Source organism: Globicephala melas, chromosome 5, assembly GCF_963455315.2.
Source record: "Globicephala melas chromosome 5, mGloMel1.2, whole genome shotgun sequence".
In the NCBI taxonomy this organism is placed as follows: domain Eukaryota; kingdom Metazoa; phylum Chordata; class Mammalia; order Artiodactyla; family Delphinidae; genus Globicephala; species Globicephala melas.
The window spans coordinates 78,829,967-78,902,055 of record NC_083318.1 but is presented as its reverse complement, the minus strand read 5'-3'; positions in this window follow the sequence as shown (position 1 = coordinate 78,902,055).

The window sequence follows — 72,089 nt, the reverse complement described above, 5'->3', positions numbered from 1 at the left end:
ATTTCCCCCAAACCCCAGTCCCTGGTAACCACTACTTTACCCTTTCTTTCTCTGAGCTTGGCTTTTTAAGACTACATATTTGTAGTCTTAGTGATATCATACAGTATTTGTCTTTCTCTGTCTGACTTATTTCACTTAACATAATGCCCTCAAGATCCATCCATGTTGCAAATTGCAGGATTTCCTTCTTTCTTCATGGCTGAATAATAATAAATGGTGTGTGTGTGTGTGTGTGTGTATCTTCTTTATCCATTCATTCATTGATGAACACTTAGGTTATTTTCATGTCTTGGCTATTGTGAGTAATGATGAAATGAACATGAAGATGCAGTTCTCTCTGCAAATGAATTGATGTATAAAACTGCTCACAATTATGTATTAAGTGTTTAATGTGGTACAAGTAAACAGTACCTTCAGTGAAATGAAAGTTTCATTCTAAAACATGTTTGTCTTAAAATATTTATAATCCATCTCTAGCATTTCAGAGTTTTAAAACATTTCTTTTTCATTAATTATTTAGTTCAGCATAAATTTAAAAATCAATCTATTGAACTGCATCTGTAATTGTAAATATGATAATATTACTAAAATTTTATTGTATCAAAAATAATGATAATATAGATAAGGTATAACAATGTTATCATATTTGGAACATCATTAGGGAATTTATATTATCAATTAAAATGGCTATTCTGTTTCATTTCAAGTATTATGTTTGTCTGTAATTTTAAGACAACCAGTAATTTTAAATGTGATATAGTAAATTCTGCCTCGTACTGCCCATATAACAACAAATAAAACTCAATATTTACAAATTCAAGATAATGTCTGAAAGATTTTCAAATTCAATTGAATTATTAAATGTTCTTTTGAAAGTTGCTAGCATCTTCTTAAAAAGCATTACTAGTATTTGAAATGTGTTCTAATTGTTTAACCATATTTTGGCCACAACTTTTATATCACTCAGTTTTGTTTTATTTTCTTCTGCCTTTACGTAGGCACTGTCACTTCAGACAGAATGTATTTTAAACAACATATCTCAAAGCTTGTTAAAATCTGATCTAAACAGTAGACTATTCTATTGTTTATGTCTCACTTCTTTATAATGCAGTGTCTCCACTTTATTTACATCCATGAATATAAAACATACAATCAAGCAGTCTGAAGAGATTCATACTATTGTCCTGTTCTACCCATAGGTCATATAATCTCATTCTATAAATTAATTTGATAAAATAATAAGATTTTATATCTGGATTTATCTCCTGGTTGTATTTTGAGACTATGCTAATGATACGTCCTGAGCAGCCAAGAATCTCAATGTTAGTCTTAAAATTCCAGCAAATCTGGATTTGATAAGGTTTTCTCCCAATTGTGCAGTTTTCTCTTACATATTATTTACTTCAGGTAGTTCTGAATCGTTGAAGTAATTGCTAGATTAAAATTGTATGCACCGTTTTTTAATATATTATTAAAAATATATCTCACTTGAAAAAGAGAGATGTTTGATTTTAATGTGTGTGGAGATATATATCAACACACAATACTTTGTTAAATATCTAAACATGTTTCGTTTCAAAGGACTTATGACATATCAAAAAATTATTGAAGCATAAATGCATCAATGAGATTTATTTTTCCACAAAAATGTTGTAAAGTTAGGAAGCAAGGAATTTTTTAATGTAAAAGTTATAATGGAATTTTTCCAAAAAAATTTTTAACATCTTTATTGGAGTATAATTGCTTTACATTGTTGTGTTAGTTTCTGCTATATAACAAAGTGAATCAGCTATATGTATACATATATCCCCATACCCCCTCTCTTTTGCGTCTCCCTCCCACCCTCCCTATCCCACCCCTGTAGGTGGTCACAAGGCACGGAGCTGATCTCCCTGTGCTATGCAGCTGCTTCCCACTAGCTATCTATTTTACATTCGGTAGTGTATATATGTCCATGCCACTTCGTCCCAGCTTATCCTTCTCTCTCCCCGTGTCCTCAAGTCCATTCTCCATGTATGCGTCTTTATTCCTGTCCTGCCCCTAGGTTGTTCAGAACCATTTTTTTTCTTAGAGTCCATATATATGTGTTAGCATACAGTATTTGTTTTTCTCCTTCTTACTTACTTCACTCTGTATGACAGACTCTAGGTCCATCCACCTCACTACAAATAACTCAGTTTCGTTTCTTTTTTTGGCTGAGTAATATTCCATTGTATATATGTGCCACATCTTCTTTACCCATTCATCTGTTGATGAACACTTAGGTTGCTTCCATGTCCTGGCTACTGTAAATAGTGCTGCAATGAACATTGTGGTACCTGACTCTTTTTGAATGATGGTTTTCTCAGGGTATATGGTCAGTAGTGGGATTACTGGGTCATATAGTAGTTCTATTTTTAGTTTTTTAAGGAACCTTGATACTGTTCTCCATAGTGGCTGTATCAATTTATATTCCCACCAACAGTGCAAGAGGGCTCCCTTTCCTCCACAACATTTATTGTTTGTAGATTTTTTTGAGGATGGCCATTCTGACTGGTGTGAGGAGATACCTCATTGTACTTTTGATTTTCATTTCTCTAATGATTAGTAATGTTGAGCATCCTTTCATGTGTTTGTTAGCAATCTGTATATCTTCTTTGGAGAAATGTCTCTTTAAGTCTTCTGCCCAATTTTGGATTGGGTTGTTTGTTTTTTTATATTGAGCTGCATGAGCTGCTTGTATATTTTGGAGATTAATCTTTTGTCAGTTGCTTCATTTGCAAATATTTTCTCCCATTCTGAGGGTTGTCTTTTGTTTATGGTTTCCTTTGCTGTGCAAAAGCTTTTTTTTTTTTTTTTTTTTTTGGTGGTATGTGGGCCTCTCACTGTTGTGGCCTCTCCCGTTGCGGAGCACAGGCTCCGGACGCGCAGGCTCAGCAGCCATGGCTCACGGGCCCAGCCACTCTGCGGCATGTGGTATCTTCCTGGACCGGGGCACGAATCCGTGCCCCCTGCATTGGCAGGTGGACTGTCAACCACTGCGCCACCAGGGAAGTCTGGTCTTTAATCCATTTTGAGTTTATTTTTGTGTATGGTGTTAGGGAGTGTTCTAATTTCATTCTTTAACATGTAGCTGTGGAGTTTTCCCAGCACCACTTATTGAACAGGCTGTCTTTTCTCCATTATATATTCTTGCCTTTTTTCAAACATGAGATGACCATATGTGCATGGGTTTATCTCTGGTCTTTCTATCCTGTTCCATTGATCTATATTTCTGTTTTTGTGCTAGTACCATACTGTCTTGATTACTGTAGCTTTGTAGTATAGTGTGAAGTCAGGGAGCCTGATTCCTCCAGCTCCGTTTTTCTTTCTCAAGATTGCTTTGGATCCAATTTTTAAGAGATGCTACAATGGTAAAGAGTTCCCATAAAGCAACATTTTATTCTTTTACTTATTCTATTACACAAGGATAGAAGCATGCTCAGAATATATGAATCAAGCTTATATACCTAAGCCTGACCATCATATGAATATGATGTGTGCACGCATATATAAACACACATACTTGAGAAATCATTTCTTGTACACTTTTACATAAGTGGGCACATGCAAGTTACACTTATACACCAAAAGTTACAGCATTCCAAGCTAAGTTTACATTCATAATAATTGTTAAATGTATATATGTATGTGTGGAAAGATAAAATATATTTCAAAATCAGAAAGAAGAAAAATAATCTCTCTATAAGCACAGATAAGGAATGGGGTAGTCTCTGAGACTTTAATGTTTATTCTTAAATAAATACTAATTTATATAAAAACACAAGGGGTAATAAAACACCTTTAAGTGATATTTTTACGTCATTCAAATTTTATGTCTGAAGTCAGACTTTCATACTACTTGCATTATTTATTATTTCAAAATGCATAAAGGGAAACTAAGTGCATGTTGGAAGAAACAAAAAAGCCTTAGGAATATATCTGCAGATGTCTTCCCTATTTTCTTATCTATTTCTTTACAATTTTCTTTAAAAATAAACATTCACATGTTTCAAAATCCAAAAGTATAACAAGATCTATATGTATAGTTTCTGTTTTTATATTATCCTCTATCCATTATCCTGTTTCCATTCTTTATTCTCTGTCTTCTATCCATTCACTATCCATTATCTGATCCTCTTGCCTATCTATTTAGTGACTACCCACCCCCTCACCATCATAGTAAAACATTTTTGTATTTTTATTGCATCCTTCCTTAGATTTATAGATACAAATAAGCATACCTGGACATATACTTTCACCTCTTCCTTTTACTCTAAAGATAGTGTATTATACACATTGTTCTGTTCCTCATTTTTCAACAGTATGTCTTGGAGATCTCTTCATATTCATGTATAGCCAACTCATTCTTTTTTTAAATTCTGTGGCATTTCTTTGGTTGGTTGTATTACAATTTATGCAACGTATATATTGGCTGATGGCCATTTTTGATAGTGTCATTTGAATGTCTGACAAACAATGCCACATTGATTGGCCTTGTACATTGAGTATTTCTTGCATAGTTTGGTAAACCACTGTGATGATTAATTTTATACTGCAGCCTGACTAGACTATGGTGCCCAATTGTCAGTTAAACGACAATGTAGATATTGCTGTGAAAGTATTTTTTACATGTGATTATCATTTAAATCAGTAAAATTTGATTAAAGCAGATTACCCTCCATAGAGTGGGTGAAACTCATCCAATTAGTGGAAGGCCTTAAGCATAAAGACTGGAGTCCTTCTAAAAGAAAGGAATTTTATCTTTAGACTGCCTTTGGACTCAAGACTGCAACATCAATTCCTTCTGGAATTTCCAGCCTCTAGACTCTCTGAAAGATTTCACCCTCGCCAGCCTGCCACAATTGCATGTGGCAATTTCTTCATTTCTCTCTCTCCCTCCCTCCCTCCCTCTCTCTCCATCTATTATCTATCTATCTATCTGTCTAGATCGATCTATCTATCTACCTATCTATCTATCTATCTATCTATCCATCCATCCATCCCTCCCTCCCTCCCTCCCTCCCTCCCTCCTATATCATATTGGTTTGGTTTCACTGGAGAATCCTGATGAGATTCTGGCAATCACCCAGCCAAAGTTAGGTTTGGTAAATTCCCTTCTATTATTCAGTTTTTCATTCAAGTTAAAACATCAAGTGTCTTTTGTTGTTTTCAGGACTACTAGATTAGTTGAATTGTTTTAAACATCTGTATGTATAAAAATAAAAAAATAAATGCATTTGTATCAGAACCATGATGGTGCTAGGAGATTAAGTGATGATTTTATTTCCTAGTCTACTGAGGTTTGCCTGACAGCAATACCAGTATACCTTCATGAACTCTGTAGCTTCCTATAAGAAACACATGAGCTACTATCATGTGCATTATAGTATCTGTGCTTGATTATTTGAATGGATTATAAGTCTTAGTAACAATATTCCTAAAGGGAAACATCAATTTTCCTTTCTTATACAGGTGCATAAGAAATTACTTAAATGAAATCACTTCCTCATCTTCATTCAGATGTTATCTCCAATCCTAAATACATTTAATTCAATTTGATTTTTGGAAGATCATTTGAAGATTTTGCAAATCTGGTTACCTGACACAGACTGTAGTAGGGTCTCCTGGTGTCATCTTATGGCAGTGTCAGCTTTGCTCTTAAAGGGGGAAAAGATTAGAAGCAGGCTTATCTTCTAATTACAATCATTTTCTAATTTATTCTTCTATTTAACAGCTGGTATATTTCCCAAGAGTATCTGAAAAGTGGATGGTACAATAGATAGGGTATTTTTTTCAGGGGAAAATAATACTATATCTCAGAGACAGGGACTACAATCTACACTCTAATCATAAAGAATGAAAAAGAGGTATAAAGGAAAAACTTTATTTTGTTCTACTTATCTAATAGTCATTTCAATGAAATTTTAAATGTTTAGAATATTTTTAGGAATATCTGAAACTAAAATACAAAATAAAAATTATTTCACAATGGGCACACTGTTCTATATCATATTGTTCTTGGCATCCATGAAGAAATTAATTTAAAAGGCTTAGAATTGCATGAAAGTATCACTTTAAGACCCACCTGTCATTTCTATTAGAAAATTTCAACTAGGTGTACTGGAACTAAGACAGCAGTTTTATATTGTTGGTGGTATACAAGGCTCAAGTATACATTTAATTGTCAGGACGGAGCTTGATTCTTGATACAGTAAAAGATGTGGATTCTAAAAAGGAAATTTATTGTTTTATTATTTTAATACATTATTGGATAAACTATATAATTTCAATTATAATATGAATTTAAAAAAATAACTAGATGACTTATGTGTTTATAACTGCAAGAGAATGATATCTGGCTAATTTTTATTTGAAAATTTAAATCCTCATAAAAACAATGGAAAAACAAATTGTGTTTTGGGTTCACAGCAAAATTATGGAGAAGGTACAGAAATTTCCCATTTGCCCCCTGTCCCCACACATACATAGCCTTCTCATTATCCCCATTGGAGTGGTACATTTGTTACAATTGATAAACCTGTATTAACATATCATAATTTCCCCAAGTCCATAGTTTACCTTAGGATTTTACTTTTGATGCTGTATATTCAGTGGGTTTGGACAAATGTATAATAGTATGTATCCATCATTTCAAGGTCATACAAAGTATTTCACTGCCCTAAAAATACTCTGGACTCTTCCTATTCATCCCTCCTGGGCTCCCCACCCCCACCCCAATCCTGCCCCACCAATGTCTGACAACCACTGATATTTTTATTGTCTTCACAGTTTTGCCTTTTCCAGAATATCATATATTTGAAATATATGTGTAGCCTTTTCAGTTGCTTCATTCTCTAAGTAATATGCATTTAAGTTTTCACCATGACTTTTCATGGCTTAATAACTCATTTTTTTGCACTAAACAATATTCCATTCTGTAAATGTACCATAGTTTACAGCATGTAAATTGTTTACTATGTCCTAAGAAGGACATCTTAGTTGCTGTCAAGTTTTGGCAATTATGAATGGAAATGCTATACATATCCTTGTTTATGTTTTTGTATAGTTACATAAGTTTTCAGTTCATTAGGGTAAATAATGAGAAGTGCAATTGCTGTATCATATGGTAAAAGTACGTTTAGTATTATAGGAAACAGCCAAATTGTCTTCCAAAGTGGCTGTACTGTTTTGCATTTCCACCAGCAATCAGTGGGAATTCCTGTTGCTCTACATCCTAACCAACATTGGGTGGTATCAGTGTTCCAGATTTTTACCATTTTGCTAGATGTACAGTGAGATCTCATTGTTTTACTTTGCATTCCTGATGACATATTATTTGAAGCATCTTTTCATACACTTATTTGCTCTCTGTATATCTTCTTTGATGAGGTGTTTGTTAAGGCCTTTGACCCATTTTTTGAATTGGGTGGTTTTCTTATTATTGAGTTTTAAGAGTTCTCTGTATATTTTGGATAAAAGTTCTTTATCAGATGTGTCTTTTGCAAATATTTTCTCCCATTCTGTGGCTGTCCTCTAATTCTCTTGATGTCCTTTGCAGAGATGAAGTTTTAAACTTTAATGAAGTCCAACTTTTCAATTATTACTTTCATGGATTGTGCTTTTGGTGTTGTACCTGAGATGTCATTGTCATACTTAAGGTCATCTAGGTTTTCTCCTATGTTATCTAACAGGAGTTTTATAGTTTTGCATTTTACATTTAGGTCTGTGATCCAGTTTGAGTTAATGTTTGTGAAGGATGTAGGTCTGTGTCTAGATTTGTTTTTTGCATGTGCATGTCCACTTGTTCCCTTACCTTTTTTTTTCTTGTAAGTCTATTTTTGCTCCATTCTATTACTTTTATTCCCTTGTTAAAAATCAGTTAACTGTATTTACCTGGGTCTATTACTGGGCTTTCTATTCTATTTATCTGTTCTTTTGCCAATACTACACTGTCCTGATTATTGTAGCTTTATAGTAAGTTTTGAAGTCAGGTAGTATGAATCCTCCAACTTTGTTCTTCTCCTTCATATTGTGTTAGCCAGTCAGGGTCAATACCTCTCCATATAAACATTGGGATACGGTTTTGTTACCCACAAAATAACTTGCTGAGATCTTGATTGGAATTTCATTGAATATGTACATCAGGTTTGAAAGAACTGACAATTTAACAGTATTGAATCTGCCTATCCATGAACATGGAATATTTATTCATATAATTAGATATTCTTTGATTTTGTTCATCAAAATTTTATAGTTTCCTCATATAGATCTTGAGCATATGGTTTTTGATTTATACCTACATACTTCATTTTTAGAAGATGTTAATATAAATGCTATTTGTAGTTAAACAATAGATTTTTATAACAGTTGTTTCTAATAATTCTTCTAATATGGTAGGAGGTATTCACTGAATAAAATCATGAAGTTTAAATATATCTTTTAATCCTCACACCACCCCTTTCTTTAAACTTACGTATTTTTATCCCCATTTTGCATATAAAGAAATGAGAGAAAGAGAGATTTAAGACTACATATATATATGTTTGAATACAATGGTCCATAGGATACTTCAGTAGTAAAACAAAAACAAACAAATACAAAAAAGTACAAACTTAGAATTCATTATAGTTTTGAGTGAATACCATTTTGGGGGCCATTATTGTAATATTGTATCATGCAAGGATGATTTAAAATTTTCTTAAGATTTTAATATTAGGATCAGTCTTACTGTCAAGTGAGTGGCAATCATTTATATAAAATGTGAAAGCATACGTCTCTATTAAGAAAGTCATAGGGCTCTACGTAACTATCACTGAAATTCCCTATGTTAATATTCAGTTGCTTATTTTGCATTACATTTGCTAACTCTTTTATGAAAATTGCCTGGATAAAGAGGTCCTGTTATGATCATTCTGGCCATAAAACTGTCTGAAAATTTAAAAAATATGTCTATTAAGTTCATCTCTGGAATTTTTATCCAAAGTAGGTTACCTTGAAATAATGGCTTTCACTAATAACTAATTATCATCATTCATACTCCAATATAAAATGAAAATTAAAGAAAAAAAATTATTGAGCATCCATTTTGTAAAAGGAAGCAAGAACTATGGATAATTTCAATGACTGCTAGTGGCAAATTTAATTTTCATTAAAATTACTTTCAGGCTTTTTGAACTCCTATTTTAGGAACATGTCCTTTTAGAACCCACTCTCCATGAGCATAGAAAGCATGGCACCAAGCCATAGAAGAGACCACATGTAGTTCTGGTCAGCTGCCCCACCTGAGCTCCCAGTCAATAAGAATTATAAACTGCCAGATAGGTGAGTAAACTATCCAGGATGTTTCAATTAAACCTCCAATTAATTGTAGCTTCAGCTCAAAACATGTGGCTAAGCCCAATCAACCCATAAAATCTTGAGAGGTAATAAAATAATTGTTCCTTTAAGTCATTAGATATGGTATGTATGTATGTATTTATTTATTTATATTTTGCGGTACGTGGGCCTCTCACTGTTGTGGCCTCTCCCATTGCAGAGCATAGGCTCCGGACATGCAGGCTCAGCGGCTATGGCTCACAGGCCTCACAGCTCTGTGGCATATGGGATCTTCCCGGACTGGGGCACGAACCCATGTCCCCTGCATCGGCAGGCATACTCTCAACCACTGCGTCACCAGGGAAGCCCATAGATAATGTATTTAAATAAATATGAGGTAGCAGTAAACATATGGCTAAAAGAGATTTATTTGTTAAAAAGTAGTAAGTCATATTTGAAGAACAGAAAAATAGCAATTCTAAAATGGGAACTATATTAATTAAAAATTGGAATTGAATGCATGAATTAAAATAGATATAGTTGAGAGTCAATTGGTAAACAAGAAGGCCAAATTACCAGAAGGTAATGTAGGCCATTAGAAATTGAAAACTAAAAGGGAATAAGGGAAGAGTAAGAATATATAAAATGCAAGCAAGACAATAAAGAACATAGAGAAATTGATTACAAAATGGCTAGAATTGATGAAAGACAGATATGATGAAAGACATAAATCCACATATATAGTAAACACAATATATATAATGCATGCAAAATAAAAATTAATATCTAGGAACATTTTAGTAAACTATCGAATGCCTAAAATGAAAAATTCTTCTAAAAGCACTGAGGAAAAAACCAAAGTATTTATGAAAAACAATAAGATCATCAACTAAATTCTTACAAAAACAATAACAACAGCAGCATAAAAAATGTCTCTTAGCCTGGATATTTGAACAAAATAAAGCTTTATGATAAAGTAAATATTTGAGATCAAATAAAATATTTCAGGAAAGAAAAATTGAGAAGGTTTTCTACTAACACAATTTTGAATGAGTAGAGAATATGCATTAGATAGTTGGAAAGTAATCCCTGAAGGAAGGTCTGAGCTGCAAGAAGTATTAATAATTAAATAAAGTGATAAACATATGAGTGCATTTAAACAAAATTTCATAACTGTGTAATTTTTTTTAAAAGGACAAAGCATCAGATTTTGAGCATTTGATGGTTTATATATTGTGTAATTATATATTAACATGGATTTAATAAAGGGAAATTTCTGGGGTAACCTATAAAATAGAAATAGAATATGCACCATCTAAGCTATCAGATAGAAATGGGATGAGGAAAAAATAAAACAATACTTCAGTCACTCCAAAAATATATTATATATTGAATATTAAACACATAGACTATACAGACAAAATAAGAGCCTTTTAAAAGTATAAGAATTGGGAAAGATTAGAAGGAAATTATGTAAGGGTAGCTGGTTTATCTCTACTAATAACTTATGAGAGGAAGTTTCATCATTGATAGAAATAATACCCATCACCACTTACTGCTAAAAGTTTTAATCAACTAACTAGACATAAAAACTCATTTTATTCACTGAAAAAAGTTTCAGTACAATAAATCAAAAATTGTCAGTTGTCCAAAGAAAAGATGAATGGCTGATGCTTTACCATAGTAGGAGATTTAAACAAGCTTTTCCTACAGATATATAGATCAAATCAATTAAAAGCCAATAATAACATTAATAACAGACAAATACAATTAAGGCATTAGTGCACCCAACAGATGGAGAGTAGGTCTCCAAATATAGACAGAAATACAAAAAATGAATGTCTTAAGGTATGAAGTTTCAAAACAAGTTTTTAAAATGCTGTCATAAAGACTAATAACATTGAACATAAAATGTTACTTAGAAATCATTTACATAAATATAAATTAAAACCAAAATACCAATACATTAACACATTTTTAAAATTTTATAAACAATCCATATATGAATGAATAAATAAATGAAATTTTAAAAATTGAATGATAGAGGAAATAAAAATTATCAAAGCATATTTTTTCAACTAACTTCAAAGTAAAATTACATAAATACCTACATATTGGAAAGGAAGAATTTAAAATGGAGTTATTCTTAAATGACAAAATTGTCAATATTGAAAATCTTAAACGATCAACAAAAATGATACTAAAAACTAATAAGTAAATTAATCAATATCACAGAGTAAAGCTCAATGTACAAAATCAATTGTGTTTCTATATAATTTTAATAGACAATTAGGAATGGAAATTTTAAAATGCCCATTTTAATAGCATCAAAACCCTAGAAATATTAAGTATAAATTTAACAAACTATGTGCAAAACCTTTACTGTGAAAGCTACTAAATACCATTGAGCAAAATAAATTAAGATCTAAATAAATAAGGAGAGAGACAGAGAGACAGACAAGGCATACATACAAACATACATTATGGCTATAGACTAGAAGACTCAGTATTGTTGAGATGCTAATTCTTCCCAAACTGATCAATAGATTCATAGATTCTGCATAATTCTTATCAAAATTCCAGCAGGCTATTTTGTTTAAATTGAAGACTATTTCTCAAATGTATGTCAAAAGAAAAAGGGTCTATAATAGTCAAATAAATTTGAAAAATAACAAAGTTGTAGAATATACATTAATGATTTTTAGACTCACTAGAAATCTACAACAACAAGGGCAGGGTGGCATTATCATAAAACTATATACACAAATACTGTATACTAATAGACTAGAATATAAATAAAATGTGAATGTGTATGCCCAACTGATTTTTGACTGAGGTGCCAAAACAATTAAATTGTTAAAGACTGTCCTTTTCAACAAATGGTGCTAAAACAGTTGGACATCCAAAGACAAAAAAAAAAAAAAAAAAAGCTGTCAACCTTAAAAATCATACATCGTTATAAATAGTAACTCAAATGGATCAGAGATTTGAATGTGAAATGTAAAATATATAAGATGTCTAGAAAAAAAACAGCAGAAAATCATCAGAATCTAAGGCTCAGAAAAGAGTTCTTAGTGTTGACACCAAAACAAAAATCCAGAAAAAAGTTTTTAAATGTTAATTTGAGCTCTAAATAAATTAAAAACTTTTGCTTTGTGAAAGCCCACGTGAAGAGGGTAAAAAGACAACCTCCAAACTTGAAAAAAAATACTTGCAAATCACATATCTGACAAAAGACTAGAATCTAAAATACATACAAAATTTCCAAAAATCAACGGTAAAAATAAAAAAAGACAAAAACTATCCAATCAGGAAAGGGGAAAAAGACATGAAGAGACTTTTCACTGAAGAAGATATAAAGATGGTAACTAAGCATGTGAAAATATGTTCAGCATCTTTAGCCATTGGGGAAATGTAAAATAAAACTCTACAGCTAACCAAATGGCTCAAATTTTAAAAATAGGGGGAAAAAATAAGAGCAAATGTTGGTGAGACCATGGAGAAACTGGATCACCCATACATTGCCAATAGGAAAACCTTTTGGTGGATTTTTATGAACTAAATATGAAATTGCCATCTGTCCCAGTAATTGAATTCTTGGGCACTTATCCAGAGACGTGGAACCGTGTTCACATAAAAACGTACACAAATATTCAAAGCAGATATTCCTAATAATCAAAAAACTGGAAAAAAAAAAGCCCAGATATCTTTCAATGATGAATGGTTAAGCAAACTGGAACATCCATACCATGGAATAGTACTCAGTGATAAAAAGGAACAAACAATTGAGACGTACAAACTTTGAATCACCAAAGTTTTATGCTGAGAAAAATAATACCTAAATGTTAAATACTGTCTGATTCCCTTATATAGCATTGTTGAAATGAAAAAATTATAAAAAGGAAGAAGAAATTAGTGATGTCTAGGGATTAAGAAAATGTAGGTTGGGTACAGTGTGTGGGGGGCTGAATGCAACATGAGGAATCCTTGCGGAGAAGTAAACGTTCTGTATCTTGGCTCTGTCAATGTCAGTATACTAATTGCGATATTTTACTATAGTTTTGCAAGATGGACGCATTGGGGAAACTGGATGAAGGGATGAAGGGTACATGGAATCTCTCTGTATTATTTCTTATTGTTGCATATGAATCTACAATTTTTTCCAAATTTTTTAAAGTAAACTTTTTTCCAAAGTTTACTTTAAAATAGTAAATGTAGCAACGTTTTTGGATACAATATCAATATATGAAAATCAATTATATTTTTGTGTATTAGCAAACATTTGGAAAATAAAATATTTTAAAAAATCCGTTTTCAGTAGCATCAAAAAATAAAATAATATTACACTCAGGAAAAAAATAACAAGACAAGAAAGAAAGGGTATACAGGGACTTTAGTGACTCTTCTGCAGTTTTGTTTCTTGATATAGAAATATGGTTCATGGTGTATATTTTACTAGTTTTCTTTAAATTGTATGGTATTATAATTAGCATATATAATATGATATGCTTCAAAAAATAATATACTGATACCATGATGGTAAGAATAAAAATTCTAGATTTTTATTTTATTCATATTAACATTTTTTCACCTAATATAATTTCTTAGAAAGTAAGTTCTCAAGTTTTGAAACAAAAATGAATATCAGTTGCAAAGATATTTTTGCTTTCTATCTGCCTGTTTTCTATGATTTTTAATCTAGACTATATTTATTAATGTTTGCTTTTATAATGGTTATAGAATTATACAAATAAAAGTCATTGATCATTTTATAATGATTTTAGTCTTTATAAGAGATAGATGCACTGTCATATCCCAGTGTCCCTCACCTAGAAACAACAAAGGAAGTACACAATTTTGCTCTAGAATGGTCTAATAAAATGCCTCACTTGAAAAACCCTTGAAAATTTTTCCATATTTCACATATATGAAAAATATACTACAAATGATATCTTTTAGATGAGTCATTGATCAGTTGGAAGCCTTGTTAAAAGACAGATTATTGGACCAATTCTTACAGTTTCTGATTCAGTAGGTCTGGAGCAGATGGGCCTTATAATTTGCACTGGTAACACATTGAAATAACTATGCAAGGCCGTTGGTATGAGGTATCCAAAATCATTAGTGTGAGAGTCCATTAAATTTATATAAACATACATACATACACATACATACATATACATATCTATACACATATAGACACGTACCTGTGCACAGACATGTACACACATATGCATGTACACACACGTATAAATACTTGTTCAATAAATTATAGTCTCTATTTTGGTTAATTGTCAGCCAGACCAACTTAATTTTTCCCTGCCCAAGCATTAATTGGGACCTTAGTCCTTGGGATCTGGTTAACTGTTGAAGGAATTTACTGAGAGAAAGGAACTAAAAGAATTACACATGTGACTTTTTTATGGATGCTTAACTCTTACTTTAACACATAGATAACCTATTTACAATATAGGCATCAGAAATGTAAATCTATGTGAGTTTTACAATATAGTCCCTGTCTTTGTAGTCTTTACCTCATGTGCCCTTTAATTATATTAACATTAATGCATTCTGTTTTCTCATATCACTAGGGTTTTGTACAGTGTGTTCTTTCTAAGAGATATTATCCCTCAGCCTCTATTTCTGCAAGTCTCATTCTATATATATATTTTTTTGAGTTTAGCTTTTGATTGAACATATTATAAAAGGGGTTTAGTCAAAAAGACCAAAACCCATGTCATCATGGGACTCCTGAGATTTTTCTTTCTTTGCTTCTACTTTGTTCTCAGCTGGGGCCACAGTGCTAGAAGGGGAAAAGCCTCCTACTGGTGCAGCTCCAGCTGCTGGGACGGTCTACCAACCCTCTACATTGTGGATGAGGTTCCAGATGTTGACACTGGCCAGAGCCTCTGCAAACAAGCCAGGCCAGAAAGACTTTAATGAGTATATTGATCTTAGCTAAAAAATCAAATTCTTTGCACATAATAGAGACATAGTAATTGTTTTTGAATGAATTAATAAAATAAATTCATTAATATACAATGTCAGTATCTGGAAATTTTTCAAATGAATACTAGATTTTAAAAATCTAATAAAAAATTATTTAATAGATGACCCATAAATGTAAAGTATATCAACATTCTCACCTAAAAGCAAATGAAGAGACCCTGATAATACCCCAAAGAGATGCCCTAGGTTTTAAAAATTCATGTAGTATATCATCTAGAAAATTAAGCAAGATTTGCCCTATTAATGACTGATGAATTTTTAATCTGCTGGATTGCATTCTTATTTCCTATTCATTTATTCAGAGATGTCAACTCCCATAAGATGGCAGTGTCACAAGTAGAATATGGATAGCATTTATGCATTAATCCCAGGGGATATAGAATCACAAGATACACAGTGGGTGGTGATTAGGAAATGTTAAGAAAGGAAGCCCGGCATGGAGCCAGTAATATGCATGATAAACATATGTTTACACGGCCAGAGAAATAAGCTATGGAGACAGAAAAATATTCCATCTCTAGTAACTGAGCCATAATAGATGAAATTTTACTAAATACAGAAAGTGAAACAAGGCTGAGAGCTGGGCTTAAACAAAGGTATGAAGACCAGAGGTTGGAAATTATGGGAACCGTCTTCAAATTCTGCTTACCACACAGACTTAGGAAACCTGGTATAATTTTTGTATTAGTGGGATGATTTCTAATTTACCTTATACTGAGCTTTAGTAAAACTGGAATAGACCATTCAGTTTCTGCTTCCTGCTCCATAGTCTCCACCAGCCGCTGTCGTGTAAGCATACACTAATTAAATACAGTTCTCCCTACTCATACATACACATATTGTAAGTGGGACTATAAGGAGAATATCACACTGACATCTCTGAATTTCTCTTTACCACTTATCTCTGAAACTGATTGCTGAGATATTTGTACAATTTTAAAGACAAAAATTGTGTCCTTGGAATTTTACACCTGGCTATAGATATGGTATCTTCTGTAAGACCAATAGAAAATATACTCAGGCATAAACTGACTCAAATAGGATAACGAACTTTGAAAAGCCAAAGGGATTTTAAGAAGCAATCTTGATAAACAAGGGATAATTAAAATCAATAACTAAATAGTAGGAAAGAAGTAGTATAATAAACAAGATCAGTAAAGTGAAAGTGTTGAAATGGACTTTATTTAATATAGTTACAAGCGCATACAAGCTAAAAAGAATATTGAGCAAGAATACATAGAATATAAAATTAATTATTGGGGTCTATAATCCAATTATGCCAATTAAAACCTGCAGTGGGTATCAGCAGAAACAGATTAAAAAATAAGTGGGGTAATACTTTCAAATTTCAAAGTTTAAAAATTTACCTTTGCCTTTCAAAAAGGGTTTCTCAATATACTAATGCTTTTACACCATAACCATAACCATTCAAATGCAATATGATATTCAACAAAAATAAACATTTCAGCATTTAAATACATGTCACAGACCTCTTTCTCCCCACTTACAGATCAGCCTCCTTTCTCTTAAGATAAGAGAAGTATCTATTTCATTGGATATTTTTTCCAATGAGTAATTATATAAGTAATTAAAACATTGAGTTACTGCTATGTTCTAAATAATTGCTAGTCAGTAAGAAATTAACTGTGAATATGAAGAAAATTTTAGTGTGTAAAACAACTAAATGTTTTCTTGTTTCAAGAATAAAATTGATGAATTAAAAGAGAAGTATCTTATAATGTGACAAAATAATAGTTTCAGGTACATAGAATGAGTAGCATCACAAAATAAATTATGAGTTTATTTTTGAAAACAACAAAATATACAGCCATTTGTAAAGACTAAAGTAAATACAAAAACACAGGGTAAATAACTTGAATAAAATACTCATTAAAATATGTTAGATATATATTTTTATGGTAAGTGAACATAAGATACAATTTACTACTGCAGAATTATAGAATTTTAAAATGTATGCTTTTGTAAGCATATGTAGTTAAAATTGACTCACAAAAGAATAGACAACTTCATGGAAGCAGTTGGGAAAAAGAAAAGAAGCTTCTAAAGATACAGAGACAAATCAGTTTTTGGCAGTGGAACATTTTTAAAGAGTATAATAAACTTTTTATACTTTATCTGACCCATTTTATATAGGTAACATAGTAGCAGTAAGAAACTTCAAAAATATCAAACTCACATATTTTACATACAAGTGTGTGCACACAAACATGCACACATGCAAATACTTATAGGCAAAACTTACTCATAAATTGAATTACATATACAAAGTGACCCAATATATTTGTATATAATTAATTCTATTATTTCCACTTTAACGTAATTTTTAATACTATAATACTAATATTTTTAATTGAAGTATAGTTGATTTACAGTGTTGTGTCATTTACTGCTGTACAGCAAAGTGATTCAGTTATACATATATATACATGCTTCTTTAAAATATTCTTTTCCATTATGGTTTATCATAGGATATTGAATATAGTTCTCTGTGCTATACTGTAGGAACTTGTTGTTTATCCATTCTATATATAAAAGATTACAGCTGCTAACACCAACCTCCCACTCCATCCCTCCCCTAACCCCCTCCCTCTTGGCAACCTAGTCTGTTCTCTATGTCTGTGATTCTGTTTCTGTTTCATAGATAGGTTCATTTGTGTAATATTTTAGGTTCCACGTATAAGTGATATCATATGGTATTTGTCTTTCTCTTTCTGACTTACTTCACTTAGTATGATAATCTCTAGTTGCATCCATGTTGCTGCAAATTACTGTGTTCTTTATTGCGCTCTTTATTATGGCTGAGTAGTATTCCATTGTATATATGTACCACATCTTCTTTATCCATTCCTCTGTCAATGGACGTTTAGGTTTTTTCCATGTCTTGACTATTCTTAATAGTGTTGCAACAGCATCATAATTGAATGATAAAGAAGGAGAGAGTGGAAGGAAGGGAGAGGAGTATTGCCATTCCTATAGATAATAATCTTTAAAGAGCATGACACTCTTGATAAAAATCCTTTTTGACTTAAAAATATATTTTCTTAACCTTATAAGCAAAATTAATCACAAAAGTTTAATGTATCTATAATTAACCAAGCAACATTTGATCATTTCTATTAAATTCAGAAGTAGAACAGATATGACTACTATCACCATTATCACCCTACATTGTTGTAGTCACTTTGATAGCCATGAAATAGGAAATGAGATAGAATCACTAGAAAGGAGGATAAACCAGTATTGGTTTGTAGATACGATTGCCTATAAATAAATTCCCCAAAAGTCATGTCAAACATTTTAGGACTAAAAGGACAGTTCAGTTAAATGGATCAAAAAATAATTGGACAAGTGTCCAAAAATTTTATAATAAAAATATTAATTATAGTGATTTTGTCTGAATAAAATTTTGGAAAATAATCCAAATTTCCAAAAGAAGGAAATAGTTGAAAAAATTTTTTTACAACTCATTCAATGTAATATGCAGCTATTAAAATCCTATCATTTTATGTTTATAGATATTCATTGAAGCAAGCAAGTTGTTATATAGGTATGACACTGATGAAATATGATTGAAATAAATCTGTATATGTTTCTAAGTTCCTTAAAACAAGAAAACTGTTTGAATAATTAGAAAAAAGTGATAGTGTGTCTTAAAATATGTAAAATTAGATAGTGAGAGAATTTAATGTAAAAGAAAAGGGGACCCAGTTTCTAAATGTATTTGTTATACAAAAAGTTACTTTATATCACTAGAATAAATGTAAATTATTGATAAATTATGGTGATATCATAATTGAGCATTTAACAACAAAATAGATTCCCCCTAAATATCATACATCAAAAAGATAGTCCATCAAGGTTATGGATTTACTTTTAAGTTTCAATAAAATATATTGGAAATATGAAAAATATTGGAAAATATTGTTGGTATCAGTGTAGGGAAGACTTCTGCAAAATTAAAGATCCATTAAAAAGTCATTACATATTTGACTACATAAAATGAAAAACATTTATCTGTAAAAATATATACATATATGGAATGTAACAAAGAAAACAACAAACTAAGGAAATGTGCTTGCAAAGCTAATAATAAAGTGTCTCTTGATGTATAAAGCTCAAACAATTCAATTTAAAATGAACAAATATGCTAATATAAAACAACGTTTTAAAAGAGATTCAAAAAATAAATAAAGATCTAATATACAATCACGTTTTCTAATACTTAAAAGAAATAGTGAACACTCGTATAGTGGAGTGAGGAGTTAGCAAATCCCATTACCAAAAAGCAATGATGAAAACTGGACACAGTTATCAAAACTATCATCTCACAATTCTGGACAGTAATCAGAGGTATACAACAAATTGGAAAGCATTTATTCAAGGAAAACAACCAAAACTCAATCAGAGCAGTGGGTGTTTGTGGCATTTTTATATGGGGCTTCTTCCATCCCCCATGCCCCTCCACCTGCTCCTTGGCAATAACTAAAAGGACTAGAGAGCCTCGCTGCCACCAGAGAAGGCTGATTTCTCTGATATTAAACTCGAAGGAAAAGCCCCATATGTAGATTCGTTGCAAATAATAGCGGTTTCAGTGGCAGTTGGGGTAGGCCAACACCACAGCTGCCTGAGTATTCAGTATAGGTTGGGGCAAGCAAGAGACCAGTAAATACCTAACAGGAAGACCTGGGGAACAAGCTGGCCATAAGGATTTTTGATAAGCTTTCACACATTATTCAGAATTTGGAAGCCTTCTTGCATGCAAAGCACAGGATACTATTCAGAAGAGACTGGAAAGTGCCCCATTTATATACTCATCCCCAGCTGAATATGAAATCCTGAAGAAGCAAAAAGTCTGGATCAGACTTGTAAACTCTCTGAACTACAAATCATGCTCCCTCCCAAGCCTTATTTGCTAACTTATTGAGCCAAATATTTCAAGGTATTTAAGTCCAACTTCAGAGTAAAAATTGGCTAACCAATATGCTATGAGGACCCACTGGCCGGCCAAGGAAACTCATATAAAAAATCTAAATATGAAAAAAAATTAAAAATGAGCAAAAATATCAATTACTGTGCATAGTAGAGGACATAGTTTCTGTAGAATTAATTCAGGAGAGTCACTAAACAAACAAATTAAAACAAAAAATAAATAATTTTGGTAAGGGGAATCTGAATCCAGTGTTACTGCAATATATTATCTAAAATGTCTAGGTACCAACAACAACAAAATATCAACATGCAAAGAAACAGGAGAGTGTGGCCATACACAGGAAAAACAGAAACAGTGAAAAGTATATCAGAACACAGCTATTAGATTTGATAAACAAAAACTTCAAAATAGCTGTTATAAATATGTTCAAAGAACCAAAGAAAACCATGCTTAAAAAATTAGAGGCATGCATGACAACAATGACTCATCAAATAAAGAAAACCACTAAAGAGACAAAATTTAAAAAAGAAAAACAAGTAGAAATAACTGGAGTGGAAATGTGCAATAACTGTAGTGAAAAATTCACTAGATTGGTTCAGTAAAAGATTTGAGGCAAAAGAAAAAGTCAGCAAAACTTGAAGCCAAATTATTAGACATAATTTAGTCTAAAAGGAGAAATAAAAAAGAACTAATAAATAATGGACAGAGGCTCAGACACTTATGAGACACTGTCAAACTGGGATGCTTGTGATGAGTGTCCCAGAAGGAGAGGAGAGAGATAAGGGACAGAAAATATGTTTGAAGAAATAACAGCCAAAACTCCACAAATTTTATGAAAAATATTCATGTACACATCTAAAAGTTCAGTGAGTTAAACTCAGAGAGATTCACTCCTAGACAAATTGAAATAAAACTACCAAAAGGAAAAGAGAAAAATCCTGATATTATCAACATTGAAAGGACACATTACTGATTCATCACGTGCAGTAAGATTAACTGTTGATTTCTCATCAGGAACAATGGATGCCAGAAGACAGATATTAAAAGAATAAGGGAAAATTATGGACAAATGTCAAGTAATAACCCAACATTCAGAAATGAATACATATTTTCACAATTGTTTCAGTGAAAATTCCTACTTCTTTGGCTGAAGTGTTTTTTCCATTTCAGTAAAAATATTATTTCTCCTATATCTACTTCACTTTTTATAAGAATGATTAAAGTTTGACTTCTGAAATTGTTTTATTTTATAAAAATGTCTTCAAAAGAAGGAATTAAAACAAATTTAGATTAAAATATCTGTATATAAATTCATGTCTAGTACTGTATTTCTAAGTTTGGCTGAACTTTCTTGTTGGCTGAATATCATAGTAACATGCTAGGGATGTTAGACATGCAATGACTTTGCCCCTGTGCACCTACTTACTTTTCAAAACTCTGTTCTGGCTTAATGTTTATTTTAACAATTTCTTAAGACTGGGCTGATAATATCACAATGCAAGAGGCTAAAACAAAAAGGGAACTAATAAAGTACATGGATATTATACCTCAGTGAGTAATGTGTATAAAAATAATGTATTATTTATGGAAATATGTGTAAAATAATGTTTCCTTATCTTTTGCAATCATGAGAAAATGAAGTAGCAATCTACATTAGATCATGCATCATACTGGGAAAACAATTGCTTTATAGATTGCATACAGAACACATTTACTTATATAATTAACTTTCTAAACATATTTACATGTTTCATATACATTCTTCTATATTTCCTCATTTTCCTACTTCAAAATATTGACAGAACATTTGTTCTTAGACATATTTTTCATTCTTCTTAAAACCTAATAAAATAATAAAATTATTTCATATTGAAATTGGGCATAAAGACAAAAATTTTCACTAAAACTGAGGAATTTATCTTTTGTATCCTGAAGAGATTGTGACAGAAATTATTTGTAAGATCCTCTAATTTTTGTTCACTTCCGCTATCTACATGGATTAAATTTGCCCTTTTGAAAGCTTTAGTGTAACATTAAATTAAAATACATCATGTAATATATAGCATTATAAAATATAAAATATGAGTTTAAAACATTATATTTCCTGTTAGTTTACAAGAGAGTTGAACAATTTAACTTTATTTTAGATTGAATAATGGTTTCTGATATAGCCTGTGAACATAACATGTTAAAATAACATGTTAACAAAAGTGCTAAAAATAACATTTTTCTGTAAAATTCCTTCTTTGAATTGAAACATAGTTGATTTACAATGTTATATTATTTTTAAGCATACAACAGATTGATTCAATATTTTTATAGGTTCTACTCCATTTAAAGTTAAAATAAAATATTGGTTATGTTTCCTATGGTGTATATTACAGCCTTGTGTATTATTTATTTTATACCTAATACTTTGTACCTATTAATACTCTTCCCCTATCTTGCCCCTCCCAGACCCATATTCCCACTGGTACCACTAGTTTGTTCTCTGTGTCTATAAATCTGTTTCTGTTTTGTTATATTCATTCGTTTTATTTTTTAGATTCCACATATAAATGAAAACATACAGTATTTGTCTTTTTCTATGTGACTTACTTCACCAAGCATAATACCCTCCAGGTCCATCCATGTTGTTGCAAATGGCAAAATTTCATTATTTTTATGGCTGAATAATATTCCATTGTGTGTGTTTGTGTACCACATTACTTTATCAATTCATCTACTGATGGACACAGGTTGCTTCCATATGTTAGGTATTGTAAATGATGCTACTATGAATATTGGATTGCATATATCTTATCCAATTAGTGTTTTCATTTTTTTCAGATATAAGCACAGGAATGGAATTGCTGGATTTTATAATAGTTCTATATTTATTTTTTAAAGGAACCTCCATACTATTTCCGTAGTGAACTGTACATATTTACATTCCCACAAACAGTGAACTAGGGTTCCATTTTCTCCATATTCCTGCTGACATTTAACACTTGTTGACTTTTTGATGATAGCCATTCTGACTGGTTTGGATTTGCATTTCCCTGATTATTAGTGATGTAGAGCATCTTTTCATTTGTCTTTGGCCATCTGTACATCTTCTTTGGAAAATGTCTGTTCAGGTCTTTTATCCATTTTTTAATCAGGTTGTTTGTTTGTTTATTGGTATTGAATTCTATGAGTTTTTAAAATATCAGTATTAGCCCCTTATCAAACATATCATTTGCAAACATATTCTCCCATACTGTATATCATCTTCGCATTTTATTGATAGTTTTATTCACTGTGAAAAAGCTTTTAAGTTTTTTGTTTGTTTATTTTTTATTTTGTTTTCCTTTCCTGAGACAGATCTCCCCAAAAAATATGGTTAAGATTTACATAAAATAGTCTAGTGCCATGTTTCCTCTAGGAGTTCTATGGTTCCTAATCTGCAATTAAGTCTTTAATCCATTATGAATTTTTGTTTTGGCATGAGAAAAAGTTCTAATTTTATTATTTTACATACAGCTGTACAGTTTTCCCAACACCACTTATTTAAGATGCTATTTATTCCAACGTTGTATATTTTTGGCTACATTGTCATAGAATAATTGACCATATGTGTATGGCTTTATTTCCAGGCTCTGTATTATTTTCCACTGATCTGGTTTTTTTTGGTTGATTTATTTTTTTCCTTGTGAGTACCATGCTGTTTTGATTACTGTAGTTTTGTAGTATAGTTTGAATTCAGGAGTATGATACCTCCAGCTTTGTTTTATTTTTTTCCACTTTATTTTTTTTATTAGAGTATAATTGCATTACAATGTTGTGTTAGTTTCTGCTGTACAGTGAAATGAATCAGCTATATATATACATATATCCCCTCCCTCTCCCCCCATCCCACCCATCTAGGTCATCACAGACTGCCGAGCTGAGCTCCCTATGCTATACAGCAGGTTCCCACTAGCTATCTATTTCACACATGGTAGTGTATTTATGTCAAGCCTAATCTCCCAATTCATGCCACCCTCCCCTTCCCCCATATCCATATGTCTGTTCTCTACATCTGCGTTTCTTTTCCTGCCCTGCAAATATGTTCATCTGTACCATTTTTCTAGATTCCACATATATGCATTAATATATGATATTTGTTTTTCTCTTTCTCACTTGCTTCACTCTGAATGACAGAGTCTAGGTTCATCCACATCTCTACAAATGACCCAATTTCATTTATTTTTATGGCTGAGTAATTCCATTATATATATGTACCAGATATTCTTTATCCATTCATCTGTTGATGAACATTTAGATTGTTTCCATGTCCTGGCTAATGTAAATTGTGCTGCAATGAACATTCGGGTACCTGTGTGTTTTTGAAATATGGTTTTCTCAGGGTATATGCCAAGTAGTGGGTTTGCTGGGTAATGTGGTAGTTCTATTTTAAGTTTTTTAAAGGACCTCCATACTGTTCACAACAGTGGCTGTATCAATTTACATTCCCACTAACAGAGCAAGAGGGTTCCCTTTTCTCTGCACCCTCTCCAGCATTTTTGTTTGTAGGTTTTTTGATGATGACCATACTGACCAGTGTGAGGTGAACCTCATTGTAGTTTTGATTTGCAGTTCTCTAATAATTAGTGATGTTGATCATTTTTTCATGTGCCTCTTGGCCATCTGTGTGTCTTCTTTGGTGAAATGTCTATTTAGCTCTTCCATCCATTGTTAGATTGGCTTGTTTGTTTTTTTGAAACTAAGCTGCATGAGCTGTTTGTATATTTTGGAGATTAATCCTTTGTCAGTTGCTTCGTTTGCAAATATTATCTCCATTATGAGGGTTGTCTTTTCATCTTGATTATGGTTTCCTTTGCTTTGAAAAAGCTTTTAAATTTCATTAGGTCCCATTTGCTTATTTTTGTTTTTATTTTCATTACTTTAGGAGGTGGGTCATAAAAGATCTTGCTGTGATTTATGTCAAAGAGTGTTTTTCCTATGTTTTCTTCTAAGAGTTTTATAGTGTCTGGTCTTATATTTAGGTCTTTAATCCATTTTGAGTTTATTTTTGTGTATGGTGTTAGGGAGTGTTCTAATTTCATTCTTTTACACGGAGCTGTCCCATTTTCCTGGCACCACTTATTGAAGAGGCTGCCTTTTCTCCATTGTATATTCTTGCCTCCTTTATCAAAAATAAGGTGACCATATGTGGGTGGGTTTATCTCTGAGCTTTCTATCATGTTCCATTGATCTACATTTCTGTTTTTGTGCCAGTACGATACTGTCTTGATTACTGTAGCTTTGTAGTATAGTCTGAAATCAGGGAGCCTGATTCCTCCAGCTCCGTTTTTCTTTCTCAAGATTGCTTTGGCTATCTGGAGTCTTTTGTGTTTCCATACAAATTATAAAATTTTTGTTCTGGTTCTGTGAAAAATACCAACGGTCATTTGATAGGGATTGCATTGAACCTGTAGATTGCTTTGGGTAGTAGAGTCATTTTCAAAATATTGATTCTTCCAATCCAGGAACATAGTATATCTCTCCATCTGTTTGTGTCACCTTTGATTTCTTTCATCAGTGTTTTATAGTTTTCTGAGTACAGGTCTTTTGCCTCCTTAGGTAGGTTTATTCCTGGTATTTTATTCTTTTTGTTGTGATGGTAAATGGGATTGTTTCCTTAATTTCTCTCTCAGATTATTCATTGTTAGCATATAGGAATGCAAGAGATTTCTGTGCATTAATTTTATATCCTGCAACTTGACTAAATTCATTGATTAGTTCTAGTAATTTTCTGGTGGCATCTTTAGGATTTTCTATGTATAGTACCATGTCATCTGCAAACAGTGACAGTTTTACTTCTTCTCTTCCAAATTGTATTCCTTTTATTTCTTTTTCTTCTCTGATTTCTATGGCTAGGGCTTCCAAAACTATATTGAATAATAGTGGCAAAAGTAGCCATTCTTGTCTTGTTCCTGATCTAAGAGGAAATGCTTTCGGTTTTTCACCATTGAGAATGATGTTTGCTGTAGGTTCCTCATATATGGTCTTTATTAAGTTGAGATAGGTTCCCTCTATGCCCACTTTCTGGAGAGCTTTTATCATAAATCGGTGTTAAATTTTGTCAAAAACTTTTTCTACATCTATTGAGATTATCATATGGTTTTTATTCTTCAATTTGTTGATATGGTGCATTACATTGATTGATTTGCATATAGTGAAGAATCCTTGCATCCCTGGGGTAAATCCCACTTGATCATGGTGTATGATCTTTTTAATGTGTTGTTGGATTCTGTTTGCTTGCATTTTGTTGAGGATTTTTACATCTGTGTTCATCAGTGACATTAGCCTGTAATTTACTTTTTCTGTGATATCTTTGTCTGTTTTTTGTATCAGGGTGATGGTGAGCTAGTAGAACGAGTTTGGGAGTGTTCCTCCTTCTGTAATTTTTGGTAGAGTTTTAGAAGTATAGGATTAAAGCTTTTCTGAATGTTTGAAAGAATTTGCCTGTGAAGCCATCTGATCCTGAACTTTTGTTTGTTGGAAGATTTTTCATTACAGTTTCAATTTCATTACTTGTGATTGGTCTGCGTATGTTTTCTAATTCTTCCTGGTTCAGTCTTGGAAAGTTGTACCTTTCCAAGAATTTGTCCATTTCTTCCAGATTGTCTATTTTATTGGCATAGAGTTGCTTGTAGTAGTCCCTTATGATCCTTTGTATTTCTGCAGTGTCAGTTGTAATTTCTCCTTTTTCATTTCTAATTTTATTGATTTTAGTCCTCTACCTTTTTCTTTTTGTGAATCTGGCTAAAGGTTTATCAATTTTGTTTACCTTCTCAAAGAACTGACTTTTAGTTTTTTTGATCTTTGCTATTGTTTTCATTTCTACTCCTTTCTTCTCTGATATTTATGATTTCTTTCCTTCTACTAACTTTGGGCTTTCTTCTTTTTCTTGCTGCTTTTGGTTTAACATTAGATTGTTTATTTGAGATTTTTCTTTTTTCTTGAGGTGAGCTTGAATTGCTATAAACCTCCCTCTTAAAACTGCTATGGCTTCATCCCATAGGTTTTGGATCATTGTGTTTTTGTTGTTATTTGTTTCTAGGTATTTTTAAATTTCTTCTTTGATTTCTTCAATGCTCTCTTGGTTATTTAGCAGTGCACTGTTTTTAGCCTCCATTTGTTTGTGTTTCTAACAGTTTTTTTCTGTAATTGATTTCTAATCTCATAATGTTTTGGTCGGGAAAAAATGCTTGATACAATTTCAACTCTCTTAAATTTTCCAAGGTTTGATTTGTGACCCAAAATGTGATCTGTCCTGGAGAACGTTCCGTGTGCACTTGAGAAGAAAGTGTATTCTTCCACTTTCGGGTGGAATGTCCTGTAAATATCAATTAAGTCTATCTGGTCTATTGTGTCATTTAAAGCTTGTGTTTCCTTATTTGTTTTCTGTCTGGATGATCTGTCTATTGGTGTAAGTGGGGTGTTAAAGTCCTGCATTATTAATGTGTTACTGTCAATTTACCCTTTTATGGCTGTTAGCATTTGCCTTATGTATTGAGGTGCTCTGTGTTGGGTGCATAAATATTTATAATTGTTATGTACTTCTTGGAATGATCTCTTGATCATTATGTAGTCCTTCCTTATCTCTTGTAACAGTCTTTATTTTAAAGTCTATTATATCTGATATGAGTATTGCTACTCCAGCTTTCTTGTGATTTCCATTTGCATGGAATATCATTTTCCAGCCCCTCACTTTCAGTCTGTATGTGTCCCTAGGTCTGAAGTGCTTCTCTTGTAGACAGCATACATACAGGTTTTGATTTTGTATCCATTCAACCAGTCTGCATCTTTTGGTTGAAGCATTTAATCCATTTACATTCAAGGTAATTATCTATATGTATGTTCCTGTTACCATTTTCTTGATTTGTGCTTGATTTTGGGTTTTTTTCTTCTCTTGTGTTTCCTGCCTAGAGAAGTTCCTTTAGCATTTATTGTAAAGCTGGTTTGGAGGTGAATTCAGGAATATGATACCTCCAGCTTTGTTCTTTATTCACAAGTTTGCTTTGGCTATTTAGAGTCTTTTGTGGTTTCACACACATTTTAGGATTACTTGTACTAGTTCAGTTTTGATAGGAACTGGGTTGAATCTGCAGATAGCTTTGGGTAGCTTGGATATTTTAACAATGTTAATTCTTTGAATCTGTGAACACAGGATAGCGTTTCAATTCTTTGTATCAACCTCAGTTCCCTTTAGCAGTGTTCCATAGTTTTCTGAGTTTATGTCTTTTACCTCCTTGGTTAAGTTTATTTTTAGGTATTTTATTCTTTTTGATGTGACTGTAATGGGATTGTTTTCTTTCTTGCTCTTTCTGATAGTTTATTTCTACTTATAGAAAAGCAAAAGATTTCTGTACATTGATCTTTGTCCTGCAACTTTACTGAATTAATTTATTAGTTCTAACAGATTTGGGTGAAGATTTTGGGAATTTCTAAATATAGTATCATATCATCTGCAGATAGTGACAGTTTTACTACTTTCTATTTGGATGCCTTGGATTTCTTTTTCTTTTCTGATTGCTGTGGGTAGGACTTAATACTGTGTTAAATAGATGTGGTGAAAGTGGGCGTCCTTGTCTTTTTCCTCATTTTAGAGGAAAAGCTTTCAGCTTTCATCATTGAGTATCATGTTAGCTGAGGGTTTGTCATAAATGGTCTTAATGATGTTGAGATATAATCCCTCTATACCAACTTTGGATGGAGTTTTTATCATGAATGGGTGTTGAATTTTGTCAAATACTTTTTCTACATCTATTAAGATGCTCATGTGATTTTATCCTTTCTTTTATTAATGTTTTTATCACATTGATTGATTTGTAGATGTTGAACCATCCTTACACCCCTGGAATAAATTCCACTTGATCATTGTCTATGATATTTTATATATTGTTGAATTTGGTTTGCTGATACTTGTTGAGAATTTTTGAGTTGATATTCATTAGTGATATTGGCCTGCAATTTTCTTTTGTTGTAGTGTTTTATCTGGTTTTGGTATCACGGTAAAGGTGACCTTGTAGAATGAATTTGAGAGTGTACCCTCCTCTTCAACTTTTTGGAATAGTTTGAGAAGGATAGGTATTAACTCCTCATTTAATGTTTGTTAGAATTCTTCTGTAAAGATATACAGTCCTGGATTTTTGTTTATTGGGAATGTTTTGATTACTGATTCAATACTAGTAATTGTTCTGTTCAGATTATTTATTTCTTCCTGATTCAATCTTGAAAGAATGTGTGTTTCTAGGAATTTATTCATTTCTTCTAGGTTATCCAATTTGTTGGCATATAACTGCAGTATTCCTTTATAATTTTTTGTATCTATGTGTTATCAGTTGAAATATTTCCTCTTTCATTTCATTTATTATTTTGTTTATTTTTTTCTTAATGAGCTTGGCTAGAGGTTTGTCAGTTTCATTAATCCTTTTGGAAATGAACAACTCTTGGTTTCATTGACCTTTTCTACTTTTTTTTTTCTTTTGGTCTCTATTTTATTTATTTCCTTTCTGATCTTTATTATATCCTTCCTTCTGATGACTTTAAGCTTTCTTTGTGCTTATTTTTCTAGTTCCTTTAGATGGTAGGTTAGATTGCTTATTGGAGATTTTTCTTGTTTCTTGAGTTGTCTCTGTACCTGTATAAAATCCCTGTTAGAACTCCTTTTGCCAGATCCCATAGATTTCGGAAAGTTGTACTTTTATTTTCATTTCTCCCAAGGTGTTTTTTGATTTCCTCTTTGATTCTTCATTGACCCATTAATTGTTTTTCAATAATATGTTGTTCATTCTCCATGTATTTGTGTTTTTCCCAATTTTTCTTTCTTTAATTGATTTCTAGTTTTGTACCATTTTAGTCAGAAAGATGCTTAATGTAATTTGTATCCTCTTAAATTTGTTGAGACTTGTTTTGTGGCCTAGCATGTGATCTATCCCAGAGAAACTTTTGTGTGCATTTAAAAAGAATGTGTGTTCTGATGTTTTTGATGGAATGTCCTCTAGATATATATATTAACTTTATGTGGTTTAATGTGTCATTTAAGACCATTGTTTCCTTATTAATTTTCTATCCACTGATATTAGTGGGGCATTAAAGTTCCCTATTATTATTGTATTACTGTCAATTTCTCCTTTTTTATCTGTTATATTTGCTTTATATATTTAGGTGCTCCTATATTAGGTACATATATATTTATGGACATTATCTCCTCTTCTTGTATTATTCCCTTTATCATTATGTAATTCCCTTTGTATTTTATTTTAGATTTTGTTTTAATGTCTACTTTGTCTGATATGAGTATTTCTACCCCAGGTTTCTTTCAACTTCTATTTGCATGGAATACCCGTTTCCATACCCTCACTTTGTTTGTGTGTCTTCAGTTCTGAAATGAGTCTTTTGCATGCAGCATATAGATGGGTCATTTTCTAATTGAATCAACCACTCTATGTCATTTGATAGGAGCACTTAGTCCATTGGAATTTAAAGTGATTATTGATAGGTGTATACTCACTGACATTTTGTTACTTGTTTTCTAGGTTTTTTTGGTAATTCTTCTCTATTCTTTTCTTCTTCTTTTAGTTTGTTCCATTATGATTTCATAATTTGCTTTAGTGGTATGCTTGTGTTCCTTTCTCTCTAGTGTTTGTGTATATATTATAGGTTTTTGATTTCTTGTTCTGATAAGGTTTATATATGTTGACCTGTAACTATATCTATTTATTTTAAACTGTTAGTAATGTAACTTCAAACACATTTTAAAAGATCTACATGTTTTAACTCCTTTCCCCCAATGTTTGTGTTTTTGATGTCATGTTTTACATCTTCATAGTTATCCTTTAACTGTTTACTGTGGTTATATTTGATTTTATATATTTTTTTCTTTTAGTCTTTGCACTACCTAATTTAAATGGTTGATCCATAGCCTTTACTATATATTTGCCTATACCAGTGGGATTTTTCCCTTTGCATAATTTCTTATTTTTTGTTGTTGCCTTTTCTTTTTCATTTAAAGAGGGCCCTTTAGCACCTCTTGTAAAGTCTGTTTAGTATTTATAAACTCTTTTAGTTTTTCCTTGTCTGAAAAGTTCTTTATTTGTCCTTCAATTCTGAATGATAACATTGCTGTTTAAGGTGTCCTAGGTTTTAGGTTTTTCCCTTTTAGCACTTTAAATATAACATGCCACTCTCTTCTGGCCTGCAAAGTTCTGCTGAAAAATCAGTTAATAGCCTTATGGGGATTCTTTTGTATGTTACTCTTTGTTCTTCTCTTGCTGCCTTTAGAATTCTCTTTTTACCTTTAATGTTTGCCATTTTAATTATGATATGTCTTGGTGCAGGTCTCTTTGGGTTCATCTTGTTTTGTACTCTTTGTCCTTCCTGTGCCTGAATATCTGTTTCCTTCTTCAGGTTCAGGAAGATTTCAGCCATAGTTTCATCAAGTACATTTCCACCCCTTTCTCTCTCTCTTCTCCTTGTTGGACCTCTATAATGCAAGTGTTAGTACACTTGATGTTGTCATAGGGATCCTTTAAACTATCCTCATTTTTTAATATGTTTTTTTCTTTTGATCTTCTGATTGAGTGGCTTCCATTATTCTCTCTTCTATATTGCTTATGCGTTTTTTTGTTTCACCTAATCTGCTGTTAATTCCCTCCAGTGTATATTTTCATTTTAGTTATTGTGCTCCTCAGCTCTTATATTTTCTAATTCTTTGTTAAAATTCTCACTGTGTTCATATACTTTTCCCTCAGTTTAGTTAGCATTCTTATTACTGTTGCTTTGAAATCTATCAGGTAAATTATTTATCTCTGTTTCTTTAGGGTTTTTTATTGGTCTTTCTTTGGAAACCTATTTCACTGTCTTCTCATTTTGTTTAATTTTCTCTGTCTCTATAAAATTAGGGGAAATGTTTACCTTTCCTGATCTTGAAATGGTGTCCTGTGTGGGAGTGTTCTTATGCAGTCTGTATGTGCACAGTGACTTTGGTGGGAAAGCTGGATCTGAAGTGAGCATAGGCTGGCAGCCACCACCTTGGTGGGAGGTAGGGCTTGATTTGGAGGGGCCAGAGCCAGATCCATGTGCAAGCCAGGGCTTCTCCTATGTTTACTGCCCATCACTATCCTATTGGGGGCTAGTTCGGGGGCTTAGAGGCTGGAGCAGGAGACCTGATGGAGCTGTTTCTCCTGGGTATGATGGCAGTCTTTGCCTCGGTTTGAGATGTAGCTGGAATCTGAGGGCTTGGGGCTGCACTTCTATGCTGATTTCATTTTTTCCCAGCGTGTGTCCCCTGGTTAGAGGCTGGATCAGGACCAGAGGGATTGGTGTCACTCCACTGAACTGGCCTCGGTCCCTCCCTAGTGTGTACAGGGATGTATAATTTAGTGATGGTGGTCTCTGCCCTGGAGCTCGCTTCCATCCCTTGGGAGTGTGTGCAGAGACATGAGAGCTGATAATGGCTACCTCTACCCTGGTCAGAGGCAGGGCTGCATTCAGAGCTGGCTCTGTTTCCTCCATATATGAGTATTCTCACTGGCAAAGGAAGCCTCCTCCTTAGTGGGGAGAAGTGCCAGAGCAGAAGGGGCTGAAGTAGGAGCCCAGCTGGGGGCTGGAGTGTTCCTGGTAAGCCAGCCAGATGCCCAAGAAAATTTCAATCTGCTGCCTCCACACTATAACTGGGAGTAATCAAAACTTCGTGTATTCTTCAAGGACAGACTATTGGTTTCTTCTAGTCCTCTGGTAAGTCCCATTGGTTTTTAAACCAGCTAAGGGGGCTCATCTTCCCAGTGTTGGACCTGGGGGCTAAGTGCTAAATATGTGGTTCAAACTTTGTACTCCCCAGGGATGATACCCAAGCCTGGGTTATCCTTTCCTTTCTGTGTCCCCTGCTAGGGGTGTGGGTTCTAACCAGATCACTTCTCCTCCCTTCCTACCAGACTTCATTTGGATCTTTATTTACAGCCTTAGTTGTAGAAAAGCTGTTCTGCTAATTCCCAGGTTGATTCCCATGTGAGTCACTCTATATATAGTTGTAGTTTTGATGTGTTTGTGAGGGGAAGTGAGCCCAACATCCTCCTACTTCACCATCTTGATCTCCCCAAAATAACATTTTTAAAGAGAAAGCAACACTATCAACAAAAACTTATTTTAAGTTACTCTACTGTATAAAGTATGTTAGGTTCTGACATATTTAGAATAAGTTTTATTCCTTCCCAATATCTGACTTAACTTTTTAAACCACAGGCTATACATAAATATAGTATGTCAAGTATTAAGATTAAACAGCTAATCAACTTTTCAGTTATTTCAAAACATTTCCTTCCTATGAGAATAATGAAGTGATGTCAGTCCTAAACCTTTTAAAATTTATACATAGCAGGATTGTATCCAGTTTCATGAACAGAACATTTTCTTCAGCAGAGAGGCTAGATATATTACAGGTAGGAAACATCGATGCAGAAGTGATTCACAGAGATAAAGTGAATTCCAGAAAATCCTTTCACTATAGAGCTATTCTGGGAATTTGTCCACACATTCTGCAGAATGCAGGGTGATCACAAAACAGGACATGTCTCAAGTCTGGGTGAAGTGAGACTAAGTTTAGAAATTGTTCCTTCTGTATTCAGACACAGATATGCCCAACATATCCTAGAACAATGTTGTAAATACTTACTCCTCCCAAAACTGGAAATAGGAGATTTATAGTCTTTATATGATTGGATTAATAGTTTCCCAGCACTGGCTAGATCACCTTGACATTTGGTGACTTTATTTTCAGTTTCAAATCCATGGAGTATGCTCACCCATTTTTAAAATATTTCCATGCTTTTTGAGTGTTTCAGTGTCCTGCATTAGCTCCTACATTGAAGGTAATATGTGTTATGAAAGGATGTAAATTTCAGCCTAGGTTTAAACTGTGTCTTATTGTTGAGAAGTGTGTACCTATATGATGAATGGGTGGGGAAGTCTAAATAGAAGTCTTACTTGCATGGAGGATTGAGGATCTCCTAAGAGAACTCACTGGAAGGCACAAAAAAAGATTATCTGAACAATAAAGCCTTTGTTGTAGGAGAAAAGAGATAGTATGAATTTGAAGAAACAGTCATTTGAACCTCTCCCCTCTAAATCCAAAGAATAGGGAGGCCTGTCAGCAAACAGAGAAAAGTGTTTCAACAAAATGCTATATTTTAGGACCTGAACATAAGGATTTGGTAGATTTTAAACAGACTTCAAAACACTTGAGGAAGTAATAAGACACTCTCCCATTTTGTTCTACCAAAAATCTCATGGATAGTTCTGGTGCATTCATGATGTGGTCTAGGAGACAGTGAATGGAGTGGTGCCTAATGAAAGAACCAGCATGTCCAGCAGGTAGAAGTGCCTTTGGAGGGCTTTCCTCCAGTGAACTCAACCTTAAGGAGTGAGGGCAGTTGAACAATACCCATCAGAAGTGGCAGAGGTTGCCATTCTCTGGACTTGATCCACATGTGAGACAACCTAGGAAATCCAAGATATTTAGGTGGAAAGAGCAGGGACCAGAAGGGAGGCTGATGTTCTACATTAGTCAGTGGGGAAAATGCCCTGAGAAATAAAAGTTATCCCTGTTAATAGTGCCCTGTAGGTTGGTGAGGCCTGTGGAAACTCCAGTCACAGCAGTGGTGCTATTCTTAATCTGTTTTGACAGAAATGTGAATTAAACATGTATACTTCCACCTCCTCTGAGAATTACACATTGTGTTTGTATATTTTGTGCCCATACCTAATTTGATTGGGGGGGGGTCACACATCTGTATTTTATCAGTTTACACATAATAAGCAGGGCTTATTTCATGTCCCTGTTTAATCTCTGCCTTCACATTTCTATGTTATGTTTCTGTCAACAGTAGAGTCTTTCTTTACCCCAAAAACTTTAACCTCTAAACTGCATGTTGTAACTCTTATATTCTCTTCCAAACTGAAATCACCTGCAGGTTAGTTTTGTCTAAATCAGTATCCTCAAATAGACACAATAATACTGACACAGATAATAGGCACATTTCTAAATATCTTGTAACAGTGACATTCTATATTATAGGTAGTGAGTAAATAGGTCCAAGTGTTAGGTTTAATTTACAGTTGAATTGTAAAATGTAATTTAGGTATTTAGAAGTTCCCTGAAACAATTTTCATGGCATAGGAGCAATCTGATCTTTGTTAATAAGATCATTTAAAAGTAAAATATTTTTTCACTTGGAGTTATAAACTTTCTTTCTGAGTGTTCCAACTAGATTCATATAAACTTCATATATTTGATGAAAAACAATCAAACAGAATATGAACTTTCAGATATTTTCAAAGGATATAATAAAATGTGTCCCTTTTATCAAATGTAATAAGATATATAATATGATACTAAGTGAGATATCACATCTAAGAGCTTTTCTCTGCATAAGAAAATTCTATTTTTGTTGTTATTACTCTTAGCAGATGTGATAGGCAGATAATGAGTGTCCCAAAATGCCCATGTCCTAATTTTCACAACCAGTGATTATGTTTCTTTACTTTGCAAAAGAAAATTTGCAGCTATGATTATGGTTATGGACTTTATGATGCAGACAGTCCCCTGGATTATCCAGGTGGGACCAATATTTTCACAAGTGTCCTTAAAATGGAAGAGGAAGGCAAAACAGACAGAGATATAACTAGAGAAAACAAAGGCACAGAGGATTGCAAAACCATTGCCTTTGATGACCTCACCTTCATTTTAGCTCAGTGAGACCCATGTCAGACTTCTAGCCTGCAAAACTGTAAGGTGATAGATTTGTGTTGTGTTAAGCCACTAAGTTTGTGATAACAAAGGCAGTAGAAAACTAATAGCGCAGACAAAGTAATTTCCATGAAAACATTTATTTTTTAGAATGATTAACATGAGTTACTATCATAGAGTAAATATCTAGTTAAAATATGCCCTCCCCACCTCCATGAATGTCCACTATGTTCTAAGTTTAGGTAGGTAAACATTTAGGAAACTATCTTTAATCCTGAGTGGTCTCAGTTTGACTTTTAATTTTCACATGATCACCAGTTGCTGCTGATCTCAAAACACACTGAATTTATCTCTATGAAACTCTAAAATCTTTTAGGATATTCTTGTGTTGTCTCTTATTTTAACTTCTCTTTGCCAAATGTATTCAATTTCTTTTTTTTGAAAAATGTTTTTTTTCCACTGGAATAGTTTTTCTTGCCAGAACAAAATGCTCCAAAATTTGAGATATATTTGTTTTCGTGGAGGAAATATTAGTGTAGTATGCTGCTACAGTATATTTAAAACATTTTATTCACAAGTGATTATACTGTTTATACGTAACTCACATTAGGCATCCAATTCATTATCTTATATAAACCTTTACTTACTACAAGGTTGAAATCTAAAACCTACATTTCCCAGACTTCCTTTCAGCTAAGGTCCTGAATACAAATTGATTTCCACCATTTGTTTAACATGTAGTGTAGCAAGATCTGAAAGGGAAGAGTTAATTAAAAACCATCTTCTTGTGGCTTTTACCTCTTACTATTGGCAAACAGTGCTCAGGAGATATGAGGGTTGCCAACAGTGGTACTGCAGGGTCCAAACTCCAGTTTCCTAAGTGTTGACAAGCAGCAGGTTCAGCACCTTGATCTGGCATCTCATCCCTTGACTCCAGTATCAGGAGCACATTTTCCAGCCTCCTGAGTGTTGGGCTGTGTTGGCAAAGGCAGAGACTCTTGTTTCTGCCATATTTCCATTTGTGACCTCAGAAGTAGTGCCCTCCTAGTAAGTCAGTTCTATATAGGTCCAGGAGTTATTCAAAGAGACCCAGCTTAGAAACTGTTCCTTCAGGCTTGTCAATGCTTTGGTAAGCACAGAATTTCCTGTATGAAATTTCCTCATGTTTAAAAATGCCTACAGTGGTTTCTGTTTCCTGCACTGAACTGTGGTAGAGAAGTCCAATCAGGAAATATAAAGATACATTATCCATAAAAAATTGCTGTGCTATTTGTGACAAAAATTTGTTATCTTCTCTATTGTTAAATGGAGAATTAATTGTAAGGCAATTACAGCACCTTAATTACCAGACATCTGCATCTATAAATTCATGAACATAATTTTTCCTAGAATTTGAATGTGTTTATTCATTTCAGGGGCAAGGATTATACATATGCCAATCATTGTTCTAAAAAATATATTAATTGAAAAATGATAATTGTTCAATCTTACATCAAGTGTCATTCAAGTATAATTCTGTAATTCTGTAGAATTCTGTAATTCTGTAGAAAGGGAAAAAAATCACAAAATTAATACACATACATGTATTAGGAATATGTACATATTACATAATGATTTAAATTTGTATATGTATATATCTATATCCTGTTTCTTTATATCCTTCTTTTTCTGTGTTATGGGCCAAACAATGTAATAGATGTCTCTCTAAATACAAAGAGAAAAAATACTTAGAGTGGATGTGTATGAATATTGGTTCAAGTTATTTACAATCAGTTCTGCCAGCTATTCCCAACTTTAATGCCACTTTCTTCCAGGAGTTAGTCTTTTATTTTAGTGGAGATTTATGAAACCTCTTGCATGCAGTCATTAAAACTGTGACCACCTCTCACTGCAGCCCTGTCATTTAGTTTTCTTGCATTATTAACTGGGCAAGGCACTGTATATGGTAATTATGTTCTCAATAATGGAACCTACTCATCACACATTAAGATTTCATTCAGTCACTCTTTTTGAATTTTAACATAAAAGAGCTTGTGAATAGGTGTGCACAGTGATTTGAATCTGTAAAAGGAAGATTTTATTCCATTAATGATATTTTTAAATCTAAAAAACATGCAATTAAGTAATATAACTTTTTAATACATCTTCAGTCATATGTATTTTATAGTTTAGCTTTCAAATCAAGGGAAAAACAATTTCTGAAAAAAATTATTTTTATGCTCTGAATCTACTTTCTAATATTAAGATATTTCTAATACCTGTCTCTGTGTTGAATCTGAATAATTTATTTTCTCCTAAATACTGGAGAAATTTCAACAAGGAGTATTCTTGCAATTTTGAGAGAATCTAGCAATAAGAAGCGAAAATTTCTCTATGACATAATTAGTGAGGCCCCTGAAAGGTGTTTTTCATTTTGTGTGTCTTGTATTATATTTAAAAATAAAACAAACTTTGGTGAGTGAAATTTATAAAATTAAAACAAAGTCTATTGATTCATTCATTTTCTTGGACATATATTTTAAGATGTAATAACTCTTAAAAATTTGAGAGTTTATTCTAATGTTTCCAGAGACTATTTTATTATTTTCAGATTATTCATTAAGAAAATTTTGCTGTCATTTTTGTTTTGTTGTTTTTAAAAACCTACACGAAATATTTTTAGTCATATTGGTCATGCATTGTTGAAATGAAGGCTTATTTCTATGACTCAGTTGCTTAATTGTCCCTAAACTTCAGTATTAATTAAACAAAGACAATCTTGTTTGGTGACACATGAATTTAAGGAGGGCACTTACAAGAGCATAAAATTTACTAGCTTGATTTCTACTAGTTATATTAATAGTTGTCTCTTGGTATCCATGGGGGATTAGTTCCAGCACCCCATCCCCTCCAAGGATACCAAAATCTGCAGACACTCAAGTTCTTTATACAAAATGGTGTAGTATTTGCATACAACCTTCCTCCCATACACTTCTAACCATCTCTAAATTACTTACAGTGCCTTATATAATGTTCATGTTATATAATTTGTTGTAAACACAATGTAAATGCTATGTAAACAGTTGCCAGTACATGGCAAATTCAAGTTTTGCTTTTGTTCCTTTCAGTGTAATGAGATCTAATTGACATACAGTAATGTGTAAGTTTAAGTTATACAGCATAATGATTTGATTAACATACTTCATGAAGTGATTATCACAATAAGTTTATAGAACATCCATCATCTCATATAGGTACAAAATTAAATAAACAGAAAAAAAGTTTTTCTGGTGATGAGAACTCAGGGTTTACTCTGTTAACAACTTTCATATAGAACATATGGCAGTGTTAATTAATTAATTTATCATGTTGTATATTTCACCCCTAGTACTTATTTAAGTTTGTACCTTTTGACTGCCTTCATCCAATTCCCCTTCCCCTACATCCTCTGGTCAAGTTTTGCTTTTAAAAACTTTCTGGAATTTTTTTTTTAATATTTTTGATCCACAGTTGGTTGAATTTGTGGATGTGTAACCTGTGGATTTGGGGGGCTGACTGTAGATTACTTGGTTTCTCCTAAATATGATCAAGTCCTTGTAATACATACAACATTCATTTTATCATCTAAATGATTAGTCTTTAGATCAGATGCACTGAGCTAGCAAAATAAATTAACAATCCACATAAGTGGTGTAGCAACCAGAGAAAAGTAGATCATATTGGAGCGTCAGAACACAAATCCAGTGAAATAAAATTTTGGATGAGAAAGATGAGCCATTCAGTGATAATAAATAAAGTTGCTGTGTTTTATTTATTTATTTTTTTGCGGTACGTGGACCTCTCACTCTTGTGGCCTCTCCCGTTGCGGAGCACAGGCTCCGCGGCCATGGCTTACAGGCCTAGCCGCTCCGTGGTATGTGGGATCTTCCCGGACTGGGGCACGAACCCGTGTCCCCTGCATTGGCAGGCGGACTCTCAACTACTGCGCCACCAGGGAAGCCCAAGTCGCTATGTTTTAAAAGATCCAAATGAAACAAAAAGGAATAGAAAACTGAAGGAAAGAAAGGAAAAAGGAAGGAAGCAAGAAGAAAGAAAGAAAAGAAAGAAAGAAAAAGAAAGAAAGGAAAAAAAACCTTTTGAACATAAAAGTGTTTATAAATGAGTAGATGAATTAAAGAGGATGGTCATAATAAGGTGTCAGCATCCAGGATGATTAAGTACAAGAAATATTTCAAGGAAGTGAACACAAATATAAACAGGCTACAATAATAAATGAAACAAAAGGGAAATGTAAGATATATCCAGAAGACTTTATTTGGGAAAATATATATTCCCCAATGAAAATAAAGATGGTAGAGGACAAAAATTAAAATATAGTAGAAGGAAGGGTTAGTGAGATAATTAAAGACATTACTGATTTCCAAGTTAGATTATTGGAAACTTTCTGACTTATAAAAATAAATTTTTTTTTCTAGCTTCTATGCAAGAATAACAAATAAGTTGTGTTATTGTATTTGCCATTAACAGCCCTGGAAGCTGGAAGACATTGAAGGGACATTTATAAACTATGAAGAAAAAATAACTTTATTTTTCAGTAAGATAAAATTACAGGACAAAATGAAGATATTGAAGAATATACTAGAATCCCAAGATTGTAAAATCTTTATATTCTCTCTAATGTAGATATTTGAGAGAAAACTAACTAAAAATGAAATATGTGAATACAGAAACATCAACATGGGACAAAAGGTGAAGCAGAAATGACAGTGGTGAGCAATTATCGTGGAATAGGTAGAGAGTTACATGCTGAATGGTATTTCTTACCTTATATCACAAACAATCCTCAAAATTGTACTGGCTTACCATAATAAAACTTCATTTCTTTCTCATGTAATGGGCTACCCTGAGTGTTACACAGATGGCTTTCTACACAGTGATTCAGGCACTTTACATTCTATGTCACAGCCAAGCCCTAGACCCTGGGTGTGTTCATGCCAGGTAATAACTGGTGAAAAATTATGTGGAGAAGACACATATATTTCTTAAATGTTTCATACTAGAAATGACACATTACTCATGCTCACATACCTTTACAAAGAATTAGTCACATGGACTCATCTAGATATAGCAGTTACTGAAAAATATAGTCCATGGTTTAGAAGATAAATCCAAGCAACACAATTACACTTTCTCAGTCTCTGCAATTAGGTGTGTCCATGTGACTGAGTATATCCAATGGAATGTGAGTGGAAGGAAGTTGCACCATCTCCATATATGGGCCATAGAATTCTCTCACATTTGATTCTCCTCTTCTTTTCCTTCAACCTCTTGAAGCATAAGAGCTTGGAGAACTTGGAAGCCATGGTTTGAAGATACTGTAACCACAAGATTGAAAGAGCTTGGGTCCCTGTAATTGTTTAAATCAGTAGTTCTCTACTGGGGCTGATTTTGTCCCCTATGGGGTATTTGGCAACATCTGGAGATATTTTGGGTCATCATAACTAGGAAGGTGCTATTGGAATTTAGTTGGTAGAGATTGTAGATGCTGTATACAATCTACAAGAACAGTCTACCACAACAAAGAATTAGATAGGCCAAAAATGTTAATAGAGCCAAGGCTGAGAAACTCTAACTTCCATGAGGCTGATGCCAATCAGAGACACATGTTTTCATTCTTTATGAATGAGAAATAAACTAATATATTAAACCACTGAGATTTTAGGATTTATATTTTATTGCAGCTAGCATTAAGAATACTTGATTCATATGTTTTCCTACTTAGAATGACATGAAACATACATTAAGAGCGTCACGGAGACCAGTGTAATTAAATATTAATCTTTAATTCACATATTTAACAGTTACTGAGCACTCATTGTGAACTTGACATTTTTTTAATAGTAAAATATTATTGAAACATGTTCTTAACCCTGTAAGAACATTAGTCTATAAGCAGAAGGCAGTCAATTGAAGATCCAGTTAAAAATCGTCATGGACACCATGATGATATATTCAGAGTTCCATGGCAGCACAACAAGAATACTTATCCTGTTAAAAAAAAAAATGTTGGTAAAACCATACTGAGTATAGATGTTTATGAAAAGCTGAATTTTTAGCTGAATTCTAAACAATAGGTAAAAATTAGATAACTTAGGGTCAAGATTATTTCATATTGAGGGTACAACACAATTAAGGGTCTGAGATGAGATAAAAATAGAGGTTATTGAATGTTGTGGAGTGGGCTATGGCAGTTCAGTGTGTATCTAGAATGAGTGTATAGGGATGAGGGTAAGGGTAGGAAGAGAAAATGAGTTTTAGAAAAGTTCTATCGTAACACCAAGTTGAGTAAAACAAGAATGTGTTCTAATTTCCCTTCTTTTTAGTATTCTTAACAATTTTGTAGCATTTGCAATCCATATTCTCCTAAATAAGGGAAGAAAAAAAAAAGAACAAGAGAAGAAAGCAGTCTTCTAAATTATAGTTATTTGGCTTTATATCATCAATTACTCAAAATTGTAATACTCAAAACTTTAATAGAAAATATGATTTCCTTTTCATTGTTGGAAAAGACATGTATCAGTTAGACATTGCTGCATAGCAAATCATCCCCAAATGCACAGCAGATTAAAATAATAGATGTGTATTACTGCTCTTAAGAGTATAGGTCAGTTGTGTGATTCTTCTGTTTTTGGCCAAGCTTGCCTGGGATTTCTCATGTGTCTGTGGTCAGCTGGTAGGTGGCCTGAGGATGACTGGTAAAGGAAGCCCTCATTCGCATGTCTGATGTATGACTATCTGCCTTCTGAAATAACAGAAGTAAATGGGTCACCCTAGTTTCATCATCCAGTAGGCTAGCCTTCTTCACGTGGCAGTGCAAGGTCCAGAGATAAAACAGAATTGTACAAGACCTCTTGAGGCCTGTGCTCAGAACTGGAAATGAGACTTCTACTGCCTTCTTTTAAAGTAAATCATAAGGGCAACCAAGTTGCCAGGATAGGGAGAATGAACATCATATCTTGGTGAGAAGTTTTGTGAAGTCACATTGCAAAGAGTGTGGATACAGGGAAGAGTGAAACGGTGGGTGAATTTTAACAAACAAACACAGAAAAATTAACAGTAATCAATTTTCTACGTCAAGTTTATCAAGGTTATCTCCTCCCCATCCCACTATAACTTTCAATTATTAGTAGTTAATAATGCTAACAATTTCCTTTCTGTGACCAGAGTTGGATTTTTAACCAGATAACTTTGTGGGGATCATTAGAAGGTTTTATTTTTCCAAGAGGGATTTTCTTAATATGATTTACTTATGTAAATTTTGTGTGAAGATGGGAATTTGTATATTTTTTTACTTTCCATAACAAAATTTTTACATTTACAAAAAATTAATTATTTGAGATAATCTTAGACTTTCCTATGGCTATTTTATCTATGCATTACTTAGAGAAGAAAATGTGAGCTTCTGATAAGTCACAAGCCCTCATTCAACAGAACAATTTTATAAAATAATGGCAGGGGCTTCCCTGGTGGCGCAGTGGTTGAGAGTCCGCCTGCAGATGCAGGGGACGCGGGTTGGTCCGGGAAGATCCCACATGCTGCGGAGCCGCTAGGCCTGTGAGCCATGGCCGCTGGGCCTGCACGTCCGGAGCCTGTGCTCTGCAACGGGAGAGGCCACAACAGTGAGAGGCCCGCGTACCGCAAAAAAAAAAAAAAAAAAAGATAATGGCAAATTCTTCTTCAGCTTAGTTCACTTTTTTTTTTTTAACATCTCTTTTGGAGTAGAATTGCTTTATAATGGTATATTAGTTTCTGCTTTATAACAAAGTGTATCGGTTATACATATATCCCCATATCTCTTCCCTCTTGTGTCTCCCTCCCTCCCATCCTCCCTATCCCACTCCTCTAGGTGGTCACAAAGCAACAAGCTGAACTCCCTGTGCTATGCAGCTGCTTCCCACTAGCTATCTATTTTACATTTGGTGGTGTATATATGTCCATGCCACTCTCTCACTTTGTCCCAGCTTACCCTTCCCCCTCCCCATATCCTCAAGTCCATTCTCTCGTAGGTCTGCATCTTTATTCCCGTCTTTCCCCTAGGTTCTTCTGACCATTTTCTTTTTCTTTTTTTTTTCAGATTCCATATATATGTGTTAGCATACGGTATTTGTTTTTCTTTCTGACTTACTTCACTCTGTATGACAGTCTCTAGGTCCATCCACCTCATTACAAATAACTCAGCTTCATTTCTTTTTATGGCTGAGTAATATTCCATTGTATATATGTGCCACAGCTTCTTTATCCATTCATCTGTTGATGGATACTTAGGTTGCTTCCATGTCCTGGCTATGGTAAATAGAGCTGCAATGAACATTGTGGTACAAGACTCTCTTTGAATTATGGTTTTCTCAGGGTATATGCCCAGTAGTGGGATTGCTGGGTCATATGGTAGTTCTATTTTTAGTTTTTTAAGGAACCTCCATACTGTTCTCCATAGTGGCTATATCAATTTACATTCCCACCAACAGTGCAAGAGAGTTCCCTTTGCTCCAAACCCTCTCCAGCATTTGTTGTTTGTAGATTTTCTGATGATGCCCATTCTAACTGGTGTGAGGTGATACCTCATTGTAGTTTTGACTTGCATTTCTCTAATAATTAGTGATGTTGAGAATCCTTTCATGTGATTGTTGGCAATCTGTACATCTTCTTTGGAGAAATGTGGCATATATGAATACTCACTCCATCCTTACATCCTAACTTCCCTTTATTCTATTCCACAAAATTTGCTAAGTCATTTCAAAAGGCTCTCCTACAGCTAATTAGGTTTTATATAGATGACACTAGATAATTTATCTAATCAATATTCAATAAATTAGGACTTTGTCATTAATGATTGTAAATATTTTCTCAGCTACCCAAAGATGACTGTAGTAGGAATCATTATAAGTGTTCCAATACTTCAAATATTAAAAATATTAAGGAATGATGCTGGACACTTCAAACCGACAAGAACTATTGCTATTGTGATCACCTTACACTTTATAAATATGTCTCAATTATTACATTTATTTTCATGTATTCTGAATCTCTCTTTACATAATTGTAAACACTAGTTCCCTGAAGACTTGTATCAAGTATTATTGTTAGTAAAGTTCCAGTTGTCCAAAAAAGAGTGGTCGATCACATTTTTTGTTTGATTTTCTTTTTAAGTTAAAAAAATGTATGACAGGGTGGTTATTACGCAAATTAGAGTAATATTCTGTGGTCTCACATCAGCATCTCTGATCAAGAAACACATTGTTTTGACCCCTGGTCATTCTGTTTTATGTTCTCCAGCTTAATTTTCCTTGAACAACCCACCCTCTTCCCCCATGGTAAATGGTCTTCCTCTTGACTTGGAACATTGTTTATCTTTTTCCTTACCTCTCTATATTGTAACACTTTTCTGAACTAGCAAGGGAACCCACTTACCAGAGGCCTGAGTGCTTATGAGCTAATGCTAAAAATTGTAAGATACCAAGGAAGTTGACAGAGATAAAATGAAAGAATTTCTCCTAGGACTAAAAAACAAAAGAAAAACATCTAGAAACTAGTTTTATCCAGTCTCTCCTGATAATATTCCTCTCACTCTGCTATCCCATTAAATGTAATGGATGTGATGTCAGGAAGGGGCTAACTTGAGAGACTCTTGTTTAATATTCTGGCAGGGGGAATGTCTTGTGAACTATCTGAGTGTTAAACTATCTGAGTGTTTGTCGCATTTGTGACAAATGTAGGGCACTGGATTGCCTATGTTCTGTGAAGGTCTATTGCTGCATAAGGACTATAGAACCATCCAAGTTAACACTGGCGTTTGAGTTTAATTCTAAGATATTTCTAAATATCAAATGGTCGTGATTAAAAACAAAGTGGTGATATTCTATTACCAATGGCCATAAATACTGGGAGAGTGGGTAGATAAATGATGTTCCAAGAGTATGAGGAAGGCAGTGTTAACTTGCAATTAAATAATTTGAATAATACCTCGAATTCACAAATCATTGCTTCAGAATCAGAGCATAAAAGAAAAAATAAAACCAATATCATTAACGTACCCAGACTGGTGAAAATGGGAAATTGAATAAATCCATACCTGTAGATTCCTACCAAATACTGAGTTACTAGACATCGGATGATGTGGCCATATCTAACAAGTAACTAAAAAACCTATATATTACCCAATTCTTATGATTGCCATTATATCAGCTAAATCCCTATTAAAATTAATTTACTCAATAAAAATAATGTATCATCTGTTACATTTCATTTTAAATAATCTAGTCAATGGTGATTCAATTATAGAATCTCTCTTGATCATTACACTTTTTTGATAATTTATAAAATAGTAATGCTGAGGCTTTCAAAATCCTGTGCTAAACTTAAATTAATAAAAATTTTAAGATACATGCGAAAGCACGTTAGCCACTTCATACAATTTGTGTTGCAGCGATAGAAGTTTGTAGAAACAAGACTTTAGAAAATAACCTAATATACTTTAAATTAATGGAGAAACAAATATTTTCCCTAAAAAGTTTTTAACTTCATATTTAAAGGCTAAATTTGTTACTTATTTGCAGAAAAAAATCACAAGTTAAAAATATAAGTAAGTTGGACTATTTCTTACTCTTTAAACTCACGCATCAAGATGCAAATTACGTTATGCTGTGGTTCACCAAAATCATATATCTCCGAATGATCAGAAAATAAAAACAGGACTAGTTACAATGTTCAAAAAGTAAGAAGTTATTCTCAATACTATTTTGAGATATTGTGTTTAAATAATATTTTCCTCACAGCTCAAAGTGAAATTTACTCACCTGTCATCACATACTTTAGACTTACCATCAATTGGGTAGAATGTGCACTTATTATATAAGGAAGTTACCTGGGTATGAGAGCACACTGACACAGGTAATAATACCATTATCATTCTTATTAATAGTAATTTTTCTTGTGTGATGTGAACTTATTTTGTCCCTTTGCAATGTGAATACTCTCATATTATTCATCATTTGACTCCCTAAATTTACTAGAGTTATGTTTATTTTTAAGATATTAAATATCATGTCTTCTTGCTGAAGACTGTAATCACTAAAAGAATTCATTCAAGCCTTAAATTGCTTATTTGTAAGCAAATGGAGCAAATTGACGATTTCAGTTACTGCTTTGGAATACAAACTAAACTGAACTCATAAAATTTTCTGCTTTCTGTAAAATAGAGCAGTATAATGTTACTGAGCTGCAAGAAAAAAATGCTATCAGGAAACTTAGTGCAAAGTGTATCACATATGCGTATGCATATTTCCCTCAAGGTAAAACAGGGATTTAGAGAAGAAGGAGACTTGGTAGTGTTATATATTTCCAAAAAGAATATTGAAGGTCAAAACATAACTGATCTGGGACTAGGTGGAAAGACAGAATGAGGTAATTATGGAAGTGGAAAAGAGTCAGGAGACAGCAGAAGAATATAAGTAATGAAGAGGCTGAATGAGAGTGAACTTACGGTTTATAAACTGAATTACATCTGGCAAATATTCAGCGTCTTTAAATTTACTTACTGGCAGGACATATATCAAAAAATGGTGGCTGTATTATAGCCATTGTCCATTAGATTTGAAACATGAATCTAGGTTATACTATGTTTTCCCACCTTCTGATATTTGCTAGAATTGGGTCTGAACTTACATTTTTTGTTATTTTGTTTTTTTCATGTTTTCATTTGCCACTGATCACTCATTTGAGAGAAAAAAAAGATGGTGATATTTCATGGTTATGTGTATATATATATATATGTGTGTGTATATATATATATATATATTCTTCTTGACACAAGAATCTGATAAAAATACATTTGTTTACTTGTTCTATTCATTCAATGGGACTAAAAGATGTCTCTTACCTGCTCTTGCCATCTCTTTCCATATGCAGAAAGTTCAATAAGCATGGTCTCTCTCTACTCTGTCACTCATTCTACAACAGAGGAGTTGGAAAATTATGCCAGACTGGTAATTTCAGGAGAACAATTTGGTCACTTTCAGCCTACCTTCCTCCTCCTTTCTTCTCTATGGAGCCAGTCTGTCTACAGAGAGCAAAGCTTTTCTACTTTCCAGACAACCCTTACCTGCCCCACCTACCTTCACACACACAGCAGGAGACTTCACTGGTCTAGCAGTTCCTGTGGTTCTCTGGTGAATCTACACGACCGTAGTAGCTGGTACAAGGTAGCATTTACTCACAGAATAAGCCCTTTCTCTAATACTTCAGCATCCTCAGTAGTATTGTAGATATTTAAACCCAGCTTTAATGCTTTGTCTTTTCGTAGTGCTACTTACTGGACCTCCTCAAATATCCATCAATTCAGAATGTGTTGTCGCTGGAATCTCACAGCGTGTTATTGTGCTAAACTTCAGAAATATATAAAAAGTACTACAACACACCAGTATGCATTTAATGATATTTTAACAAGCACTGCCAGATGCAGGTAGATAGACACATGGCTAGACACTTGGATGAATAAATTAAATTTCTAATCACATTTTAGTTGGAGGTGGCTTAGTCCTTGAGGTTCCAGATACTGTGTGTCATGCCAGGCATGGAATGCAGTGCAAATCTTCTGGAAAGTAATGATAGCATGGTGAGAAAATATGTGCTATGACATATGCAGCAACTATGGGAGTGTATGAGAGCACAGGCTGCTGGTGGGGACTGAGGACTAGTGAAGCCTTCCTGGAGGAGGTGACATCTGTGTTGCTTTTCCCAAATATATAGGGTATCAGAGGAGATGCTAAATAGACAGTAAAATGCCATTAGAAAATTATCTTTAAAAATGAGGCAACTAACAGTTTTCATACATATCATGCATTTGGCAGGATTTATTTTTTTCTAATGAAATTGAGATTAAGATAAACTAGTGTTTATTGAGATTAATGGTATAGTAGTTAATTACAAATTTTATGTTAGGCTTCTCTTTGAAGAAAAACAATAAAATGCTGGCATGCATGTACAAGGTCAAGCTAGAGATGTATTAAGAGCACCCAAATATGTGGCATGGTACCATGATAGAAAAGGTTAGAATTCATTGCCATCTGGAAGTTTAATATCTTGTAGGTAAAACAAAACACACAGGCAAATTAAATTAATATGGCATGATATAAATAAATGCAATCCTGCTATCCATGATTAATTTACAACTGAATGGAAGAGATAAGTGTTTGGGAAATTCAAATTACTAAGAAATTACAGCTGACTGGAGATGAGGTTGAGTTTACTGGAGGAACAGAATCTCAAAGGGGTCCTGATGGAGACCTTGAATAGTCATTTGTCTGTGAATGCTTTTGTTTGTGCAAGTTAACAATACATTATGGTTGATTTAAGGATCAATAGAACTGTCTTAAAATGCACTTTGTAATATCCAATGATTAAAATTAACCTCATCAAAATTAATTTTTAGTTGATTATTTGAATCAAGCTCTTAACTTTTCTTGGATCAGTTTGTTTTCATTGCAACAAATTTTCGTATTGCATGTACATTCATGTTTTTATTCTAAAGATGGTGACATTTTTATAGATGTAGGCAAAAAGTCAGGTCCATTCCTTCTTATACAGTGGGAGAGAAAGGCATAAATGCAAGAGGACATGTTAACAGAACTCTTTTCAACTATAAACTTTTTTTGAAAGATGAATTTTCAAAAAAGTTGAAATCCATTTTTTTGGTCAAGAGAAGAGGAGCTAAACATACTTTTCTTCTCTCATTTTATTGAGTTGTCCACTTGAACACTATCTACTTTCAAAAATATTTCATTTCTATTAGCCCTAATACCACTATTAAGAATGCATACCATAGATATATTTCAAGGTATTCATTCTTAAAGGAATATTATATCCAAATATAGACATAATAGAGAATATCATGCTGACAATAGAAATTTTTCAGTGTCTCAGGAAAGCTGATAGATTTTATGAACATATTACCTTGTCAGACATTCCTGTGTGCTCTATTTATTTTTTATATGACCTTGGCTGAAAACCATCCTGTCCCAATTATTTATAACACTGAAGTTGAACAAGTTATTTGATAACATCTTCTTTAGAGACACCTGGTAAATCTGAATAATTATGTCCAATAAAAAGAGTCCTTGGAATTGATAATTTACCATCAGCCATGGTAATAAAGATTAATGTCAGGAACTCATTTAATCTTAAGGCAAAACTGTCATTTAATTTAATTGACTTCTCCTTCTATTACATAATGAAGCTATGGGTTAGAATCTTTGTCCTACTTTTTGTAATATTTTGAAATGCAATTTTATTCCCATTTATAATGTCTTTTCCTCAGAAAAAATGAGTAAATTCTATTAAAATTATCATATTTATTAAGAAAGATAATACGGAGGGAGGAAATTTTGACACTAATTTTTCCCGGCAAATGGAAAAGATGGCTTACTCCTTCCTACAATGGGACTCACTCTGCTAATGGATATATTGCTCATTATACATTCTCTCCTTCCAATAAATAAACATGATTTCACATAGAACATTGCATTTATTCTGAGATAGAAAGGAGAGAGTACTATAGTTTTTATTTTATGAACAAGGAATTTAAGTAAAATGTTTCTAGCTGGCACATGTAGGATTATGTTGCTAAAACACACACACACACACACACACACACACACACACTCACACGAACATGATTTTCTAATTTTTATTCTGGAAAAAAAAACCCACAACATTATTTTCTAACTTTTTATTTTATATTGGAGTATAGTTGATTAATAATGTTGTGTTAGTTTCAGGTGTACAGAAAAGTGGTTCAGTTGCCCATATACATGTATCTATTCTTTTTCAAACTGTTTTCCCATTTAGGTTGTTACATAATATTGAGCAGAGTTCCCTGTGTTATACAGTAGGTCCTTGTTGGTTATCCATTTTAAATATAGTAGTGTGTACATGTCAGTCCCAAACTCCCTAACTATCCCTTCCCCTGCAACACTTCTCCCCTGGTAACCATAAGTTCTTTCTCTTGGTCTGTAAGTCTGTTTCTGTTTTGTAAACAAGTTCATTTGTGTCATTTTTTTTTTAAGATTCCACATATAAGTGATATCATATGATATTTGTCCTTCTCTGTCTTACTTCCCTCAGTATGACAACTTTTAGGTCTGTCCATGTTGCTGCAAATGGCATTATTTCATTCTTTTTAATGGCTGAGTAACATTCCATTGTATGTATGTACCACATCTTCTTTATCCATTTATCTGTCGATGGACATTTAGGTTGCTTCCAGTGCTGCAATGAATATTGGGGTGCATGTATCTTTTCAAATTATGGTTTTCTCCAGATTTATGCCCAGGATTGGGATTGCAGGATCATATGCTAGCTCTATTATTAGTTTACTAAGGAATCTCCATACGGTTCTCCATAGTGCCTGTACCAAGTTACATTCCCACCAACAGTGTAGGAGGGTTCCCTTCTCTCCACACGCTCTCCAGCATTTATTATTTGTGGATTTTTTAATGTTAGCCATTCTGACTGGTGTGAGGTGATATCTCATTGTAGTTTTGATTTTCATTTATTTAATAATTAGCAATATTGAACATCTTTTCATGTGCCTCTTGGCCATCTGTATGTCTTCTTTGGAGAAATGTCTATTTAGGTCTTCTGCACATTTTTTGATTGGGTTGTTTGTTTTCATGATATTGAGCTGCATGGGTTGTTTGTAAATTTTGGAGACCAATCCCTTGTCGGTCACATCATTTGCAAATATTTTCTCCCATTCCCCACAACATTCTTGTATGTCAAGGACTTCGTTACTTTTTTCATTCTTTCTTAGTGCATACCTTAATTATGTACATAAAATAGGGATTCATTAGATACATTAATTATATTTGTACTTGAATTTCTAATTAACAACATCTACCTTTGTAATATGGTTTTATGGATTTCAGTTAACTGACTATACAGGAATAGCTATAACAATATCAAGAAATATACAAATATAAGTTAACTATACTCATCTCTCTATATTTTAAAATTATTCATATTTTTGTTCTTCTAGCATATTTATTTCTAATGGCAACACCAATATTATAGTAGGTAGAACAGTAATCTAATTTCAAATATACAAAAAACAAAAGGCAAATTTCTTCTATATCTTTACATTTGTTCTTTTCCCACCTTATTTTATTCCTCTTGGTAAAAAGCATTTAAAATGGAACTAAAAACTTGTATCTTTCCTTTCCAATAACCTTCCATTGTTAAATACATTAAAGGGTAAGACATCTTTCAAGTTGCTGTTTTCCTCTCATCCAGATGAAATTTGTCTTAACTCTAATTTTTGAGTTATATCATTGTCTCACTTGTAATTTGTGCAATGTCAAAATAACTTCTTCACCTAGATAAATCAGTGGGAAAAATCAGATTCCTGTGTAAAATGACATTTGAATTCAACATCATGTCAGCTGAAAAAAAAAACAATTGGTTGATTTAATTATCACCATAGCTGATTTGAGGCAACACAGTGTTGTATAGAAACCACACAGTTTTAAGAAGTTTTTTTTTTTTTTTCCAAATATAGCAATAGAAATACAGGGATAATTAGACATTGCCAGGAAGTTGCATTACTTCATTCTTCTTTGAACTAAATCTATATCCCTAATTCAAAAAAATAACTGATATTATTTTTGCAGAGAAAAATCATTTAAATTCATATCAAACAAGAGTTAAACACACAGAATTTATTATGTTCTAGATACTGTTCTCAGATCTTAAATTATTAACTCCTGAAGACTTAAAAACTACCTTATGCAAAAGTCACTATTGTAATCTCCAATATGCAGAGGAGTAAACTGAGACATGGAAAAATTTCATTCACTTGTAAACTTAGGATTCAAATCCAGCCTCTCTATTTCTAGAATCTATGCTGTTAACACTACACTGTTTTAGTTAAATTAGATACAATTTCAAAGGGTATTTTAAAATACTCATATTCATTCACCCCAGTTATTATCAATATTTAACTGAGAATGTATATATCTAGAGCTGCTTGTGTGTATATCTACATTAAGATTGATATCGATATCTAGATATTTAGATATATCTACATATCTCTATGTACAAATATCTATATATCTAGATATAAATACATAATCTCTATAGATATATCTAAAAATATTTTATGTACACATATATAATATAGACAGATATAACATATCTATTACATAGGACTACACATTTAAAATTACTAAATTGATACAACGTTTTTAACTTAAAATGACTAAGACTTTCTTTTCCTTTAGAATCACAAGACAGTACTGGACAGTCCCTGAGATTTTAGCCAAGAGCAGGGAAAAAATGTTTTCCCTGACTAAATATTTTGTAATATCTCCCAAGCCATGCTTATGCAAAGCTCTGATTAAATGTTAAATAGAAATTTATTTTTATTTACAAATATATGTATATGTAATTATACATACATATATACAAATATATATCTAGATATGTACAGATTATAGATCTATCTATATAAAAACATGGTATATAGAGGTATATATCTAGATATATATCTAGAAATATAAATATAGATAGATATATAGATGTTGATATATATAGATTGTAGATCTATATATCTTAACACATAATATATATCTAGATATAGATATAGACATATCTTCTATATCTAGACATATCTATAATGTCTATATAGACATTATAGATAAATGTAGATATATATTACATCACATATAGCTATGTAAATATATATGTATAATATAAGCACATATTTTTTAATAAAAATAGATTTATATTTAACATTTAAGCATGGCATTGAGTAAGCATGGCTTGGGGATATTATAAACTATTTACCAAGTTGAAATTATGCTCTTAGCTAAGATCTCAGGGAGTGTCCATGATTATCTGTTGATTCCCAAGGAAAAGAGTCGTACAGCCTTTTTACGTTGAAATTATCTTAGTTCGGAAATTTCAAATGTGCAGTCCTATGTGCTGATTTTTAAGTTTAACATTACTTAATGTTTAACCTTCTTACCTCCCCAGCTAAGGTCTTCTGTGGTCAGAAGTAGGTTCAGTAACCACTTACTGCAGTTCTTCAGTAACTAGTGATGCCTTGGAACCAAGCCCATTTTTACCTTTGTGCATGTAAATATCTTTTTTCCCCAGGGAGAGGAGTGAGATGGGATGAGAGAAATCTTTTAGCATCCACTATTTTTTCTTTCTTCTATTAATTGAAAATATTAAATGACCAAGCTCTTTGGTTATCCAGGATTATAGCTGTTATGCCCAAGAGAAGAAATCAATCAAATGCAAAGAAACAGAGTCATAGTGCAAAATGTGTGGTTCAAAAATGTGGGTTCAGATTACTGGAGTTAAATTAGTTAACCTGGATGAGTTCGTGCAGGTAGCTTGCTGAAAGCTGAATAGGGGAAGAATAGCATCCAAATCTTTCCTGGTCCTGGGTGTTACCCAATCTGGATTTCATATCAGTGGGGTCAGTTTTGGTCTTGTGAGTAATTAGAACTTCTAAATAGTAGAAACAAATTCTTGGAGTTCCCAAGTAGTAGGCACTAATTTTATTAGCCTATCCTAAGGAGATTTGAATACTGGGGAAGCAGGGATCCACACTTGATTTCCTTGCTTCCTGATAAGAGGTTCCCTGAAATTTCCCCAACCAACATTGCCTTCCAATCCACATTCTACCACTCTCCTCCTTTGTCCTCCTGATTCCAACAGTTGTAAAAGCTTTATAGCCTGTCATTGTTTGGGACATGAACATGGGCAGAAGATGGAGGCCATAATAATCAATTGTTGTATATCCAAATATAATCCTGGTTATATCTATGACTGTTCTTTCATTGGACTTTACAGGATAGAAATGTTGCTTTTATCTTTATGAAATTGCTCTTCCAAATATGACACTTCTCAGACATATTTACTGACCCATAATATGGACAATATCTCTCAAGATGACTACACAATGTCACTGCCCATAAAACTAAAAGAGATCAAGACTTTTATTAATTACATTTTTCCTGAAAAGACATTTTACTCTAAAATAAGCAACAACTACTCCTAATTATATTTCTCATTTTGGTTTCCGCTCAGCCATGTTTTCCTGTCATACTCAGAGACAGTGAGTTTGCTAATAGACCACATTCACAGAGCTACAGATAACGCACTGAATTATTTTAAGCAAAATGACTAGAAAATATTAAAATTTAACATTGTAATGAGAGGTTGAAGAGAACCTGTTGTATAATCCCTGTATTTCAGGGTTATAGACAGATGTATCAGTAAGAGTTTATCAGAAAATCAGAGCCTATGAGTGATGTAGAATAAGAAATTTATAGTAGGAATTAAATCTTATAAAATTGTGGAAGCCAATTTCATGCTCTATGTAAGATGGTTGCTTTTGTGTCTGATATGGGGCCTGAAATCAGCAAGTTGGTAGTTGGAAGGAAAAGATAGACATGAAGTGAGGGAGATCAAGGAAAAATATGGACCTCCTGAGGACATGTTGGAGTCCGAACTGGAAACCACATCTGTCTCTGACAAATTCAGATCTCAATAATGTGAGTGATCTGCAGGAAAAGCTTCACTATGGAGCAACATACACACCTGTCTCAGGATTTGAAGAAATTTTTTTTTTTTTTTTGGTATGCGGGCCTCTCACTGTTGTGGCCTCTCCCGTTGCAGAGCATAGGATCCAGACGCGCAGGCTCAGTAGCCATTGCTCACGGGCCCAGCCGCTCCGCGGCATGTGGGATCTTCCCGGACCGGGGCACGAACCCGTGTCCCCTGCATCGGCAGGCGGACGCTCAAACACTGCGCCACCAGGGAAGCCCTGAATAAATTTTTTTAAATTAATTTTTATTAGAGAATAGTTGCTTTACAATGTTCTGTTAGTTTCTACTGTACAGCAAAATGAATCAGCTATACATATACATATATCCCCTCTTTTTTGGATTTCCTTCCCATTTAGGTCACCACAGTACATTAAGTAGAGTTCCCTGTGCTATACAGTATGTCCCCATAAGTTGTCTATTTTATACATAGTATCAATAGTGTATATGTGTCAATACCAGTCTCCCAAATCCTCCCACCCCATCCCTTTCCCCCGTGGTATCCATACATTGTTCTCTACGTCTGTGTCTCTATTTATGCTTTGAAAATAAGGTCATGTATACCATTTTTCTAGATGCTACATATAGGCATTAATATACGATATTTCTTTTTCTCTTTCTCACATACTTCATTCTGTATGACACTCTCTAGGTCCATCCACACCTATATGAATGACTGAATTTCATTCCTTTTTATGGCTGAGTAATATTCCATTGTATATATGAACCACATCTTCTTTATCCATTCCTCAGTTGATGGATATTTAGGTTGCCCCTATGTTCTGACTACTGTAAAGAGTACTGCTATGGACATTGGGGGGCTTGTTTCTTTATTGTAAAGAGTACTGTTATGAACATTGGGGGGCTTGTGTCTTTTTTTTACATCTTTATTGGAGTATAATTGCTTTACAATGGTGTGTTAGTTTCTACTTTATAACAAAGTGAATCAGTTATACATATACATATGTTCCCATATCTCTTCCCTCTTGCGTCTCCCTCCCTCCCACCCTCCCTATCCCACCCCTCTAGGTGGTCACAAAGCACCAAGCTGATCTCCCTATGCTATGTGGCTGATTCCCATTAGCTATCTATTTTACGTTTGGTAGTGTATATATGTCCATGCAACTCTCTCACTTTGTCACAGCTTACCCTTCCCCCTCCCCAAATCCTCAAGTCCATTCTCTAGTAGGTCTGTGTCTTTATTCCTTTCTTACCGCTGGTTCTTCATGACATTTTTTTTTCTCTTAAATTCCATATATAAGTGTTAGCATGCGGTATTTGTCTTTCTCTTTCTGACTTACTTCACTCTGTATGACAGACTCTGGGTCCAACCACCTCATCACAAATACCTCAATTTCGTTTCTTTTTATGGCTGAGTAATATTCCATTGTATATATGTACCACTTCTTCTTTATCCATTCATCCAATGATGGACACTTAGGTTGTTTCCATCTCCTGGCTATTGTAAATAGAGCTGCAATGAACATTTTGGTACATGACTCTTTTGAATAATGGTTTTCTCAGGGTATATGCCCAGTACTGGGATTGCTGGGTCATATGGTATTTCTATTTGTAGTTTTTTAAGGAACCTCCATACTGTTCTCCATAGTGGCTGTACCAATTCACATTCCCACCAGCAGTGTAAGAGTGTTCCCTTTTCTCCACACACTCTCCAGCATTTATTGTTTCTAGATTTTTTGATGATGGCCATTCTGACTGGTATGAGATGATATTTCATTGTAGTTTTGATTTTCATTTCTCTAATGATTAATGATGTTGAGCATTCTTTCATGTGTTTGTTGGCAGTCTGTATATCTTCTTTGGAGAAATGTCTATTTAGATCTTCTGCCCATTTTTGGATTGGGTTGTTTGTTTTTTTGTTATTGAGCTGCATGAGCTGCTTGTAAAATTTGGAGATTAATCCTTTGTCAGTTGCTTCATTTGCAAATATTTTCTCCCATTTTGAGGGTTGCCTTTTGGTCTTGTTTATGGTTTCCTTTGCTGTGCAAAAGCTTTGAAGTTTCATTAGGTCCCATTTGTTTATTTTTGTTTTTGTTTACATGTCTCTAGGAGGTGGGTGAAAAAGGATCTTGCTGTGATTTATGTCATAGAGTGTTCTGCCTATGTTTTCCTCTAAGAGTTTGATAGTTTCTGGCCTTACATTTAGGTCTTTAATCCATTTTAAGCTGATTTTTGTGTATAGTATTAGGGAGTGATCTAATCTCATACTTTTACATGTACCTGTCTAGTTTTCCCAGCACCACTTATTCAAGAGGCTGTCCTTTCTCCACTGTACATTCCTGCCTCCTTTATCAAAGATAAGGTGACTATATGTCCGTGGGTTTATCTCTGGGCTTTCTGTCCTGTTCCATTGATCTATATTTCTGTTTTTGTACCAGTACCATACAGTCTTGATTACTGTAGCTTTGTAGTATAGTCTGAAGTCAGGGAGACTGATTCCTCCAGCTCCGTTTTTCATTCTCAAGATTGCTTTGGCTATTTGGGGTCTTTTGTGTTTCCATACAAATTGTGAAATTTTTTGTTCTAGTTCTGTGAAAAATACCAATGGTAGTTTGATAGGGATTGCACTGAATCTGTAGATTGCTTTGGGTAGTACAGTCATTTTCACAATGTTGATTCTTACAATCCAAGAACATGGTATATCTCTCCATCTATTTGTATCATCTTTAATTTCTTTCATCAGTGTCTGATAATTTTCTGCATATAGGTCTTTTGTCTCCCTAGGTAGGTTTATTCCTAGAAATTTTATTCTTTTTGTTGCAATGGTAAGTGGGAGTGTTTTCTTGATTTCACTTTCAGATTTTTCATCATTAGTGTATAGGAATGCAAGAGATTTCTGTGCATTAATTTTGTATTCTGCTACTTTACCAAATTCATTGATTAGCTCTAGTAGTTTTCTGGTAGCATCTTTAGGATTCTCTATGTATAATATCATGTCATCTGCAAACAGTGACAGCTTTACTTCTTCTTTTCCGATTTGGATTCCTTTTATTTCCTTTTCTTCTCTGATTGCTGTGGCTAAAACTTCCAAAGCTATGTTGAATAAGAGTGGGCAACCTTGTATTGTTCCTGATCTTAGTGGAAATGCTTTCAGTTTTTCACCATTGAGGACGATGTTGGCTGTGGGTTTGTCATATATGGTCTTTATTATGTTTAGGAAAGTTCCCTCTATGCCTATTTTCTGGAGGGTTTTTTATCATAAATGGGTGTTGAATTTTGTGGAAAGCTTTCTCTGCATCTATTGAGATGATCATATGGTTTTTCTCCTTCAATTTGTTAATATCGTGTATCACATTGATTGATTTGTGTATACTGAAGAATCCTTGCATTCCTGGGATAAACCGCACTTGATCATGGTGTATGATCCTTTTAATGTGCTGTTGGATTCTGTTTGCTAGTATTTTGTTGAGGATTTTTGCATCTGTGTTCATCAGTGATATTGGCCTGTAGTTTTCTTTCTTTGTGACATCCCGTCTGGTTTTGGTGTCAGGGAGATGGTGGCCTCGTAGAATGAGATTTGGAGTGTTCCTCCCTCTGCTATATTTTGCAAGAGTTTGAGAAGGATAGATGTTAGCTCTTCTCTAAATGTTTGATAGAGTTCACCTGTGAAGCCATCTGGTCCTGGGCTTTAGTTTGTTGGAAGATTTTTAAAAACAGTTTCAATTTCAGTGCTTGTGATTGGTCTGTTCATATTTTCTATTTCTTCCTGGTTCAGTCGTGGCAGGTTGTGCATTTCTAAGAATTTGTCCATTTCCTCCAGGTTGTCCATTTTATTGGCATAGAGTTGCTTGTAGTAATCTCTCATGATCTTTTGTATTTCTGCAGTGTCACTTGTTGCTTCTCCTCTTTCATTTGTAATTCTATTTATTTCAGTCTTCTCCCTTTGTTTTCTTGATGAGTCTGGCTAATGGTTTATCAGTTTTGTTTATCTTCTCAAAGAACAAGCTTTTAGTTTTATTGATCTTTGCTATCGTTTCCTTCATTTCTTTTTCATTTATTTCTGATCTGAGCTTTATGATTTCTTTCCTTCTGCTAACTTTCAGGTTTTTTTGTTCTTCTTTCTCTAGTTGCTTTAGGTGCAAGGTTAGGTTGTTTATTCGAGATGTTTCCTGTTTCTTAAGGTAGGATTTTATTGCTATAAACTTCTCTCTTAAAACTGCTTTTGCTGCACCCCATAGATTTTGGGTTGTCGTGTCTCCATTGTCGTTTGTTTCTCGGTTTTTTAAAATTTCCTCTTTGGTTTCTTCACTGATCACTTTGATATTAAGTAGTGTATTTTTTAGCCTCCATGTGTTTGTATTTTTTACAGATCTTTTCCTGTAATGGATATCTAGTCTCATAGCGTTGTGGTTGGAAAAGATACTTGATACAATTTCAATTTTCTTAAATTTACGAATGCTTGATTTGTGACCCAAGATATGATCTATCCTGGAGAATGTTCCATGAGCACTTGAGAAAAATGTGTATTCTGTTCTTTTTGGATGGAATGTCCTATAAATATCAATTAAGTCCATGTTGTTTAAACATCCTTTAAAGCCTGTGTTTCTTTGTTTATTTTCATTTTGGATGATCTGTCCATTGGTGAAAGTGGGGTGTTAAAGTCCCCTACTATGAATGTGTTACTGTCGATTTCCCCTTTTATGGCTGTTAGTATTTGCCTTATTTATTGAGGTGCTCCTATGTTGGGTGCATAAATATTTACAATTATTATAGCTTCTTCTTGGATCGATCCCTTAATCATTATGTAGTGTCCTTCTTTGTGTCTTCTAATAGCTTTATTTTAAAGTCTATTTTGTCTGATGTGAGAATTGCTACTACAGCTATCTTTTGGTTTCCATTTGCATGGAATATCTTTTCCATCCCCTCACTTTCAGTCTGTATGTGTCTCTAGGTCTGAAGTGGGTCTCTTGGAGACAGCGTATATATGGGTCTTGTTTTTGTATCCATTCAGCCAGTCTGTGTCTTTTAGGGGAAGCATTTAATCCATTTACATTTAAGGTAATTATCAATATGTATGTTCCTATTCCCATTTTCTTAATTGTTTTTGGTTTGTTATTCTCGGTCTTTTCCTTCTCTTGTGTTTCTTGCCCAGAGAAGATCCTTTAGCATTTATTGTAAAGCTGGTTTGGTGGTGCTGAACTCTCTCAGCTTTTCCTTGTCTATAAAGGTTTTAATTTCTCCATCAAATCTGAATGAGATCCTTGCTGGGTAGAGTAATCGTGTTTGTAGATTTTTCTCCTTCATCACTTTAAATATGTCCTGCCACTCCCTTCTGGCCTGCAGAGTTTCTGCTGAAAGATCAGCTGTTAACCTTGTGGGGATTCCCTTGTGTGTTATTTGTTTTTTTTCCCTTGTTGCTTTTAATATGTTTTCTTTGTATTTAATTTTTCATAGTTTGATTAATATGTGTCTTGGCGTGTTTCTCCACGGGTTTATCCTGTACAGGACTCTCTGTGCTTCCTGGACTTGATTAACTATTTCTTTTCCCATATTAGGGAAGTTTTCAACTATAATCTCTTCAAGTATTTTCTCAGTCCCTTTCTTTTTCTCTTCTTCTTTTGGGACCCCTATAATTCGAATTTAATGTTGTCCCAGAAGTCTCTGAGATTGTCCTCAGTTATTTTCATTCTTTCTTCTTTATTCTGCTCTGCAGTAGTTATTTCCACTATTTTATCTTCCAGGTCACTTATCTTTTTTTTCTGCCTCAGTTATTCTGCTATTGATCCCTTCTAGAGTATTTTTAATTTCATTTATTGTGTTGTTCATCGTTGCTTGTTTCATCTTTAATTCTTCTAGGTTCTTGTAAATGTTTCTTGCATTTTCTCTATTCTGTCTCCACGATTTTGGATCATCTTTACTATCATTATTCTGAATTCTTTTTCAGGTATACTGCCTATTTCCTCTTCATTTGTTAGGTCTGGTAGGTTTTTATCTTGCTCCTTCATCTGCTGTGTGTTTTTCTGTCTTCTCATTTTGCTTGTCTTACTGTGTTTGGGGTCTCCTTTTTGCAGGCTGCAGGTTTATAGTTCCCGTTGTTTTTGGTGTCTGTCCCCAGTGGCTAAAGTTGGTTCCGTGGGTTGTGTAAGCTTCCTGCTGGAGGGGACTAATGCCTGTGTTGTGGTGGATGAGGCTGGATCTTGTCTTTCTGGTGGGCAGATCCACGCCTGGTGGTGTGTTTTGGGGTGTCTCTGGACTTATTATGATTTTAGGCAGCCTCTCTGCTAATGGGTGGGGTTGTGTTCCTGTCTTGCTAGTTGTTTGGCATAGTGTGTCCAGCACTGTAGCTTGCTGGTCGTTGAGTGAAGCTGGGTGTTTGTGTTATGATGGACATCTCTGGGAGATGTTCGCCATTTGATATTACATGGAGCTGGGAGGTCTCTTGTGGACCAGTGTCCTGATGTTGACTCTCCCACCTCAGAGGCACAGCCCTGGTGCCTTGCTGGAGCAGCAAGAGCCTGTCATCCACACGTCTCAGAATAAAAGGGAGAAAAAGTAGAAAGAAAGAAAGAGAGAAAGAAAGAAAGAAAGAAAGAAGATAAAGTAAGGTAAAATAAAATAAAGTTATTAAAATAAAAAAAATTATTAAGAAAACAATCTTTTTTAAGTTAAAAAAAAAATGGACGGATAGAACCCTAGGACAAATGGTGAAAGCAAAGCTATACAGACAGTATCTCAACAGAAGCATACACATACACACTCAGAAAAAGAGGAAAAGGGGAAAAATAATAAATCTTCCTCTCAAAGTCCACCTCCTCAATTTGGGATGATTCGTTGTCTATTCAGGCATTCCACAGATGCAGGGTACATCAAGTTTATTTTGGCGATTTAATCCGCTGTTTCTAAGGCTGCTTGGAGAGATTTCCCTTTCTCTTCTTTGTTTGCACAGCTCCCAGGGTTGAGCTTTGAATTGGGCCCTGCCTCTGCGTGTAGGTCGCCGGAGGGTGTCTGTTCTTTGCTCAGACAGGGCGGAGTTAAAGGAGCCGCTGATTCAGGGGCTCTGGCTCACTCAGGCCAGGGGAGGAAGGGGTTCGGAGTGCGGGGTGAGCCTGCGGCGGCAGAGGCCAGTGTGACGTTGCCGCAGCCTTAGGCGCACTGTGCATTCTCCAGGGGGAGTTGTCCCTGGATCCCAGGACACTGGCAGTGGCGGGCTGCACAGGCTCCCTGGAAGGGGGTTGTGGAGAGTGACCTGTGTTCGCACACAGGCTTCTTGGCGGTGGAAGCAGCAGCCTTAGCGTCTCATGCCAGTCTCTGGAGTCCGCGCTGTTAGCCACAGCTCACACCTGTCTCTGGAGCTCCTTTAAGCAGCGCTCTTAATCCCTTCTCCTCGTGCACTAGGAAACAAAGAGGGAATAAAAAGTCTCTTGCCCCTTCGGCAGGTCCAGACTTTTTCCCGGACTCCCTCCTGGTTAGCCATGGTGCACTAACCCCTTCAGGCTGTGTTCATGCTGCCAGTCCTCTCCCTGCACTCCGACTGAAGCTGGAGCCTCAGCTCCCTGCCCCGCCCGCCCTGGTGGGTGAGCAGACAAGCCTCTCGGGCTGGTGAGTGCCAGTTGGCACCGATCCTCTGTGCAGAAATCTCTCTGCTTTGCCCTCTGCACCCCTGTTGCTGCGCTCTCCTCCGCGGCTCCTAAACGTCCCCATCCACCACCCGTAGTCTCCACCCGCGAAGGAACTTCTAATGTAGGGAAACCTTTCCTCCTTGACGGCTCTCTCCCACTGGTGCAGGTCCAGTCCCTATTCTTTTGTCTCTGTTTATTCTTTTTTTCTTTTGTCCTACCCAGGTTCATGGGGAGTTTCTTGCCTTTTGGGAGGTCTGAGGTCTTCTGCCAGCGTTCAGTAGGTGTTCTTTAGGAGTTGTTCCACGTGTAGATGTATTTCTGATGTATCTGTGGGGAGGAAGGTGATCTCCATGTCTTACTCTTCCACCATCTTCCCTGCCTTTTTGCTTGTGTCTTTTTGAATTATGGTTTTCTCTCAGTGTATTCCCAGTAGTGTGATTGCTGGGTCATGTGGTAGTTCTATTTTTCATTTTTAAAGAAACCTTCATATTGTTTTTCATAGTAGCTGTATCAATTTACATTCCCACCAACAGTGAAAGAAGGTACCCTTTTCTCCATATCCTCTCCAGCATTTGTTGTTTGTAGATTTTCTCATGATGCCCATTCTAACTGGTGTGAGGTGATACCTCATTGTAGTTTTGATTTGCATTTCTCTAATAATTAGTGATGTTGAGCATCATTTCATGGGCTTCTTGGCTATCTGTATGTCTTCTTTGGAGAAATGTCTATTTAGTTCTTCTCCCCATTGTTTGATTGCTTTTTTTTTTTTATATTGAGCTTCATGAGCTGCTTGTATATTTTGGAGATTAATTCTTTGTCAGTTGCTTCATTTGCAAATACTTCTGCCATTCTAAGTGTTGTCTTTTCGTCTTGTTTATGGTGTCCTTTGCTATGCAAAAGCTTTTACGTTTCATTAGGCCCCACTTGTTTATTTTTGTCTTTATTTCCATTTCTCTAGGAGGTGGGTCAAAAAGATGTTGCTGTGATTTATGTCATAGAGTGTTCTGCCTATGTTTTCCTCTAAGAGTTTTATAGTGTCTGGCTTTACATTTAGGCCTTTAATCCATTTTAAGTTTATTTTTGTGTATGGTGTTAAGGGGTCTTCTAATTTCATTCTTTTACATGTAGCTGTCGAGTTTTCCCAGGACCACTTATTGAAGACGCTGTCTTATCTCCATATATATTCTTGTCTCCTTTATCAAAGATAAGGTGACCATATGTGCATGGGTTTATCTCTGGTCTTTCTATCCTGTTCCATTGATCTTATTTCTGCTTTTGTTCCAGTACCATACTGTCTTGATTACTGTAGCTTTGTAGTATAGTCTGAGGTCAGGGAGCCTGATTCCAACAGCTCCGTTTTTCTTTCTCAGTATTGCTTTGGCTATGTGGGGTCTTTTGTGTTTCCATTCAAATTTGAAGATTTTTTTGTTCTAGTTCTTTGAAAAATGCCATTGGTAATATTGCATTGAATTGTAGATTGCTTTTTATATTATAGTCATTTTCACAATATTGATTCTTCCAACCCAAGAACATGGTATATCTCTCCATCTCTTTATATCATCTTTGATTTCTTTTATCAGTGTTTTATAGTTTTCTGTGTACAGGTGTTTTGCCTCATTAGGTAGGTTTATTCCTAGGTATTTTATTCTTTTTGTTGTTATGGTAAATGGGAGTGTTTCCTTAATTTCTCTTTCTGATCTTTCATTGTTAGCCTATAGGAATGAAAGAGATTTCTGTGTATTAATTTTGTATTCTACAACTTTACTAAATACATTGACTAGTTCTAATAGATTTCTGGAGGCATCTTTAGGATTTTCTATGTATAGCACCATGTCATCTGCAAACATTGACAGTTTTACTTCTTTTCCAATTTGTATTCCTTTTATTTCTTTTTCTTCTCTGATTGCTGTGGCTAAGACTTCCAAAACTATGTTGAATAATGGTGGATACCCTTGTATTGTTCCTGATCTTAGAGAAAATGCTTTCAGTTTTTCACCATTGAGAATAATATTTTCTTTGGATTTGTCACATATGGCCTTTATTATGTTGAGATAGGTTCCCTCTATGCCCACTTTCTGGAGAGTTTTTATCATAAATGGGTGTTGAATTTTGTCAAAAGCTTTTTCTGCCTCTATTGAGATGATCATATGGTTTTTCTTCTTCAGTTTGTTAATATGCTGTATCATACTGATTGATTTGCATATATTGAAGAATTCTTGCATCCCTGGGATAAATCCCACTTGATTATGGTGTATGATTCTTTTAATGTGTTGTTGGATTCTGTTTGGTAATATTTTGTTGAGCATTTTTGCGTCTATATTCATCAGTGATATTGGCCTGTAATTTTCTTTTTCTGTGAAATCTTTGCCTGGTTTTTGTATCAGGGTAATGGTGGCCTCGAAAAATGAGTTTGGGAGTGTTCCTTCCTCTGCGATTTTTTGAAGGAGTTTGAGAAGGATAGGTTTTATCTCTTCTTTAAATGTTTGGTAGAATTCACCTGTGAAGCCTTGTCATCCTGGACTTTTGTTTGTTGGAAGATTTTTAATCACAGTTTCAATTTCGTTACTTGTGATTTGTCTGTTCATATATTCTATTTCTTCCTGGTTCAGTCTTAGAAGGTCATACCTTTCTAAATATTTGTCCATTTCTTCCAGGTTGTCCATTTTATTGGCATAAAGTTGCTTATAGTACTCCCTTATGATGCTTTGTATTTCCATGGTGTCAGTTGTAGCTTCCTTTTCATTTCTAATTTTATTAATTTGAGTCATCTCCCTTTTTTGAATGATATCATGCAGAGGGAGCTGTAGGAACTGCAGGCTTGACTGCTGTTCTGTGGCAACAAGAAGAGCTAGCAGATCAGCAGTGATGTGTATTCATTGCAGCAGCACCTGGCTCTGCACAAACCTCTGAGCAGAGCCTGCAACTCCTCTAGCTTCTGTATACAAGGAATGGACACCAAAGTGCTCTTTTCTGAGGTTTCTCTCAATGTGTGTTTCTTACGGTCTTGGTGAAGGGATCATCCTTTGTACTCTCTCAGTGGTTGTGGTTAATATGGAGTTGGAGTGTCTATGAATAAGTCTTATATTATTAATTCATTCTAGGATTTAAAACATCCTAAGTCTTTAAATGCATTCCTGCATAATATACCAAGAAAATTCTAGCACTTCAGTTCTGTTGGTGTAGCCCATCTTTGGGTTTTTATTTCAGTTAACTAAGAACAATGCTAAAACCATGATAGTACATTGATAGTACATGATAGTTCATGATAGTACATTGAATCCAGAATCTCTGCTTAGTGCACTCATGAAAAAGAATTCAGCCCAGTCTAACATTATCTTCATTCCATTATGTTCCAATTATGTTAGAACATATTCTTACAAATGTTCTCAAAATTTCTGCTGATAACAAGTTAGCATAAATTTTATTTTTTTTGATACTTACTGTACTTTCTCATGTGGTACACTTTTGGGTTTACCCTTTCTGGCCTACCAGGACTTGAATCTGATTATGAGTTCAGAAGCAATGAGAGATGATGTGGTAGTTATTAAGGAGTTTCAGTAGTTCCATGTAAGTCAAATTCTTCAGAGGAGGCTGTTTCAGTTTATTCAAGCAAAAGGATACCAACCTCTTCAGAAGGGAGGAACATCTACTTATAATGGTAAAAGGATCTCAGGATAATATATGGGTTTGCAGTCTCCAGCTTCATCAGAATATGCTCATAAGGACCCTTACCATTTTTTAGGGACCCCATTCTTCCAGATCAATGCTCTAAGTTAAACAAAAGACACCCATGATAACAGAAATGTAACTTGCATTATAATTCATTCACTTGTGGAATAAGGTTTTATTTTCAGATCTGAGTTCCATGGATAGAGGATACAGGGGTTTCATTTCAGGAAGTCATAGAAGCATTCTTGTCTCTTACCTGACCCAGACTTGAGTTAAGACTTTATTATTTTTTTTAAGTCTTTACTGAATTTGTTACCTGACCCAGACTTGAGTTAAGACTTTATTATTTTTTTTAAGTCTTTTTTGAATTTGTTACAACATTGCTTTTGTTTTTTTTTTATGTTTTGGTTTTTTGGCCATGAGTCATATGGGATCTTAGCTCCCCAACCAGGGATCAAACCTGCACCCCCTGCATTGGAAGGTGAAGTCTTAATCACTGGACCAACAGGGAAGGCCTGAGTTAAGACTTTAAAGTACTAAGCTCTTCAGTTTGTTTCCCCAAGTCCCTAGCATATTTAGAAATAAACAACAAATCTCATAGTACTCCATACTTTTACTACTATGTTTTATGGCAGCAACTATATAGTCATCCAAAGACTTACCTTCTATAGCACTTGATCACAGATATCTCTAGATGATAATTTAAATATCTCTTTTGTCATTTTATGGCATGAACTTCTACTGACCCACTTGCTACTAGTAACAGGGTCATTAACATCTTTAAAACTAATCAAATCAGAGAAACAATTCTGTACAACCAATTCAGATAACTTATTCTTAAGGTCCTCGTCCCCTAGAATCACTTGTGTTACCAAATTTTTTATAATTGAGTGTTTAATAAGAGGACAAGAATCACAATGAGTGATACAGGGTAAATGCTTTTTTATAGGTATTAGAGCTTACATAATTATCAAAGCTGCTTAAGCAGTTTATTTAAGGCTATTGCTTCTGCATCTGATGTTGGAGTTGAAATCAGGCCAGGATATGGAAAGAAATAGTGTATTTAAATTTGAGAAGATTAAGGAAAAACTGGAATCCATAAGAATAAATAGGAACCAATGAGATAAACAGGAACCCATGAGGGCAAAATGGAACCCATAAGAACAAAATAGAACCCACACCTGTGACTCATTGTCTCCAGTCTTAATGATGTGAGCAACCTATGTTATAATCTGGGCACCCTTCATGAAAGAGCTGCCCTTCTCTGTGGGTTGTGGTGTGCAGAAGCTGAAGCACAGATCTGTCAAGAACCTCAGAAACCAAGGGCCCAGCTGCTTCCCTACACCAACAAGATGAGCGTATGGATGAAAATTTGAGTGAGCTGCAAAGATCTTAGCTTTACTTCAACAGTCAGAGTGTTAAAAAAAAATGTCAAGTATTCACTTCAGCTTTCCAAATCTCAAACAGATTTCTCTTATGGCTGCCTTTATCCATGACCATATGAGAAAGAAAAAGCTACGAAAGTTTAGTAAAATGGAGGTCACTGGAAGTAAGTTCTTATAAGTAAATGAGAATAGAGACCAAGTAATTACAAAAATTATTTCCTTCTAATCAGAAGTACCAGAAGACCACTTATCTTTACTGTCTTTCAGTTGCAGCTAAGTTTTAAGGAAATCTCATGAAATATTATTTCATAAATATAAACCATATATTTGAGCTTCTAGTATGCACAAAGCAAAGGGTTGCATGGAAAATATATGAAGAAGTTCTGTAGACCAAAATCCGTTCCTTCAAAGAACTTAAAATGTCATCATTGCTCCATTTTCAGGGTTATTCTTGTGCTCTTATGCTTCTCATCATGATTATCTAGTAGAGTTATACCAAAAAATTCAAAAAGTTTTAAAATTATTATCTCTTAACCAGTTTTCATCTGTTTACATGAAATGACATTTAATATGATTCCATTGATTTTTCTTCTACTTGTTTTAATTTTTTATTGAGGTGCTTATATATGGGGGAATATCCAAGTGATACAAGATAAAATGTCATGCTAAATTCTCTAAGAATAGGAATAAAACCCCAAATCTTATTCATTGAACATGTAGATATGATAGCAATGCGCACAATTGGATTAGTTAATAATTTGTAGAATATCACAGTGGTATGCATTTTTCATATGCCAAATTGTATTGATAGAAACAGACAAAATTGAGCTACTGAGGAGCCATGAAAAATGTGGTGAACTGGACAATATCAAACTAACAAAGACAGAAGAAAGTTACGATGAGGCAGTTAGCCAGCATATGGTTTCTAAATTTAGAATTCTGAAAAAGTTTTCATCTTCATAAATATTTATTATTCATGAGTCTGGATTTATCTTGTGGCAGAAGACAATCATTGAATGTATGTGATTTATAAATCTTGAACAATCTATTCCTGAATTCACTCATTCTGCACAGCTTATAAAATTGGTTGAAAACAAGGTCTGTACACCAAGAAAAAGCCATATGTGCCATGTTTCAGTGAAGAAATGCCATATGCCATTCACTAACTTAATATTTAATTCAATATGTCAGGCAAACAAATCCAAAATCAACAAGCAACAGATCTTTTTTAATTATTCAAAACACATAATTGTTCTACTCATGGATGGAAGCACTAATGACTCAAGGAAAACAATTATACACTATAAAAAGACATTGGCTGTTGTTTTCAGTCCAGTTGGTTTGCTTTAAAAAAAATCATCTTACTGTGATTCTGCAGATTATTTTTTTAGAGTGAGTACAACTTGAAATTTTAGCAAATATGCTTCAGCATAGTCATGAAGAGACAGTGTTACTTGCCACAGCAATAAAAACAAATTGTAGGTCAATATATCTCTGAAATATTTTTAAAACAATTTTGTTTCAATTTAAGGAAAGTAGCAAAAAAAAATTAGTGGAAACAGATTTTCTGTTCTGGCTATGATGGGGTAGCCTGTCATAGGCATTGCTTCTGCCAAGAACAACTAGAAAAGCCATAAAAATTAATTTAGAAATACGTTTGGTTCAAAGGCATCATAAAAGTGAAAAAGCAGCCAACACTTCAGGAGTGAGTTTCTTGCAAGAAGGAGGCTCAAGGAAGACAGGAATAGAGAATCTGTGAAACACAGGAGCTTAAAGACCAGAGGAAAAGGTAAATTAAAAACAGAAAAATTTAAGGGAGTCTTATGATTCTGAAAGACAAAAGTAGGAGATCAGGAGATCCAGGAAGAGGGGCCATAGTAAAAACCTTAGCCTTTCAGTTGGCACATTTGAAGAGAATAAAATAAAACAAAATTATGCTGAGTCTCCTAAGACTATATACCTATTTTAAGTAGGCAGTCACTGATGGGAGAGAGGTGGTTCTCTCTACATGAGCTTCCTGACAGAGGATACAGAATCTAATCTAGGAATGACAGTATCTTGAAAGGCCTTTTTAACTTTTCCTAAAATTAATCAAAAATAAGCAGTTACACCAAGAAAGAGAACCATGAGGGAAAAAATAGAAACATGACCATAGATAATATAGCTCTTTGAGGCATTATACTATAGATACTTTGAAATTACTGTGGTTAAAATGTTCAAGAAAATAAATGAGAAATTGTTGTATTTCATGAGGAAAGTGGAATCTATTAAAAAATCAAATAGATGCATTGGGACTTCAAAACAAAGTAAGTGAAATTAACAACATAATATGTCCATTTATCAAATAGATTAAACACAGCTAGAGATGACAATGTTGAACTTTAATTAAGCCCAATGTTCCCATAAAGCAGTGAGAGTTGAAAAATCTCACTATGATTCTGTGTTCTGAGGAAAGGCTAAGCAAAAAAAAAGGAAAGAAAGAAAAAAGAAAGAAAACCACAGTCTATTTTCATATCTCCCAATTCAAGGCTCAACTTCATCTTTTGTCATTGACACAGATAAGGCCCATCTCTGTTCTTCCTCATGCCATTTAAAAGATTCACTGTTGACTCTTTGTTGGTCTGCCTCTAAAAATCCCTAGTTTCCCCTCCTTTTCATTTAGATGATCCTTATTAAAGAAGGGTCTCTTTAGCTCAGAACCTGAATAAAGCCATCTCTTTTAATTGGTTATGGATTTTGCTTTTTACAGAAAAAAGCAATGAATTGAAAAAAATAGATCAGGAGAAAATTCCAGACTTCATCACAGAGAGCAAAATACATAGCAAACATCAAAAACAGTATAAGGGCAATATCAGAAATTGAGAAAAAGTTGGATGTTTGCATATTTGGGGTCCCAAAATGAGAAGAACATTAGAAAAATGAGTCAGTAACAATATTTGGAGTTATGACAACTGAATATATTTCAAAGTAGACAAAAATCTCAATCTACAGATTCAGAAAAGAACTACAAATCCAAGCAATAAAATTATAACACAAATAATATTGAGGCATATCATAGTAAATAAATATCAAAGACAAAGAGAAACATTTAAATGTAGCCAGAAATAAAAACACATTACCATTATTGTCAAATAAGCAATAATCAAAACACAGCTGATATCTCAGTAGGAAAAGAAAAGTAATCCAGATGACAATATATATATCTGTGCTTCAAATACTGAAAATAATAAGATCAACCTACATTTTTACACTCTGAAAATATCCTTCGAATGTGAAACATAAATGAAATAATCTTGGTCAGACAAAAACTAAAAGCATTCATAGCTAAGAGACCTAAATTAAAAGGAGAGTAAGTCAGTCATGTACATTATAAAGTCTAGGGTAATTACTAAAAGAAAAACAAAATAATGAAAATGAGTATGTTAATAAAGGTGGATGCAATGAAAGTACTTGATTAATCTGAATACTTGGAATTAGCCAAACTCAATGTTAAGGCAACAGTGCTCTAGACTAGCAAATATGCCCAGACTTCTGACACAGTTTGCAAGTTTGAGAGAACCAAAACCACCCTCAGATTTGATAATTGACTAGAATGACTCACAAAACTGAGGTAAGAGCTATGCTTATGATTATAGTTTTCTAATAGCAAAAGGATACAAATGAGAACCAACCAAAAGAAGAGATGCATAAGGCAGAATCTGGGAATGTTCCAAACAAAGTTTCCATTGTCCCCTCAGTTTCACTAAATATTAGATA